General features: G+C 48.8%; 2 protein-coding genes across 2 annotated transcripts; one reads left to right on the top strand and one right to left on the bottom strand.

Annotated features, from left to right (window-relative positions):
- Window positions 1–42544: 42544 nt before the first annotated feature.
- Comtd1 (catechol-O-methyltransferase domain containing 1) lies at window positions 42545–44259 on the top strand. The gene is made up of 7 exons (XM_005083521.4): window positions 42545–42695; window positions 42793–42920; window positions 43140–43245; window positions 43334–43452; window positions 43523–43577; window positions 43711–43844; window positions 43968–44259. Exons 1-7 carry the CDS (start codon window positions 42602–42604, stop codon window positions 44118–44120), a joined length of 789 nt encoding a protein of 262 aa, XP_005083578.1. The 5' UTR covers window positions 42545–42601; the 3' UTR covers window positions 44121–44259.
- A 1805-nt stretch (window positions 44260–46064) lies between these two features.
- Vdac2 (voltage dependent anion channel 2) lies at window positions 46065–60124 on the bottom strand. Its single transcript, XM_040735875.1, has 10 exons — window positions 59983–60124; window positions 59755–59813; window positions 58728–58796; window positions 57775–57824; window positions 53050–53202; window positions 52900–52952; window positions 52278–52505; window positions 50305–50455; window positions 47736–47793; window positions 46065–46600 (listed from the first exon to the last, which is right to left on the bottom strand). Exons 2-10 carry the CDS (start codon window positions 59786–59788, stop codon window positions 46509–46511), a joined length of 888 nt encoding a protein of 295 aa, XP_040591809.1. The 5' UTR covers window positions 59789–59813; window positions 59983–60124; the 3' UTR covers window positions 46065–46508.
- Window positions 60125–71043: the final 10919 nt, after the last annotated feature.

Raw genomic sequence — 71043 nt, 5'->3', positions numbered from 1 at the left:
GTAAGAAACTTATATTCACAAGAAAGTATTGAAAGCAACAGGGTCTACACCCTGCCCGTGTAATTGAAACCTGAAAACATCCCCCTATCCCAACCCAACTTCCTGTGGAACTGTGTCCTGTACTACTCTAGGACTCACAGCACCCCTTCCTCTAAGCAGAAGTATGTAGAAAACTTACAACATAGAAGGCAAGCTTCAGTACTCAACCAAGTCACCAGGATAGATGGAAGCAAGGCCAATTTATTGATGTCACATTGGGGAACTGATAGTTTGAGTATTCTCCAGAGAAATAGAAGACAGTGTGGAATTCACAGACTCACCATCGTCTCAAAGCTCTGGGGTCCAGAATCCAGGCACACTCACTCAGGCTGGGCACTTCCTGTGTGTCAGCCAGCCTGGCATCTGATGGGACTGGAGGAGGCATGAGGGGAAAGATCTTGTCCATCTTGATCAGCATTGTCACCACACATAGAATGGTGACAGGCATGTTGATGGAGTACCCCACTCTTGATCATTCTTCCCAGTACTGCACGGGGAACATGGGCCAGACATCAGCTAGAGCCCCACACTGGAAACGTTTGTACAAGAAATAATCCTGATTTATACATACAAATGTACAAACACCATGCCTTAAACACTGCCATTCTCTTGAGACAATCTCCTGTGGGGCATGTTTACTAACATTTGAATGCAATGTTCCCATAGCGTGGTGGGTTGAATAAGAATGGCCTCCATAGGCTCACATATTTGAATGTTTGGTCCCTCGTTGGTGGGACTGTTTGGGAAGGATTAGGAGGTGTGGTCTTACTAGAGGAGGTGTGTCACTGGGCGGGCTTTGAGGTTTCAAAAGCCCAGCCACTCCCAGTTAGATCTCTCTGCCTCATGCTTGTGGATCAGATGTGAACGCTCAGCTGCTGCTCCAGAATCACGTCTGTGTGCCGTGCTCTTAGCCATGATGACCATGGACTCATCCTCTGATCCTGTAAGCAAGCCCCCAGTGAACTATTTCTCCTATAAGCTGCCTTGATCGTGGTGTCTCTTCAGGGTAATAGAAAAGTAACTAACACACACACTGCTCAGACTGACTCACACGTGTCACTGGTGCTAGGATGCTTGGCCATCCTTCATATCTGCAGAACAGTTATCCTTTCCTTGCCCACCATCTCCTCTTCCTTCCTCTTGACAGTGGGCAGGTGACCTTGCAAGACCCATCACATTGCCTCGTCTTCTCAGCAGTCAATGGCTCAGGATGGAACGTGACCCCAGCTTGGACACCTAGAGTCCCTTTCCTGGGAACTCTTAACTAGGCTCAAGAATGGATCTCAGTGATGGATGGATGTGAAGACAAGCTTTGGCACCTAAGCCCTTCATAACTGAGGAGGGACCAGGCAAATCGAAGTTGACATAGACCAGCCCACGGAAGGAAGATGGTTATGAGTGCCAGTTGTGGAGGAGGCCGCTCATCCTCTCTCTGCCAGGCTGGTCAACCTTTTCTCAGAGGCCCAAAAAGTACCGCCAAGTGTGACCCCTGGTAAGTTGGAGGAGGGAGTGGGCAATAAGAACGGGGCACTGAAAAGGGAAGCGGAGTTCAGAGCAAGGAAGAAGGGGGTGATTTGGAGGAAAGAAAAGAAACAGAAAGAGTCCCAAGAGAGAGGAAAGGATAATGCAGCAAAAATGATAGATGAATCTGTCCTCCGAGACTGGCAAACGGTGGCCACTGGAGGATGGCAAAAGAGAATCCTCAGTATTTGTTCAGACACTGGGAGGAGATGCGCAGACTGGAGGGGGCCTGATGGCAGGGCACTGGCGTGTCCCCGACCCAAAGAGTATAGGACAGAATATAGGAGCCAAGTGGCAGCCACCTGATAGATAATCACTACAAGAAACACAAAGAGGGGCAGACTCTCCTGTAAGAACCAGAAGCCATCTGTGGAAAATGGTACTTCTGTCCCGGCACTCGGGAGGCAGAGGCAGGAGGATCTCTGGGAGCTCAAGGCCAGCCTGGTCTGCAGAGAGAGTTCCAGGACAGCCTCCAAAGCTACACAGAGAAACCCTGTCTCGAAAAACCAAACCACGCCCCTCCAGAAAAAAACATAAAGAAAAAGAGAAGAAAAGCGGCACTTCTGATCACATGCAGGTGGGGAGATGGAGGTGGGAGTCCCTGTTCTGCATCCTTCCAGCAATCTGCTTGAAGAACCCAGCGTCTTCTCCTTCAGCAGGAACCTCCATATCAGGGGACATAAGACGCCATCGCTAACACCTTGCCATGAGGTGAAGGAACATGAAAAGGGTTGCAATAGCTGCTGGGGCATCACAAGTTAGAAAGCACTGCTGCCCTGAACTGCGGAGTTGTGGGGCCTCAGCAGTGTCGCCTTACAAAAGTGTCAGGAGAGCCTGCCTGTGCCCTGGTCCCGGTGCAGGACTCTGGCAGATGGAGAGGGGCTGTGAGACACCACTACAGACAGTACAGAGAGGGGATGGCCGTGATCTTGGCCAAGGACTGGGCACTCCCTCTGTGACAGCCAGTGTCCAGCATCTGCTGAGACTTGAGACAGCATGAAGGAAACAATCTTACCCATCCATCACCATTGTCACCATACCTAGAGTGGCATGTCACAGGCATGTAGATTGAGCCCACACTCAGCAAGTACTGTTTCCAGGTTGACTACTGAGTGTAGGTTCTGATGTTACCTAAAAGTTGGGATTTCTTTTCTCTTGATTTAACTGTATCCTGTCTTTAAAAAAACAGCCATAAGTCACCCTGGATGATAATGATAATAATTTTTAAGTTCATCTGAATAGAAAAACAGACCTGCCCCTTAGTTACCATGACCATGGAAATTCCTGGTGTAGCCTATAACCCAGACATTATACCTGCTTGGTAGCAAACAACCAAACTGATGGCAAAGGACTCAAACAAAAACCTTTTCAGTGTTAGCTTTACATACCCCATCCTTTGAAAGAACAGACATGGCCACGTCCAGCCCCAAGTCCTCATTCACCCCTGCCATCCCAACCCAGCAGCCAGGAACCACAAAGGAATATCCAGGAGCTGGGTAGAGGTTCTGTTCCACGCTTCCGGTCCTCTTCTCGATGTCAGTTTACCTAGTCCCCTTCCCCACTCCCCCTGCACAGCCCTCTTCCTTCCGGCGCCGGCTCTATAGATGCCGTGATTCCTGAAGCATGAGAACTAGCTCTTCAGAATAAAGATGTCTGCCCTCTGACGAGCACATTGGCAGAGGGGTGTCAGAATCCTGGGCTAGGGTTGAACAGTCTTTCAGAAAAGTTGTTTCTCTCCCCACTCCTGTCCTCCTTCCCTTCTCCCTGGCCCCCCCAGCTCTCTGGCCCCCCTCCTTGCTTACTTATTGGAGGAGTAATAAATATCAGGCCGACAGGCCCTTCTCACAGTTACAAAGCTACCTGTAAGGGAGCTCAGTAATTAGCAGTCTTGAAGATGATCTATGACTTCCATTACCCTTTGGGACTGGAGACTAACCGAGGACAGAGCTAATTGCCGTGCAAAGCAGTTTGGCATGAATGAGGAAAATGCAGACCCTGTCTCCTGCCAAAAAAAAAAAAAAAAAAAAAAAAAAAGGAAAAAAAGCCCCATTGCTGTTCTGATCTCCAGTCTGGTTCCTGCCGCAGGAGTTCACTCAGTGTCCATAAATCATGGGCTGCTTACAGCTGAAGCTGCCCGGAGTCGTCAGAGGCTGTTCACTGAGTGACAGATCCCAGCCGACCGAGTTAGAGCTTCAACTCGCCCCTTTCTTCCCCTGCTCCTCCTCCTTGTCACACGGACCAGAAAATTAAACCCAGACTCCTCCAAAAGGGCAGCAGAGGCCCAGGATAGCTTGGGGGCTGTGAACTTGTTTCCCTGGTTTCCATGTCCAGCTGCCTACTCCTCACACACACACCTCTCCCCCCAAAACGGCTCTGGTCCCCAAAGCCAGAGGACTAAGGGGCCTACTGGCCGTGCTCTGGAATGCTCCAGGCTGGGCGTTTGTCCTTGGCTTGTCATGGAGACAAATGTGGTCTCCCCTCTGGCCTGCATCCCTCCTCCTCCCCCACCGTCCTGGCAGGAACCTCTTTGCTTCTCTTAAAGGGGAAGGACAGACGCCAGCCACATGTGTTTCTGCAGTTGACAGATGCGGGCGGGCGTCACCGGGCAGGCCCCTAGGGTGGAGGATACCTCAGGGGAGGCTTTCTTCTCCCTCCTTTACAAAGCCCCCTGAGGAGCCCTGATTCTGAGGGTCCAGGCTTGGATCCACAATGGACGTGCAAAACACCAGACTGTCCCCATCTGTCACATAGTGTGGAATGCCAGTGAAGGTCCCTCCCAGCAGGTGACATCACCTTCACACTCAGACCGAGCTAGTGGCTTTTCTAATAATTAATTCTTGGTATTGCCAAATTATATTTGACACTTCATTTAAACCTCAAGCTTTCACAATGCCAACTGCCTTCTGCCAGGGAGGGTACCAGGAGCACCAAAGATCCTGCAACCTGACAGCTAGGCCTAGAGGAGTATGTGGTAGGTTGTCAACTTAACAGTATCTCAAATCACCTAGGAGACGTGCCTGTGGGCTCGCCTGTGAGAGATTGTCTAGACTGAGTTCATGGAGGCAGAAAGACCTCCCCACCTGTAGGCGGCACTATTCCGTCGGGCCCTCCTGAAAGGCATGAAAAGGAGGTATCTGAGCACACCCATCCGTCTCCCTCTGCTTCCCGGATGTGGGTACAATGTGACCAGCTGCCCCAAGATCCTGCTGCTGTAGCTTTGCCACCAAGATGGCCTGTACCTGCAAAGCCAAGTAGACCCTTCCTCCAGTAATGCTCCTTTTTTGTTTGGTTGGTTTGGTTTTTCAAGGCGGTCTCTCTGCATAACAGCCCTGACTGCCCTGGCACTCACTCCGTAGACCAGGCTGGTCTTGAACTCACAGGGATCCGCCTGCCTCTGCCTCCTGAGTGTTGGGATTAAAGGCGCACGCACCCCTTCCCGGCCTCCTTGCATGCTTCTTGTTGGGTATTTTCTTACAGCAAGAAAAAGAACTAATACAAGATGGATATGTCCATGGGACTCCCCCAGAGAGGAAGGGGAGCAGACTCTGATTGCCAGCTACTTCCCCTGCAACGCTGAATTTACGCCACTGCCTTCCCTCAGCCCCATGAGTAGCCATCACCACTGCCTCCATTGTGCAATCAAGGAAATGGAGACCCAAAGGCTAAGTCACCCAAAGTCACCATGTCAGGGACAAAGGTCAAGCTGGGAGTCTGTTCTAACAGGCTTCTAAATTCTTTACTCATGCCCCTGAGAATAAAATGCAGCTCTGCACCTTGACCTACAAGGAGGTGACTGTTATCCCAACATCATTATTAACGCCCTTCCACTCTCAAGTGCTGCTAGTCGGGGTAATAAATGCAGGGTCATCTTCCCAAGCATTTGGCGCCACATGACCCCAGCCTCCCCCCCTCCAGCCTGGAAGGGACCGAGCTCTTGCCCACACACACACACACACACACACACACACACCCCGCGGACTTGAGTTACCTCAACCGGAAACACGCAGTCGTCTCTTCCCTCACCCAGTCGCCGTTCAGCTCTCGGGACTGTGAGAATGAAATGCCATGTCTTCCTTCACCTAACCCTCCACGAACCTTCACACTATCACACCCACACTGTGATTGATTTTCCCGGGATCACCACTTGTGATAACATGCTTATCTGCCTAATATCTGTTTCCCCATTAGACTATGAAGGCCGCAGCCACTGTATCTGCAGGCCCGCCTTGGAGCTGTGACCATAGCGTGTGATGAATGAATGAATGAATCGATAACATTTCTCACAAGTGCACGTGTTAACGCACAGGTGCTCCGGGATTCCAAAGGCCCCACCACCATCACTGAGGAGCGAGAACTCCACACAAGCTGAGCTTCCTCACGGCATCACAGGCCACGGAGCCTTCCGCCATGGGAAGCCAGCCCAGGGAAGGGCAGGTGTGCAGTGAGGGGCACAGCAAGGCCTGCCTTAGCCTGTTCTCATCACCACAAGTGGGAGATGGCTGCTCAAGAGGCCGGATCCCCATCAACACACACAAGCCTGCGGCATCTTGACCTTGGACTGAGAGAGACAAAATTTGTATTATTGTTAAGCCCTCCTGTCTGTTGGTTTTTTGTTACAACAGCCTGAGTGGACTAGGACACAGCCTGCCCAGGCATGGTGACATGCTTTGCTCCTGTGAGAGAGGCGGCCCCACGTAGCACTGTCCACCTGTGGATAGGCAGTGATTCAGACGAGGCGGGCACTCTGGAGAGGGTCTGAACAACGTCTGCTGAACAAATGGGTGCCGTAGTGAGGAAAGAGGCACAGGCAGACCCCCTGGCTGTGGTGGCCCCCTGGAGACTTGGGAACACCCACTTTTAGAACATTAGGCAGCCAGGCATGGTAGCATATGCCTTTAATCCCAGACAGAAGCAGACAGATCTCCAAGTTCAGGGCCAGCCTGGTCTACAAAGTGAGTTCCAGGACAGCCAGAGCTGTTATATATATGAAAAACATAGCAAGCTGGGTGCAGTGGTGGCGCACGCCTTTAATGCCAGCACTCGGGAGGCAGAGGCAGGAGGATCTCTGTGAGTTCAAGACCAGCCTGGTCTACAAGAGCTAGTTCCAGGGCAGCCTCCAGAGCCACAGAGAAACCCTGTCTCGAAAAAAGCAAACAAACAAAAAATAATGAATCAGTTAAATTTAAGAAAAAACACTGGGCTGTATTCCTCTGAAACCTGGTTTTTGTGTATTGTCCTCTCCCTCTAAGGGAGACAGTATAGCAGGAGCCAGAGAAGGGAGCTCATGTCTTACAGTGATTGATTGCCAAGGAAGACGAAGAGGAGTCGAGGCCCCAGATCAGCACCACAACGTCAACAGTAAGATTCTTCTGTCCCTGCTCTGCCTTCCCAACAGAACCACAGGAGGCTCCTCATCAGCCTTGCTCTAGATGGTAGCCACAGTGCGCTCTCCAGACTCCAGAGGAATGCACCCAGACGGAAGGACAGATGGGCTCGCAGACAGATACAGGGACGTCTAGAAAGCTGCACAGAGGGATAAACACTAGAAGGTGACAAATGCACAACTACAGGCACAAGACACACATTTCCTCACAAGCCGCTCGCTCACCCAGCCTTGAAAGACCTCCGTCTTCTCCAGCTCCGCTAACTGAAAAGCCAGGTCACGCCTCAGCAGCAGCGACTTGCCTAACTGCTCACCTCTCCTTGCAACATGGCTATGACTGAAAGCAAAGGAGACAGCCTTCTCCTTCCACAAGGCAGAACTGGGTTTGCTGCCCTCCTGGGACAGCTAAGAAAGCAAGTGACGTCCATGAGATGGCTGTCAACATGCTGAACATCAAGTAACAGAGAAAGGGAAATCAGGTGCTGCGCTCTACCCTGCGTGGAGCATATGCACAACAAGTATGAGGCTCTGGGTTCAGTCCCCTGCACCAAAAAATGAGGAGGTGCATCAGGTGAACCATATGCTGTTCCCAACTTATAGCCTTGGGAGGGTTCCCTGTATATGGCAAAGGAGAAGGAATTCCTTAACTTAACAGGTTAGTCAAGGGCAGGAGTGGAGCCAGGGACCCAAGTCGGCCAAGTCGTCAGCATCTATAGAAGCGAGAGGATCCCTGGAGCATTTGGCAAGGAACCACTCAGCTTGTGGTACCTCAGTTCGCTACTCAAAGCCAGGAAAAAACTGCCAGAAGTGGGAAAAAGAAAATTAACATCAACCATGCAATGTAGCCTACCTATAAAAGGAAGGGCTAAAAACAAATGACTGTCTCCATCATTGATGAAATCCAATGCCTCATCCCTGGTGAAAGCCCTTAACAAACTATAAATACGGGGAAATGGCCTGCTACAGGGACTGAAACATCACACTCGATAGGGAAAGGTTGGCAGTTTCTCCTCGAGAAGAGGAATGAGATAAGGAAATCCTCTCTTGTCACCTTTATTTATATTTATACTGGAGGTGCTAGCTAATCCAGAAAGATGTCGCTTTCTTTTTTGTTTATTTGTTTGCTTTTTGAGACAGGGTTTCTCTGTGTAGCCCTGGCTGTCCTAGAACTCACTCTGTAGACCAGGCTGGCCTCAAACGCAGAGATCCGCCTGCCTCTGCCTCCCAAGTGCTGGAGATTAAAAGGAGTGTGCGCCACCACCTGGTTAAAAAAAGGGGGGGATTTTTAAGGCATCTACTTTGGAAAGGAAACAGCAAATTGTCTTAGTTTGCAAAGACCACAATCATCTATGATAAATTTTTAAATATACAAACAGAACATGGGAGAATCCTAGAAGCCCATCTGCCTTAGTCAGTGTTCTGTTGTGAAGACACACCATGGCCATGGCAACTCCTATAAAAGAAAGCATTGGACTTAAGATTTTCTTTGGTCGATAAATCTATTTCTCCTAGTGAATCTTCAACGCCGGAGATTCTCAACGCCAGAGATTCTCTCTTCCAACTCTTGTCTTCTGTTGGTGATGCTTGCATCCGTAGTTCCTGATTGTTTACTCAGCTTTTTTAATCGCAGCATTCCTTCAGATTGTGGGTTTTGGTTTTGGTTTTGGTTTTTATCTCTATTTCAGCTTTCAAACCTTGCACTGTTTGAATTGTTTCTTGCAATTTTTGGTTTGTCTTTTCTTCCATTTCTTTAAAGGATTTTCTCATTTCCTCTTTTATGGTCTCTATCATCTTCATGAAGTTGTTTTTAAGGTTGTTCTCTTCTCCTTCATCTGTGTTGGGGTGTTCAGGTCTTGCTGGTATACAGTCCCTAGACTCTGGTGGCGTCATATTGGTTTTTCTGTTGTTGAATGTGTTCTTATATTGTCATCTTCCCATCCCTTCTTCCAGTGGGTACAGGTGGGGTCTCTTCCTTTCCTGGTGGGTACGGGTCCAGGGTTCTCTCCCGGTGGGTGCAGCAGGTCTCACGGCGGGTGCAGCAGGGTCTGAGGCACTCCCTCTCCCAGTGGGGGGGAGGTAGATTAGCACAGTGCTATCAGCAGACTCCAGGTTGCTTGGTGAGTTGGGGGGGTGGGCTAGCCCACCTGGCTGCAGTCCCCAGGCCAGGAGACCCCAGAAAAGGCAAACAGAAGCAAGCCGGGACAGAAGCGGGGCCGGAGATCACCTCTGCTTTATATGGAGAAACAAAAGGCCCAGGATAGCCAAGGTAGTAAACCTGTACAATAAAGGAACTTCTGGAGGCATCACTATCCCTGACTCCAAGCTCTATTATAGAGCTATAGTCCTGAAAACAGCTTGGTATTGGCACAAAATTAGACAGGTAGACCAATGGAATCGAATCGAAGACCCTGATATTAACTCATACATGTATGAACATCTGATCTTCGACAACGAAGCTAAAATTATACAATGGAAAAAAGAAAGCATCTTCAACAAATGGTGCTGGCATAACTGGATATTGGCATGTAGAAGACTGCAGATAGATCCATGTCTATCGACATGCACAAAGACCTCAACATAAATGCAGTCACACTGAACCTCTTAGAAGAGAAAGTAGGAGGTACCCTTGAACAAATTGGCACAGGAGACTGCTTCCTGAACATAACACCAGTAGCACAGACACTGAGGTCAACTGTGGGGACACCAGACCTTGAGCAGAAACCCACTTCCCCTTCGGCCTGGGAGCAGGCATCTATGTAATGTTTACTGAAAACAATTCAGTGCTTTAAAGCTTGATAGTGCTCAGATAAGGGCTGGCTCACTGAAATACCATGCCTTCCACACCTCCTATGGCTAGATGCCTCTTCCTGCCCCCTGTGGTGTCTCCCCGATTCTGGGGCCGGAGATTAAACCACCAGCCAGGAGGGTGAGAAGTGGAAAGAATGGTATGTAAATGGATGGCAAAAGTCCTTAAAAAGGGAAGCCCTTTTTCTTGGGGAGACTTCTCAAGAGATTTCGCCAGAGACTTCTCCTGAGATTTCTTCTGAGAGCTCTCTCCTAAGCTGACTTGGGAAGATAAAGTTTTCTTAAAGCAACCGACCGGTCTCTGTGTCATCTATCCCGACCACCTCGCTACATTCTCGGATGCAGGCCGCACAGCAGGTGCGACAGTCAACAATTAATACATAGGATGTCCTGAAACTGAGAAGCCTCTGTAAGCCAAAGGACACAGTTAACAAGACAAAAAGGCAACTCACAGAATGGGAAAAGATATTCACTAACCCCACATCTGACAGAGGGCTGATCTCCAAAATTTACAAAAATCAAGAAGCAAGTCTCCAAAACACCAAAACTTAAAAAGTGGGGTACAGAACTAAATAGAGAATTCACAATAGAGGAGTCTAAAATGACTGAGAGACATTTAAGAAAGTGCTCAACATCCTTAGTCATTAGGGAAATGCAAATAAAAACAACTCTGAGATACCATCTCACTCCTGTCAGAATGGCTAAAATCAAAAACACCAATGACAGTTTATGTTGGAAGAGGATGTGGAGAAAGGAGAACACTCCTCCACTGCTGGTGGGAGTGCCAACTCGTACAGCCACTTTGGAAATCAGTATGGAGATCGCTCAGGAAAATGAAAATCAATCTACCACAAGATCCAGCAATTCCACTCTTAGGCATATATCCAAAAGATGCCCATTCATACAACAAAGATATCTGTTCAACTATGTTCATAGCAGCATTATTTGTAATAGCCAGAACTTGGAAGCAACCTAGATGCCCCTCAACCGAAGAGTGGATAGAGAAAATGTGGTACATTTACACAGTGGAGTACTACTCAGCAGAAAAAAATGAAATCTTAATATTTTCAGGCAAATGGATAGCACTAGGAGAAACCATCCTGAGTGAGGTAACCCAGTCACAAAAAGACAAACATGGTATGTACTCACTCATATACGGATTTTAGACATAAAGCAGGGGAGTGCCAGCCTACAATCCCACCACCAGAGAGTCTGGGAAACAGGGACAACCCTAAGAGAGATATACATGGTACCCCAGAGAAGGGGAATGGGACAGGATCTCTTGAGTGGACTGGGAGCATGGGGGAAGGGGAGAGGGAGCTGGGGAAAAGTGAGGGGGAGAAAAGAAGGGGAGAGGAGGACATGGGGGAGCAGGAAGGTTGAGTTGGGGGAAGAATATAGGAGAGCAGGATGAGAGATACCATAATAGAGGGAGTCACTATAGGTATGAGGAGAGATCTGGCACTAGTGAGATTTCCTGAGATCTACAAGGTCGACACCAACTGGCAATCTAAGCAATAGTGGAGAGACTATCTTACATGCCCTTCCCCAATAATGAGACTGATAACTACCTTATATGCCATCCTAGAACCCTCATCCAATGGTTGATGGAAGCAGAAGCAGACACCCACAACTAAACACTGAACTGAACTCCTGGAACCCAGTTGCAGAATGGGAGGAGTAATGAGCAAAGGGGTCAAGACCAGGTGGGTGAAACCCACAGAAGCAGCTGACCTAAACAAGGGGGAGCTCATGGACCCTGGACTGATGGCTGAGAGGCCAGCATGGGACTGATCCAGGACCCCCTGAACGTGGGTGTCAGTGAGGAGACATTGGCAATCCTTGGGACCTCGAGTAGTAGATCAGCCTATTCTACATGGAGGGATGCTCTCTCAGCCTGGACACATGGGGGAAGGCCTAGACTCTGCCTCGGATGATATGACAGATTTGGAGATCCCCCATGAAGGGCCTCACCCTCCCTGGAGAGTGGAGTGGGGATTGGGAGGAAGATTGGGGGAACTGGTGGGGGCGGGGGAGGAGGGGAGAGAGAGGGAGCTGGGATTGACATGTGAAACAAGCTTGTTTCTAATTTAAGTTTGTAAAAAAGCATTTAGTTGAGGCTTGCTTACAGTTGGAGAGGTTTAATCCATTATCTTCATGGCAGGGAGCATGGCGGCACTCAGGCAGATATGGTAGCTGAGAGTCCCACCCATAGATCCCCAGGCAGCAGGAAGAGAGAAGAGATTCTGGGCCTGGCTTGGGCTCCTGCCCCAGGGACACACTTCCTCCAACAAGCCCACACCCTCTAATCCCTCTGAAGTAGTACCACTCCCTGATGACCAAGCATTCAAATGTATAAGCAAGCCTATGGGAACCGTTCTTTTTTTTTTTTTTTTTTTTTTTTTTTGGTTTTTCGAGACAGGGTTTCTCTGTGGCTTTGGAGGCTGTCCTGGAACTAGCTCTTGTAGACCAGGCTGGCCTCGAACTCACAGAGATCCACCTGCCTCTGCCTCCCAAGTGCTGGGATTAAAGGCGTGAGCCACCAACGCCCGGCCTGGGAACCGTTCTTATTCAAACTACTACAGCATCAAAATACCTAACCCTCGTATTAGGGATACAGAAGGAGAAAAATAGTATAGCAAAGGCACAGAGGACATTTGCAATAAAATCAGAGCAGAAAATTTCCCAAACCTTGAAAAGGGATGTCTGTCCAGATACAAAAGATCTATACAACAAACAGACAGGTCAGAAAAGAAACTCCCCTAACATTTAAAACACAGGATGGGTATACAGAGGTGACTCAGCAGCTAAGAGCACTGACTGCTCTTTCAGAGGACCTGAGTTTAACCCCAAGCACCCACATGGTGGCTCACAACCATTGGCAACTGTCTGTAACTCCAGTTCCAGAGAATCCAACACTCTTCTGACCTCTTCAGGCAAAACACCCACACACATAAAATAAACTGCAAATAAACTTAAGGAAAAAAAAAAACCAAAAACACAGAATAAAAAAAGGCAATCAAAAGAGGGAAAGGTCCAGTCATAAGAGCAGGCCCATCAGAATAACATCTAATTATTCAAAAGAAACGTTTAATTCCCTTGGAGCATGGAAAGATACATAATCTAAATTCTGAAAAACAAAAGTATCAAACCAGACTATAACACCCAGCAAAACTATCTAGGATTGAAGACAAAATAAACACTACTCATGAGATAGAGTTAAAATAACAAAGACAAAACTAAACAAACAACAACAAAAACAGGTTGGAGGGCTCTACCACCACTAACCCAGCTCTACAGAGGATACTGGAAGGTATACATCAGTCTGAAGAGGATAAATACATCCAAGAGGTCACGGGAAACAAACAGAACAGTTCATCAAAGCAAACAAACAAACAAAAAAAATCCCACAAGAGACTGAAGCCCTTTTTGCTCTTGCAGAGGACCCAGGTTCAGCTCCCAGTACCCACATGGTGAGTTTACATCTACAGATCTCTGAAACCCAAACACTAGAAACTATACATTCTCAAATCTGTTTATTTTTATTTTATATACATTAGTGTTTTGCCTTGGATGCCGGGTCCCCTGGAACTGGAGTTACAGACAGTTGTAAGACACCATGTGGGTGCTGGGAATTGAACCTGGGTCCTCTGAATGAGCAGTCAGTGCTATTAACCCCTGAGGCATCTCTCCAGCTCCCAAGAATACACATTCTTAGCAACAGCCCAGGGAACATTCTCCAAAACTGACCACGTATTAGGATACACAGCAAGTCTCAGCAAACATGGGGAAATAGAAGTAACATCCTGAATCCTACCTGACTACAAGGAAACAAAACTAAAAACATCAATAGCAATTGAAACTACACAAGGTACACGAACTCATGGAGTTCGTTTCAAGTGAAGAGACATGGAACCCTGGCAGCATGAAGGGGAATGGGAATTACAGAACAAGGAATAATTAACTGGGAGGACAAGGCAGAGGAGGGTGTGTGGGGAAGGGTAATCAACACTAGAGACCTTTGAAAAACTATACTGAGATCTATTATTGCAGAGTGTCCCAAAATATATCCGTATATGGGATGGTTATTCTTGGTTGTCAGTTTGGTTATCTGGAATTAACTAAAATCCAAAAGTGGAGGGCACACCTAAGAGATTTTTCCTTAATTTGAAGTGGGGAAATCTAATTTGAATCTTAAGAGTGGAAAACACACCTTTAACACAGATATTTGGAACTGGGAAACCTCCTCTGATCTGGGCTATGCCTTCTCCTGGAAGCCTATACAAGGATATAGAATAAGGAAACTTCTGCTCTTTGCCTGCTTGCTCTCACCTCACTGGCATTAGAGCCTACTTCTTCAGGATTCTGGTGCATACTGAAGACCAGCTGAGACATTCAACCTAAGCTAGTGGATTCTTGGACCTTCTGTTCATAGGCAGCCATTTTTTGGTTAGCTGGACCACAGCCTGTAAGCCACTCCAGCAAATACCCTTTTACACATACAGAGAGACTCATTCTATAAGTTCTGTTACTCTAGAGAATCCTGACTAATGCAATATACATATATAAAAAGAATTTAAATGGAATTATCTTCTAATGGGGGAACTCTGTAACCCAAACACTAGAAAATATACATTCTCAAATCTCCCAGCCACCATAAGCTATCAAATAAAAACCCCAGAGCCAGCTGGATGGTGGTGGTGCACATCTTTATTCCCAGCACTCGGGAGGCAGAGGCAGGCAGGCCTCAGTGAGTTCAAGGCCAGCCTGGTCTACAAAGTGAGTTCCAGGACAGCCAGAGCTGTTACACAGAGAAACCCTGTGTCAGAAAAACCAAAAGAGAAAAAAAAAAATCCCAGAGCCAGACACAGGAATCTCACACCCTCCCCCACCATCACAAAAATATTTACAGGCTATTGTCATTGCTCTTTTTTTTTTTTTTTTTTTGGTTTTTCGAGACAGGGTTTCTCTGTGGTTTTGGAGGCTGTCCTGGAACTCACTTTGTAGACCAGGCTGGCCTCGAACTCACAGAGATCCGCCTGCCTCTGCCTCCCGAGTGCTGGGATTAAAGGCATGCGCCACCAACGCCCGGCTGTCATTGCTCTTGGTTACCTTCCAGAACTTGATAATAAGGTCCTATCGCTGAAGATGCCACACATTTGGATCATAGTACATGGAGAAATCAAACAGTCACTGTCCTGGAAGATTTGTCCCTATTGATTAGTTTTCATAGGGCTGGAAGGCTCTGTGCATACTACTAGGGAGATAAGCAGTCTCCTAGCTGTGAACCCTGAAAGCTACAGTAATGTGGGGACACCAGACCTTGGGCAGAGACCCACTTCCCCATCGGCCAGGGAGTAGGCAGCTATAAGACAATGTTTACTAAAAACATGTTTACTAAAAACAATACAATGCCCGGGGCAATAAGGTCCTGGAAAAGGCCTGCCCACGGAAACCGCCCTGACCTCGACCTTGTCCAAAGACTAACCGCCCCTTCTGCCACGCCCAGATCAGTTTTTGGTGTCAGAGCAGAACCAGCCAGGGGAGAGGAGAGAGCAGAAGCTTCTCTGGAGGGAGCCTTTCTTAGGAAGTTTTCTTGAACCTTTTTGGGGCCTGCTTAAAGTTTTCTTTACATTGTTGAATGAGTCTCTGTGTTGTCAATCCCCGACACCCTCCGCACGTTCTGACACAGGCCGTGCAGCTGATGCAACACAGTAACAACTGGCCTGATAGGATGTGCCCATTGATGCAATGATGGCCTCAGTGTTACAGAGTAGCCTACTTTCTGACTGGGTGTAAAGCCTGCCCCCAAGATAGAACTCATACCTCACACTGTTACCTGAGCTAAAGACCCATGAATGACTAGGTAATAGACTCTAGGGAAGAGCATAATACTATTATTCTGCTAACGGACAGTTACAAACTGCCTCCAGGATCTTTATACCTATAGATGCGTGCATCTATCAACTGTCATCAGAGAAGCTTCTTTTTGCAGTAGGTGGCAATCAATACAGAGACCCTCAGATGGTCAACCTGCAGAAAACAAGAGACAGTGGAGTGCTCACACCTAAATAGACATGCGTGTCTCATACACCTCTAAGAGACGGTGGAGTTCTCATATCCAAATGGACACGTGTGTCACATGAATTGAGTGCAGACTTTGCCCTGACCTGCAGGACATTGAACATGGGAACTGGGGGACATCCAGGAGAAAGATGGGGGACAGGAGATAAGAGGAAGGACGACAAGACAAGATTCTGATCAAGCCGACAACCTTTATTTATCCCAAAGGGATTTATATAGGGGAAGGGAGGAGAGGAAGGAATGGGGTGTGCTGTAGCTGCAATGAGCCTGGTGGAGCAAAGGTCACTGGGATGGGTAGGGCATCCTGTGTCCTCTGGTAACCTGACTGTAGACTCTAACTTTGTCTTTCACAATCGACCTTCTATTGTTCAAGCCTATGCCCTGGTGACTTGGTAATTTACACTAGGCAAATAAGCCGCAGGTCTGTTTTCTCGGAACTTGCTTTCTATCTTGAGAGGTGGTATTTCAGCAATGTGACCTGGAGTCACATCTTCTCTATGAGGACGTGATGGTGCTATGGCTGAATTATGGTGGAGGCTCCCGACATCTACCCCTTTCTGGTTAAACAAAAAACAGACACAGCTGGACTGTAAGTTACCTGAAAACCACAAGGATGATGGAGCCTGTCTTAGGAATCCATCTGAGGGACTTCCACCTCACCTGTCATTGGATCGCTGTCTTAGGAATCTATCTGGGGACTTCTACCTTACCTTCATTGGATCACTTTGCCAGCCTTCAAAGCTCCTGTCTTAGGGGGTGAAAGCATCAGAAAGTAGCCCATCATAGGCAAGCCATCAATAGGGGTTGTTATTTATTTTGTGGGTAAAGGGGCCTGCCAAGGTCCCTGGCTGGGGCTGGGGTGGGGGGGCGCCTGAGCAGATTATGTGCCCCGGGGGAGTTTGTCTCCTTCTGCTATGTGGAGACTGGGAACATCCGGCAGAGTTCCCCTTCCTCCTTGCCATCCCTATCCTCAGCTTTCTGATAAAGACCACTCTCCTTGATGGCCAGCATCTGATAATGGATCTGAATAGGCCTTGTGGCAAGATTATCTATTTGCTGTTTAATAAAGTCTGTCAGGTGCCTAAGGGCCCATGGGCCAAAAGAAATAAGCAATTTAAAGCCTAAAAGGGGGCCCAAAATGCTGGGCAATAAGGTAGACAGCCAGGGAGAAGTAGGAAACCAATTATTACACCACCTCCCCAGTTGCTCTCTCTTTTCTCTAGACCCTCCCTGCTTTTCTTCACTGTCTTTGACTCTCCCTGTTTTGTTAATAGAGAAACAGAGTCCTCTTTGTTTAACAGCACAAGGAATGAAATCCTAGTGCCTGCTCCCGCAGCTCCCAGCCCCAAAAGCACATCTTGTTTAGAATAATAGTTAAGGCAGGGAACTAATTTATCTAGAATGTAAAACAAAGGGCCAGAATTTAGGAGGTGTGAGTAGACACAGGTGGTAAGGCGTCCTGACAGGCCCATGATTCTCAGGGATCAGATAAGCGGAGTTACTATAGGGAAGAGAGTAAGGTTGCAGAGGTGGGAATGGGTTGAGAGAATTTGAAAACTGGATGGGGAGGGGGCTATGCAGAGTCAGGAACACTGGTTCAGCGTGTTTCACTGGAGCTGGTTTGGACAGCTTTCCATGATTTTCAGGTCCGGTTTTTTTCTCCACTGCATGCATCCCACCAAGTTTTGGCAGCCACAAAGGTTTGTTCTTTTCCTGTAAGAAAACACATTTCCTCCACCCCAAATTGGAGTCTTTTCCACTGTCTAGTGTATGAGTGTTTTTATCTGACCTGAGCAAAAGTCACTCAAGTTCCATCGTGCCAGAATCTGCCTGTAGCAGATTGTTTACTGGCATCCACATTTTAAAAATTTAAAATGAAGAGTGTATGATTTAATGCATCATGTGTAGACAAAGGTGATTTATAGCCATTTTTTTTTTTTTTTGGTTTTTCGAGACAGGGTTTCTCTGTATTGTTTTGGAGGCTGTCCTGAAACTCACTCTGTAGACCAGGCTGGCCTCGAACTCACAGAGATCCGCCTGCCTCTGCCTCCGCCTCCCGAGTGCTGGGATTAAAGGCGTGCGCCACCAACGCCAGGCTGAAAAAACTTTTTTCAAATCATGTACTAACTTCTATTTTCTAGATTTCTTTTGCTAACTATAAAAATTTAGGAAAATCTCTGTATCCTCTCCTCTGTTAAACTCCACAGAGTCATCCATACAGATTCTCTTGGCTCCTAGGCCATGCTGTAGGCTTCTGCTATTTTCTGTTGACTGGCTCTGAAGGCTTAAACCTTTCATCTTTCCTGTTAAGACATTGACTGACTGGATGGATGTTCCTTTTGGCTATATCTAAAGCAATTTAGGTAGCTTTTTAGCTATATCCGAAGTGATTTAAGCATCCTGTTAATCATGTCCAAGGCAATTCGAACAGTTGCTTTTGTCAACATTCCCGCGTTTACACTCACATTCCAAACATACTGGTGTGGCCACACCATATACACGGACCATGCACACACATCTCTCATCTCTCCTCTTGCCCAGGTTATGATTGGTTAGTTGAAATGAAACACCCTTAATTGAAGTCTCTTGTAACACAGCAGCTATAATCCTTGAATCATGAGCATCCAAAATCTGAACAGATCCAAATTTATCCATGTTGTCTTTTTTTCTCTATAAGGTCTTAAAACAGGTTCTGACTGGCTGTATTAATCTCGTCCTCCATAAGTTTGTCTGGGTGTTAGCCATGGCAGCAGCTCTCAAGGCTTCAAGCTTCCTAGACTTTCATCTTGACCTTCCTCGCCTTGTCCTTCAGGCCTGACATGCTACATTAGCATTTTATAAGCTAGTTGTCTCAATCAACGGCTTAACATCTGTAGCTCCCCTTATTTTGGATGAAGCCTGCATTAGCCTAGAGACAAAATGTTTGAAATTACTCCTCAGGTCCTTGCCTGCTCTTTCTAAAGCCTCTAGCCTGTGTCCTAATGGCTGAAAGCTTGTTCTGAGTTCTCTTGGCTACTGGGCCAATCTGCTTATACACTGCTATCTCAAGAGTTAACTGCTGATCTATATCTTTGTATGGTCCTTCCTTATAACAAACGGGAAGGTTTTGGGCTCTTTTTTTTTGGAGAGAATGGCCCTTCCATGAGCAGTGTATTCCTCCTGGCTATCCCACTTCAGGCCACAAACATTGGGCACCAAATGTCCCGGACCCATGGGACATTGAGCTTGGGGACTTTCACAATCAACCTTCTATTGTTCAAGCCTTTGCCCTGGTGACTTGTTAATTTACACTAGGCAGATAAGCCACAAGTCTCTTTTCTCGGAACTTGCTTCCTATCTTAGGAGGCGAAATTTCAGCAAAGTAGCCTGGAGTCACGTCTTCTCTATGAGCACATGATGGTGCTATGGCTGGATTATGCAGAGGCCCATGACAGATTTCAACAGTGAAACAGTATTTGTTGAACATGATCGTGCCACTGTACACACAAACTCATAGCAACTATAACTTCATGTGCAAGACCCACACAAGACTAAACCAATCTAACCCCAGCATGATGGAGGGGCTCAGGACGTCCCATTCCTAGCTGAGGAGCAATGACTACTTGAGGATGGAGAATCTGTCTTCTTCAGGGTTAGAGACCCCAAGAGGTTATCCATGTTCCAGGAGATGGCACCACACACATGTACATCTGGGCAGTACTGAATAGACTCTTTTTTTGTTGTTGTTGTTGCTGTTTTTAAGCACTTGAAGTGATGTGTTCTGGGCCACTGAGAAGAATTGATGGAGAAAACAATACCCAGAGACTAGGGGGAAAATGTAGGGATAAAACATAATAAGGAGGCCGGGCGTTGGTGGCGCACGTCTTTAATCCCAGCACTCGGGAGGCAGAGACAGGCGGATCTCTGTGAGTTCGAGGCCAGCCTGGTCTACAGAGCTAGTTCCTGGACAGCCTCCAAAACAATACAGAGAAACCCTGTCTCCAAAAAACCAAAAAAAAAACACGCAATAAGGAGAGTGAAAGACCCCAACTAAATGAGGGGGGTTGCATGATCAGAAGCTCAGACCCACCAGCAGCTGCAACAGCATTGGCAGCTACTTCCTTAGCCCACAATCATAGGATGCACTCCAGCTGTGGAATCCCAGACCACAGATGTGCCAATTAATTCTACCTAACCAAAGGCAGTTCTTGGCTTCTCTAGGCCCTTCGTCTTATGATAAAATGTTGGTATGCTGAAGAATCTAAGTATGGGAAGCCTACTGAGACTTCCATCTTCAGGACTCTTCCTCCCTCCTTCTCAAGGCCTTGTCTCATGATAGCCTTTGGTGTGCTAAGTAATCCCTGTAACCATGGGAACCCTGTGGGCTGGGACTTGCAGCCTTGGGACTCTACCCCCTCCCCTCCTGTTTTTCTTTAAAAGTGAGTTGAGCCCCAGCTAGCTAGTTTTCCAGAAATAAACTTGTTGGGGAAGTCCTGTTATTTGTCAATAAAGCACTGCTGGCCAATAGGAATCTAGATAGGTGGGACTAGGGGTCCAGGAGGACTCTGGGAAGGAGAAACACAGAGAGTTGAGATGTAACGCCATGGGGTAGGAAGCCCGGAAACTTCTCTGGTAAGAGATATACTTAGATTAACAATTATGGGGTAATAACTTAAGTCAGAGCTAGCCAGTAAGAAACAAGCAAGGCCTCATAATTAATATAGCCTCCTGTGTGTTCATTTGGAACTGATGCGGCTCTGGAACCAGGCTGGCGGGAAGGCTTCTCTCAAAGAAAAAGCTTCTCTTTACATAAACTGATATTCCTGTACTTGCATTGGGTGTCGTTAAGCTCCTTTCAGCCTTGGGGTCCTCTCTGAGTGGGCACAACACAAGTTGGAGGGAAAAGTGCTTTTTAAAAAAGTGGGGGGCTGGAGAGATGGCTCAGAGGTTAAGAGCACTGACTGCTCTTCCAGAGGTCCTGAGTTCAATTCCCAGCAACCACATGGTGGCTCACAACCATCTGTATTGAGATCTGGTGCCCTCTTCTGACCTGAGGACATACATGCAGGCAGAATACTATATGCATAAATGAATCTTTAAAACATAAATAAATAAACAAACAAATAAATAAATAAATAAATAAATAAAAGTGGGATGGGGAGGGGAATTAGAGGAGAGGAATTAGGGGATAGGTTTTTGTTTTGTTTTTTGGGTTTTGGGGGGTTTCTCTGTGGCTTTGGAGTCTGTCCTGGAACTAGCTCTTGTAGATCAGGCTCATCTCAAACTCACAGAGATCAGCCTGCTTCTGCCTCCCAAGTTCTGGGACTAAAGGCATGTGCCACCACTGCCCAGCAGGTGGATAGGTTTGATCAACACATATTTTTTGTTTTTTTTCTTTTTTAATAAATTTTTATAAAAATTAAAAACAATCTTATTGTACATACCAATCCCAGTTCCCTCTCCCTCCCACCCTCCCTTGCCCCCTACCTCCAATGGGGAATCATCAAAGTCTGTCACATCATTTGGGGCAGGACTTAGGTCCTCCCCCATATATCTAGGTTGAGAGAGTAACCCTCCATAGGGAATGGGATCCCAAAGCCCATTCATGCACTATGGATAAATACTGCTTCCACTGCCAGAGGTCCCATTGACTGCCCAGAACTCCTAACTGACACCCACATTCAGGGGGCCTGGTTCGGTTCCCCAGCTGTCAGACTAGAGTCCCTGATCTCCCACTTGCTCAGGACAGCTGTTTCTGTGGGTTTCCTCAGCATGGTCTTGGCCCCTTTGTTCATCACTCCTCCCTCTCTACAACTGGATTCCAGGAGTTGGGCTCAGTGCTTAGCTATGGATCCCTGCTTCTGCTTCCATCAGCTCTAGGTGAAGGCTCTAGGATGGCATTTAAGGAAGTCATCAATCTCATTATAGGAGAAGGGCATTTAAGATAGCCTCTCCACTATTGCTTAGATTCTTAGTTGGGGTCATCCTTATGGATCCTTGGACGTTTCCCTAGTACCACATTGCTCCTTAAACCTACAATGGCTCCCTCTATTAAAGCATCTCTTTTCTTGCTGTCCTCTATTCATCCCCCAACTCGACCTTTCTGATCCCTCATGTTCTCCCCCCTCCTCTTTTCCTCTCCTCTTACTCTTACCTCCCCTCCACCCCCCCACCCCCGTGCTCCCAATTTGCTCAGGAGATTTTGCCTTTTCCCCTTCTCTGGGGGACCTCATATGTTTTTTGGAGTCTTCCTTGTTTCCTAGCTTCTCTGGTGTTGTGCCTTGTAGGCTGGTTATACTTTGCTCAATGTCTAATACCCACTTATGAGTGAGTACATACCATGTTTGTCTTTTTGTGACTGGGTTACCTCACTCAGGATGGTTTCTTCTAGTGCCGTCCATTTGCCTGTGAATTTCAAGATGTCATTGTTTTATTTCTGCTGAATAGTACTCCATTGTATAAATGTACAATATTTTCTTGGGGGCTGGAGAGATGGCTCAGATGTTAAGAGCACTGACTGCTCTTCCAGAGGTCTTGAGTTCAATTCCCAGCAACCACATGGTGGCTCACAACCATCTACAATTCAATCTGGTGTATATGTAATAAATAAATAAATCTTTTTAAAAAGTACAATATTTTCTTTATCCATTCTTTCGTTGAGGGGCATTTAGGTTACTTCCAAGTTCTGGCTATTACAAATAATGCTTGTATGAACATAGTTGAACAGACATCCTTGTGGTATGAATGTGTATCCTTTGTGTATATGCCTAAGAGTGGCATTGCTGGATCTTGAGGTAGTCTGATTCCCATTTTCCTGAGAAACTGCCATACTGATTTCCACTGTGGCTGTACGAGTTGGCACTCCCACCAGCAGTGGAGGAGAGTTCCCCCTTTCTCTGCATCCTCTCCAGAATAAACTGGTCAACATATGTTATAGACTAAGCCTGATAGCATGAGTTTTTAATGCCAGGCCTCAGGAGACAGAAGCAGGTGAATCTCTATGAATTTGAGGCCAACCTGGTCTACATAGTAAGTTCTAGTCAAAATTACATAATGAGACCTTATATCAAAAACCAACAACAATAAAAGCCCATTATGTGCATAAATGAAACTTTTAATCAATGAAAAGGGAAGAGAGATATCTACATAATGGAGAGTTGCTGCGTGTTCATAGGGCAGGCTGCTAGGGTGTCAGTGCTGACGGGTGAATAACATCAAACAGCTCTAGCAGGCCTTTTTTTCTTTTCCTGGAAAAGGGTTTGAACCCAGGACCTCACAAATATAAGCACATTAAACAAGCTTTTTTGCAAAAATAGACTAAAGATTTCAATTAGACAAAACAACTGAAAGAACAAAATTTGAGTTCTAACACTACAAAACTCTACACTTACACTTTACACTTAGAGGTGCTTGTCACCAAGCCTAAACCAAAAAGCTCAGACCCACAGTGCAGAAGGAGAGAACTGACTTCTGCAAGATGCCTTCTGACTTCCACGCATGTGCGGTGGCTGTGGCACACTCACCACATCACACACACATACACACACACACACACACACACACACACACACACGCCTACAAACAAAACAAACATGGTGAACACACACACACATACACACACACATACACACACATACACACACACATCACACACTCACACACATGCCTACAAACAAAACAAACCTGGTGAACACTCACACATACACACACACTCACACACACACACGCCTACAAACAAAACAAACATGGTGAACACACACACACACCTACAAACAAATAAAACATACATGATGAAGGGGACTTTAGACTATTATCAAAAGCTATCCAGATTGTTTGGCATTGCCATTAATATAAACAGAGCCATGTGGCAGAAATAACTTTAATTTTTAACAAATATGCAAAGGCAATTCAGTGTAGAAGGGATGCTTATCAACAAAAGATGTTAACACACACACATCACACACACACACACACACACACACACACACACACACACATACTCTCACACCAGACCAGACCACAAGCACAGAGAGATGTGCGGGCTGATGTCTGCTGGCCACTCGGCCTGAGAACTTTTTTTTTTTGACAGAAAAACAACTTTATTCCATAATAGGTTATTAAGTATGGTATACTAATTCTCTTTTATCTGTAGTTTTACTTTTCACAGTTTCATTTAGCCATAGTCAACTATGGATTTAAACTAGTAAAAAAAAATATATATATATATCTGGGTGTTGGTGGTGCACACCTTTAATCCCAGCACTCCGGAGGCAGAGGCAGGGGGATCTCTGTGAGTTCCAAGCCAGCCTGGTCTACAGAGAGAGTTCCAGGACAACCACCAAAGCTTCAGAGAAACCCTGTTTGGAAAATCAAAAATTACAAGTAAACAATAGATTAAGCTTTGCACTGTCCTGCTGTGATGTGCCCTAGGCTGTCATAGCCAGCAGTAGTTGTCAGCTTTACAGATCTGTGTAGAGAAAGCCTCAGTTGAGGAGCTGTGACCCTGCCTGGCCTGTGGGCGTGTCTCGGGGCATGCTTCAGTTGCTAACTGACTTAAGAGGACACAGCCCACTATGGGCCGTGCCATCCCTAGCAGGGCCCAGGCTGTGTCAGGAAGTTTAGCAAGTCAGAGGGACCGAGTCAGAAGCCGCCACCCTCCATGGTTTCTGCTTCCAGCCCCTGCCTTAGCTGCTATTGATGGCCAACTCTTCTGTCATCCAAATAAACTCTCTCCTCCCTAAGCTGGTTTTGGTCAATGTTTTATCACAGTAACAGCAAGCTAGAACGAGGACAAGCATTGCCCTTTTGGCCAGTGTATTCACATTGCAGGCTTCATTAACCATCAATTGTTGATTAGCTGTCTCAGTTATACGATTGGCTGTCATGGTATCACAGGCTTGTGTTCAATTAGCTTTTATTTAATATAGTAATTACTGTTTTGTTATTACTAGTGTTACTTTCTTTTTAAGATTTCTTTATTATGTATAGTGTTCAGTCTGAATGTATGCCTGCAGGCCAGAAGAGGGCACCAGATCTCATTATGGATGACTGTGAGCCACTATGTGGGTGCTGGGAATTGAACTCAGGACCTCTGAAAGATCAGCTAGTGTTCTTAACCACTGAGCCATCTCTCCACCCCTGTTTGTTTGTTTTAAAGGAAAATTTGTAGACCAGCTTTGAATTTTAAATTCCCCTGCCTCAAACTCTTGGATGCTACAATCTTAACCGTATGTCACCATCCCTGGATACCACTAGGATTTAATTTTGCTTTTTGTGTATGTGTTTAGTTGGTTGATTGGTTGATTGGTTGGCTGGTTGGTTGTAGATAGAATCTTGCTATGTAGCACTGGCTAGCCTCAAACTCATGATCCTCCTGCCTCCGCTTCAAAAGCGCTGGGGTAACAGGAATGTGCCACAATACCCAAGGTACCATTGTGTCTTTGTCTGACACAAACACACACTCCATTGTCTTCATGTCACAGATGTGATACTAAGGAGCTGGCGTCTTGATTCTTTCTCTTGTGGGAGACTCTGCATCTGTGCCACCTTCTTTAAGGCATGAACCATTTCCTCACGGGATCCCTACAAGGTAGAATAATAAATGACCTTCTTCCCACCAGAGAGATTCATTCTTGCTCTGCTGGAGTTACCCACATGTAACTGTTGGGAGCAATCATTGTTATTTAGAACCTCTAAATACTGTCAGTCTTTTTTAAGAATAGTCCGTCCCCTCCCCAGCTTCTTAATGAAGAGAACTTGGGCTCACAGGAATAGCCGATGGCAAGAAGGAAACATTCCACAATTAGATCACTTAATCCCCTCCCTCTGCGACCCTTTAACCTTGCCAACACCTGTTGCCTGCTTACCTTCAGTGGCCTGGTTACTAGGCAACGACCCCTCCCTCACTGTCCTACATTCCTCTTCCCCATCCCCCTACCTCATTTCCCCTATTTAAGCCTGTATGAAACTGTCATTAAACACAGCTCGATCAGCCATGTTGTCCTGCTGCCCATCTCTCTGTGTTTCTTGTCTCATTCATTCCAGGTTCCCGTGGGCCTGGCCCCCTTGTGCCCTGCTGGTCAGGGCATGTAACATCTGGAGAAGCGGTGTGATAGAGTAAGAATATTCCAGCGCTGGGGTGATGGGTGATGATTGTGGTGGTTTGAATAAAATTGGTCCCTATAGGATGATAGATTGGAATGCTTGGTCATCAGGGAGAGGAATTAGGAGGTGTGGCCTTGTTGGAGGAAATGTGTCACTGGGGCAGGGATTTGGAGTTTCAAAAGCCCAAGCCAGGCCCAGAGTCTCTTCTCTCTTCCTGCTGCCTGTGGATCCAGATGTGGGACTCTCAGCTGCCATGTCTGCCTGAGTGCCGCCATGCTTCCTGCCATGAAGGGAACGGACCAAACCTCTGAAACTGTCATCAAGCCCCAATCAAATGCTTTCCTTTCTAAGAGCTGCCTGGCCATGGTGTCTCCTCACAGCAATACAACGCTGACAAAGGTGATGATCTTCCAAACCAGGCCCAGCATGAAGTATGAGAACCAAAGGAGCCCTTGACCAAGTGACTTGACTTCTCTGAGCCTAAGTGTCCAAATCAGTAAAACCAGAATTAATAAAAGTAGATTATAGGGGTAATGGCCTTCACAATTATTCTCCTTACTGGCCAATCTTGTTTATTCCAGCTTTGTTCCTACCTCAGAGTCTTTGCATTTACTGCCCCAAGTTTCTGAAAACTCCCCAAATACCTGCAGATCAGATGGTACCCATGCCTTTTACCCCACTTTATTTTTTCCAACACCCTAAAACTGCCTACCACAGTTTGTTGACTGCCTGCCATTGAACTGATAGAAATGACATTTTGGGGGCTGGAGAGATGGCTCAGCAGTTAAGAGCACTGGCTGCTCTTCCAGAAAACCCGGGTTCAATTCCCAGCACCCATGTGTCAGCTCACAACTGTCTGTAACTCCAAGATCTGACATGGTCACACATACATACATGCAGGCAAAACACCAATGCTTATAAAATAAATAAATACCTTTTTTAAAAAATGACTTTTTTAGCCAGGCACGCCTTTAGTCCCAGCACTCGGGAGGCAGAGGCAGGTGGATCTCTTTGAATTTGAAGCCAGCCTGGTCTATGGAGCAAGTTCCAGGAAAAATGATTTTTTGGTGGGTCACAGACCCTCCTGTTATGTCCCTGGTCCTAGGACGGCACCTGGCTTGTAGCATTCTGCAAGTGTTGGACTGCAAAAGCATCGGCTGGTGGTATGACCTAGACATTTTGCCTTCCCTGGAGCTCAGCAAGAGCAGGTGCTGATATTTCTGCCTTGGAGGAGCCAAGAGGCCCAGGAAGGGATGGGGTTGTGTCCTGGAAAATGTAGGGTTGCAACAGATGGAAGGGTATCCATAGCATGTTCTAAAGCAAAACACCCCAGGCTGTGACAGATCAAGAGCAGATGTTGGCACTTAGAGGACTCCCTGCCTGAGGGGACCCTGCCTGAGGGCACCCTGAGCCCTGCCCCAAGAGCCCTGCTCCCCAAGGCCCTGTAGACCTGGATCAGGATAAGCAGACGAAGCAACCACACCCAGGGGGCCCCTCCCCGCCAGGGGTTTGAGAAGACACTGACTGTCCCCACGGGATGAGACCCCAGAGCAGAGTTCCCTCACCTGCAGACCAGGTAGGAATGAAACAAGATCCTAGCAGGAGAGTAAAGGGGACAGAGTCACAGGCGTGTGCCCCTAAACCGTTGCACCAGGGGCCTGGCTAACTCCAATCAACTCTAGGTACATGACCTCAGAAAGTCACTTACCAGTTCTGTGCCTCAATTTCCCCATCTGTCGGGAAGAGATGCTGGCGTCCACTTCCTGTACTGACAGGTTGTTTCTTGCCAGCTCTCTGCTGGGTTCATGTTGGTGCTGAGGGTGAGGGTGTCACCTCATTCGATCCCCCCAAAACCTTTCTAGCATGAGAAGTTTCTGTTCCCACTTTGGAGAGGAGGAAAGCAAGGGTCAGAGAGGGTAGTGACGACCTCAAAGCCACACAGCAGAGAAAGATCGAGATTAAAAACAGACCCACATCTGCCCATTATAAAGCCCAGTTTTTAACCCCTGGCATAGAGAATACAACTCTAGGCCAGATGTGCAAAGATTCCCAAGTAATGAGACTTTTTTTCCTCTTCCCCTAAACTTCAGATCTTAGACAGAGACTGCGGCAATATACCCCCAAGCTCCCAGCCAACAGTGTGGGCTGACCTTCCTGCCCACCACTCCTCTCCAGCCCAGGCAGCAACCCCACAGCAAAAGCTCAGTCAGGTCCAGTCCAGGCCTCAGTGTGAGCCTCTGTCACCTCTCCACTCACGTTTGGAGAGACCCCTGAGGCCCCTGCCCACCCAGGGTCTGCCGGCTAAGCTGCCACTGGCATGGAATGCTCAAAACAAGACAGCCTTCACTCACGTGTGACCCACACCTATAACTCAGGGAGGGTGAGGTGGAGACACTCATAAATCCATATCAAACAGCCCCCAAATTATGACAGATGACACGGCAGCCATAAAATTGCCCAAGCAAAACTCACCAAGCCATTAATTTCATGGCCGTAGAAAATAAACAGACACATTTTTCCTCGGCCCTAATAAATTTTTAAAAACTCAAAAGAATGGTCCATCTGCTTCGAATAATTTTTAATTTCCTATTCTGTCTCATTCCCATTAGCTATTCCACAGAGATATTTGCTAAATTCTTTCATTTACCTCCGCCCATCTGTATTCAATTACCTGACTCCCAAACTGACCGAGTTTCGTTTCTCCTCGGCACGGGACAACATGCCCTCACCTGTCCCCTAAAGCAAATGTTGTGTGTTTTATTATCTGCGAGACTGTGAGTCATTCTAAACTCGATTGCCCGCTACAGAAAGGCCTGGAGAGCATGTGATGTTGATGCTTTCTGGCTTGGGCGGTGAACACCTGCCCGGCTCTCAGAGAGAATCTATTAACGCGGTAGAACGCAGTAACAGATGTTTGTGAGTGAGCGAGGGGCCGCGCAGGCCTGTGACCGCCCGGTGTCAGGCGTGCTGTGGAAACGCTCAGAGATCAGAGCCCAGCCGCACCACAGGGGCCAGGCTGTCAGGAAGGCTGCTCTCTGGCCAGGCTTCTCCTCCTTGCTGCGGAGGCTCCCACTGCCTCCCTAGGCTCTCGGCAGCTACGAGAGTTTAAGGACCTTTCAAGGTCACTTTGGATTAACAGAAAAGAAACCGATGACCAGAGAGGACATGTGTCTTGGTCGAAATCACACAGCACCCTTGAAAAGAACATCCCTGAAGGCTGCAGGCGGATTAGGAGCCAGAGCTGACCTGTGGGCACAGCCTTCTGCACCGCACCCCATAGCAAGGAAAACGCGTCCTTCTGTGTTTTCAGTCTCCGACCGTTCTTCCCGCAGGTGTCGGGCCAGGGCTGCGACACGAAGAGAGAGAGGCACACCGCACTCCATAGCAAGGAAAATGTGTCCTTCTGTGTTTTCTTCCCGCAGGTGCCGGGCCAGGGCTGCGACACGAAGAGATGGAACGAACCCCTAAGACGACGCTGGAGAGCTCCTCGCCTCTTAGACGGGACGGTTCTGAGACACGTCCTACCTTGTCTTGGCCAGGGATGATTTTGCTCCCGTGGGAAATGTCTGGTAGCATCTGGAGACATTTTTGGCTGGAAGGATATGACTGGCATCCTGTAGAGCCCAGGTCAGTCCCCACCCACCCACCACCAAAAAAATCCAAGAGATGAAATGTCAGCAGTGGGAAGGATGGGAAGTGCTATCATACCCTCTCCGTCTCCAAAGGGTGAAGTGCGAGCTGCTCCTAACCGCGCCTGCTCACCACACCCCTCCCCGCTCACCACACCCCTCCCCTGCTCACCACACCCCTCCCCTGCTCACCACTCACCCCCTGCTCATGACACCCCTCCCCCGCTCACCACTCACCCCCTGCTCACCACACCCCTCCCCTGCTCACCACACCCCTCCCCTGCTCACCACACCCCTCCCCTGCTCACAACTCACCCCTCCCTCGCTCACCACACCCTTCCCCTGCTCACCACACCCCTCCCCCGCTCACCACTCACCCCCTGCTCACCACACCCCTCCCCCGCTCACCACACCCTTCCCCTGCTCACCACACCCCTCCCCCCTCACCACACCCCTCCCCCCTCACCACACCCTTCCCCTGCTCACCACACCCCTCCCCTGCTCACCACACCCCTCCACTGTTTTACCCATTGCCCCTGCCAGCTTCACTCCTGCATTTTTGTTTTCACTAAACATCATCTGCCTCTTGGGTGACCTAACCTAAGGTCATCTATGACTAGGCTCGCATAGCACTTTAGAAGGGTCTTGCAGGTGTGTGCACCATTTCAGGGTGCCAACATAGTGTCCTCTACAGAGTTCGTGTCTGAGAATCATGCGACTGAGTTCAAAACAGAAAAGACACTCTCATAATGTTTTATCTAAGCTTGCGACTTTGTGTTCAACTACATATGTAGCTATCGTGGGCTTCATGCATTCTCATACAACCCACGGGAGACCCAGTGAGCATGCCCAGAACCCTTGGGGGTTCAATGCAGCATCTGGACTCTTACCATACATTCAGTCTCGGTGACAGCCACACTGATGAACTCATGCGCCCACACCAGATCAGCATGAGCAGCCAGGGTGGACTCACTCTTCCAAGACTGGAGTACGGATCCAGAGTGGCCCCTCAGAACATGGATTCTTCGTAGCAGTCGGCAAACTGGTTGCAAAATTCAGATGCATATGCTGAGGGCCCAGTTCAGCCAGAATTATCTTTAAAAGGGGCCAAATGTGAAGACAGAGAAGGACTCCCCGAATTGGTCTAACGTGACAGTAATCCAAGGAGGGAGCCACACCTGACAGAAAGCAGAGGATGGTAAGGGTTAACTCCAAATGGATCGAAGGCTTCAACAAAAAGCTCTTAGGAAAAATCAATGTGGTCCACCCTGTAATGCTAGCACTTATGCAGAGGATTTCAAGTTTGAGGCTAACCTAGGCTATAACAAGACTTTGTTCCAAAGGGGGCTGAGTATGTAGCTCAGCAGAGCGCTTCCCTAGCACACACGAGGAGGCCCTGCGCTCAGGCCCTAGCACCGCATAGCTGGGTGGTGCACACCTGTAATCTCATTTCTCAGGAGGGAGACACAGGAAGGTCACAAATTCAAGGTCATCCGCAGCTGCACAGTGAGCTGGAAGCCAGCCTAGGCTATATGAGTTCGAAGGAAGGACGGAAGGAAGGAGAGGTTAAGTTTCATATCATAACTAGGTTAGCATGGCAAGCCTCAGGGTTTGGCTATGAAGGTTTCCAGACAGGGTTAGCCCATGCAGTAAAGAAGACCCTCTCTGGATGTCTGCAGTACATCTCAGAGGGAGGTTCAGAGAGAATAAATGGGATTGGGAAAGCCAACTAGATCGGCATTCATCCTGTCTACTCCACCATACAATGGTCCAATTAATCTGGCAGAAGAAATCTCAAGGCAGTCCAACATTCAAGCTGCTGCATTGTTATTTCTGGCTGCTTTTGGCCAGGTTTATAATGAGACTCTGGAACAAAAGTCAGAACGAAGATATTTTTGTACCTTAATTTCTCTCAGGTATTTTGCTCAGTGTGGTGCTTTGAAAAAGAATGACCTCCCATTGGCAAGCAGTGGTGGCGCACGCCTTTAGTCCCAGCACTCGGGAGGCAGAGGCAGGCGGAGCTCTGTGAGTTCGAGGCCAGCCTGGTCTACAGAGTGAGTTCCAGGACAGCCTCCAAAACAATACAGAGAAACCCTGTCTCAAAAAACAAAAAAAAAGAAAAAGAAAAAGAAAAAGAAAAAACGGGAGGGCGTGAGAATGACCCCCCATAAGCCCATATATTTGAATGTTTAGTCATCAGGAAATGGCAGTGTTTGAGAAGGATTAGGAAGTGTGGCCTTGTTGGAGAAAATGTGTCACTGGGGGTAGGCTTTCAGGTTTCAAAGGCCCACACCATTTCAAGTCCCAGCCAGCGGACCAAGATACAGCTCTCAGCTAGGGCTCCAGTGCCATGCCTGCCACCGTGCCCCGGCCGTGATGATGATGGCCAAACCTCCGAAACTGCAAGCCACCCCAATTAAATGCCTTCTCTAATAAGAAAGCGGTGTCTCTTCACAGCAATAGAAGCGTGACTACGACATACAGTGACAAGAAAACCTGCCACATCTGATGAGGAAAGTTAACATATTTTGAGACTACAGCACAAGGTATCAGTGAGTGAATAATTTCCTCCTGCAGCTAGCAAAACCCGAGAGCTGGAGCTGCCCCGCCTGCGGAAGCTCACGTCACCCCACTATGTGCTCTGGTTGCCAGGCTTGGAACACAGCCTGCTAATGCTTGCTCTGCTGAGCCTCTGTCTTTCGGTGCTCCCGGTCCCCTCTGTGCCCCTTCCGGAATGGAAAGTCTAGTCTACCATCACACACTGGAAGTCTCCAGGGCATTTCTGGTTGCTGTTGTTTGTTTTCAGGGCTCACAGCTGAGAGCCTGCTTTGACTCTTGAAGGAGATTTTGAACAGTATCCAAAATATTATCCTTGCAGCAATTCTTGGAGATGGGATGAATGCATTTTTGCATTGTGGATAAACATGGGCCTTGTGGGGACTTTAAAGAGATATGTCTGGGTGTCAAGATAATGAGGGGTAGACTTGTCAATCTTGTCCGACTGATTGGACTGAGAAATAAAAAGATGGCTACACAGCTGGGCGTTGGTGGTGCACACCTTTAATCCCAGCACTCGGGAGGCAGAGGCAGGCGGATCTCTATGAGTTCAGGTCAGCCTTGTCTACACAGCAAGTTCCAGGACAGCCTCCAAAGCAATACAGAGAAACCTTGCCTCGAAAAGAGAGAGACAGAGAGAGAGAGACAGAGAGAGGGAAGGAAGGAAGAAATGAAGGAAGGAAGGAAGGAAAGGAAGGAAGGAAGGAAGGAAAGGAAGGAAGGAAGGAAGGAAGGAAGGAAGGAAAGGAACTCCCCCTCTGTGTTTGGTGCCCATTCCCCTTTCCTGGCCTCTGTCTACTCTGTACTCCTACTGGGATCAATATTTTTGGTTTCCATAAATTAGGAAGGAGATATGCTATTTAAACATCTGTCTGGCTCATTTCACTTAACATAGTGTCTTGTTCTGTTTATGTTGCACAAATGACAAAATTTCACTAGCTTTTATGGAGGAATAAGATTCGCATTGTATATACACACTTTTTTATTTTTGTTTTTTGGTTGGTTGTTTTTCGAGACAGGGTTCCTCTGTATTGTTTTGGAGACTGTCCTGGAACTCGCTCTGTAGACAAGGCTGGCCTCAAACTCACAGAAATCTACCTGCCTCTGCCTCCCAGTGCTGGAATTAAAGAAGTGCACCAACTACAGTACATTCTTAATCCATTCCTCCACTGGCATCTTGGGTGGCTCTGTCATCTTGTTTTCTTTGTTTTGTTTTGTTTTGTTTTGTTTTGTTTTGAGACAGGGTTTCTCTGTGGCTTTGGAGGCTGTCCTGGAACTCGCTCTGTAGACCAGGCTGGCCTGGCTCTGTCATCTTGACTATGGTAAATAGCACGGCAAAAAAAAAAAAAAAAAGAAGAAGAAATACATTCGGGTATCTGTGTGTGTGTATGCCCAGAAGTGTAGTTGGTAGGTCAAGTGGGAATTCTATTCTGAATTTCTGTTTGCTTGAGACAAGTCTTGCTAGCCTAGAATGCCCAATCCTCCTGCCTCGACTTCTTGAGTACTAGACCCGCACCACCACGCCCAGGTAGTTTCACGTTTGTTAAGACGTCTACACTGTTCCCAGAATGGCTCTAATTGGCGCTCGCCAACAGTGTGGGCAGTCTCTCCTTCTCACATCCTGCCAGCATCTCTCACTTCTTCCTGAGCCAGTGGGACCAGGGTGGCCTCTCATGGATTTAATTCTCATCCCCTTTGTGGGGTGATGGGGGCATTTTCATTATCTGTTCATTATTTGTACGCCAGCTCAGGGTGTCTACTCAGGTCATTTGTCCCATCCCCCTCTCCTTTATTTCTTTTCCATTCATTTGTTTAGCTGTGCCAGAGACTGGACCAATGGTTTCTTGCATGCTAAGGCTGCACTGCACCATGACCTTAGGTCCCTCATACACCTGTCTTTAAGTCAGACTTTTTTTTTTAACCTTAATCAACATGTTTAGCTTCCATAAATGACTGGGGATGTTTATCTTATTTCTTTTCGCATAGTGTCTTGTTCCGTTCATGGTGCCACACATGACAGAATTTCACATTTTTATGAACAGATGGCATATTTTCAATACATTTTTTGTCTCATGAATTTACTTTTATGCTGTGGCTTTTGTTTTGAGACAAGGTCTCACTGTGTAGTCCTGACTGGCCTGGAATTTGATATACAGACTAGGCTTGTCTCAACCCAGAGAGAAATGTTCCTGCCTTTGCCTCCCAAGAGCTGGGATTGAAGGTGTGTGCCACTATGCCTGGCTTAACGTCACTTTTTTTAAAAGCGTGTTCAGAGTTAATATTCTGAGGTGGGGACATGGCTGGATGATAAGAAGGAGGTTAAAGGGACTGGAGAGATGGCTCAGAGGTTAAGAACACTGACTGCTCTTCCAGAGGTCCTGAGTTCAATTCCCAGCAACCTCATGGTGGCTCACAACCATCTGTAATGAGATCTGGTGCCCTCTTCTGGAGTGTAAACAGAACATTGTACATGTAATAAATAAATCTAAAAAAAAAAAAAAAGAGGTTAAAGCCCAGGGGAGGGTGGGCCAGAGGGAGGACTCACGACTGAAGAGCCTCGAAGTAGTCATCCCTTCCACTCGGCCATCCCACCCTCCTCAGTCACATCCCACCCAGATAGATAGAAAAGACTCGAGCCTACCCACCTGCTGCCTGCCTGTCTGCCTGTCTGCCTGCCTGTCTGCCTGCCTGCTGCCTGCTGTCTGCCTGCCTGCTGTCTGTCTGCCTGTCTGCCTGCCTGCTGTCTGTCTGCCTGTCTGCCTGCCTGCCTGCCTGCTGTCTGTCTGCCTGCCTGCCTGCCTGTCTGCCTGCCTGCCTGCTGTCTGCCTGCCTGTCTGCCTACTGTCTGCCTGTCTGTCTGCCTGTCTGCCTGCTCACCTGCTGCCTGCCTGTCTGCCTGTCTGTCTGCCTGCCTGCCTGCCTGTCTGTCTGTCTGCCTGTCTGTCTGCCTGCCTGTCTGTCTGCCTGTCTGTCTGCCTGTCTGCCTGCCTGTCTGCCTGCCTGTCTGTCTGCCTGTCTGTCTGCCTGTCTGCCTGCCTGTCTGCCCGCCTGTCTGTCTGCCTGCCTGTCTGTCTGCCTGTCTGCCTGTCTGCCTGCCTGCTGCCCGTCCGCCTGCCTGCTGCCTGTCTGTCTGCCTGTCTGCCTGCTGTCTGCCTGTCTGCCTGCCTGTCTGCCTGTCTGCTGTCGGCCTGTCCGCCTGCTGTCTGCCTGTCTGTCTGTCTGCCTGTCCGCCTGCCTGCTGTCTGTCTGCCTGTCTGCCTGCCTGCCTGCTGTGTCTGCCTGCCTGCCTGCCTGTCTGCCTGCCTGCCTGCTGTCTGCCTGCCTGTCTGCCTACTGTCTGCCTGTCTGTCTGCCTGTCTGCCTGCCTGTCTGCCTGCTCACCTGCTGCCTGCCTGTCTGCCTGTCTGTCTGCCTGCCTGTCTGCCTGTCTGCCTGTCTGCCTGCCTGTCTGCCTGCCTGTCTGTCTGCCTGTCCGCCTGCCTGCTGCCTGCCTTCCCACCCGCCTTCCTGCCTGGTGGAAGTGGGGTTGTCTCCATGGGCAGCAACCTTCCACCGCTGGGGACAGGTGAGCAACAATTAGCAGGAAAGGAAGCAGGTCACCTCCCCAGGGGCTCCGAGTCACACTGAAATTCCCAGCACAGAACAGTGTCAGGACTACAGAGCCTCAACCTTGGTTGCCTCATAAAAAACCAGGGCGCACGGGAGGAGGTTGGGTGTCCCAGCCATCTCTGCTCTTCTGTCTGGCTCTACTCCCCACCCGCTAAAGCTCCCACCAGGCCTCCCCTGCCCCCATCTCTTCCTTCAGCAGCGGGAGAACCAGCGAGGCCCAAGTGGGCTCTCTGCTCCATCAGGCTGAGTTCCCTAGGGAGGGCTGGGCCACAGCTTCTTGATGTTAGAACAAGCCTGCCTGCCTGTGTGCCTAGTGGGCCTGGGGAGCCAGTATTTCTAGACTGTAAGTTCTGAGACCACACTGGCTTGTCAGTAAATTCATTATCCCATTACATAGGCTTGAATTATTCAGTGCTCAGGAGGCTGCCTTAGGAATGCAGCGAGCACAGCTGATGTGGGTTTTCAGGGATAGATGGAGTCAGTGCCAAGCATGGCTGGTGCCACCATGATGGGTCTGGACCTCGAAGGCACTGGAGGTCTGAACTGTTACCCTGAGTGCTCCTAGAGGCTGGCACAACTACAGAGAGGTCCTCCCTCCAGGGCTCCAATGAGCGTGTCTGGGGCCCTACCTACACCACCGTTTCCTAGCTGTGAGACCTCCAGATGATGGTTGATCCCTCTGAATCTTCAGTTTTTTTGTTTGTTTGTTTGTTTGTTTTTTTGGTTTTTCGAGGCAGGGTTTCTCCAAGGCTTTTTGGAGGCTGTCCTGGAACTAGCTCTTGTAGACCAGGCTGGCCTCGAACTCACAGAGCCACCAACGCCCGGCTCTGAATCTTCAGTTTCATATAGAAAATGTGGCAGGCGGTGGAACATACGCCTTTAATCCCAGCACTCGGGAGGCAGAGGCAGGAGGATCTCTGTGAGTTGTAGTCCAGCCTGGTCTACAGAGTGAGTCCCAGGATTGCCAGTGCTGTTACACAGAGAAGCCCTCAAAAAACAAACAAACAAAAAAAGTGGCAATGTGCCTTCCTTTCAACTTTAAAGTTACAACTGCTTTTTCATAGTTACAAAAATAAAAGTTATCTCTTGGCCCAAGTGTAACCACGTGACTGCTGTCCACAGAATAAAAGTAGAAGTCTGTGGCCTCAGGACATTGTTCCATTTCGTGAAAAGGGAGTGGATGCTGTTTCATCCCTTCCGCTTTCCTGATTATCTGAGTGTGGCTGGAGCTCAAGCAGCCGTCTGCCACACGATGAGGACGATGCTTCCTCAAAATCTGTAAGTCCTGAAAGCAGAGCACCTGGGTTCAAATCTCTACTCCACCACTTATAAGCTGTGCAACGTGGGGCAAGTTGCTTTACCTCTCTGTGCTTCAGCTTCCACACAGATGAGGGGGACTAAAGTGGCACCTGGCACAGTATTGGTGTGAGGATTTAAAAGGCCAGTAGGAAGTCCTCAGGAGTGGCCGGGACATAGTTAAGACCAGTATTAACTGCTATTATCCCGTTTACACACCTGGCAGGGTTCCCTGTACGACTCCAAGTGACTATGCTCTCGGCAGCAAAGCCAGGGATGTTGCAAGCTCCAGCTAGGACAAAAGCAACTTTCTCTGCAAGGGGAAAAGAAAAAGAAAGGGTCTAGCCGTGCCTACTCTTGCAAGCACAGGGGCATGCTTCAGCCAGTCGGGGGCACTGTACGAGCAAACGTGTTGATCCGGCAGAAAGGCAATGTGACTACCACTCCCTTGTCGGTGGTTGTGGTGGAGTCTGTGGTAAGCGCGGGGCTTTCGTTAGAGCAATCTTAAGATGGGTCCGGTGAAACGACGCCCCCCGCTGACCCGCTGGGCCTCTCCAGGCCGTTTTGGAGAGCATTCTGTGGCTTGTTGTAAAGTCGAACCTGCTGCTTGCCACAAGGTGGCGCTGTGGCCTGTCATCCAGAAACCCTGCCCGGCACTGTCCGAATCCGCTTATCGGAGGTTGGAGGAGGGTTCGCCTCCTTATAACCCTTCAGGGAGGTTTGGGGTTTGTGGCAGGCCAAATTTTGGCCCTAAGACCTCTGCCATCGACGTTACTTTTGGTAACGACCTTACTTACCTCTTACTTGGCAAAGGAGACCTTGCAGACGAAGCTGAAGTTCCTAGGCAGCTCACCTGAAAACATTGCGATCAGGAAGTCTCCGCTTGAGCCTCCCTCCCCCACCCCCCAACCCCCGGGGAGCCAAGAACGCAGGCAGGGAGATCAGAAGCACCAGAAGATCCCAGGTGCCATGGCTGGCCTTTGAGAAGCAGGACTCTCACAGGAAGTGAGCTATGGACTTGGCAGAGGGCCTCACCCCGACCACTGCCTGCCTCGGGAGACCCCAAGTCCTGACCTCGCAGGACCATGCGCTGGTATTTTTAAGCTATTAGTTTTCTGTGTAACTGGACATTCAAGATACAGCAATAGAAAACTAAGACAGAAAAACCATCCACATGGCACTCAGTGACAAAACACGTGAAAAAAAATCAGCTTAAGAAAGAAGCCAGCTAGCCGGGCATTGGTGGCGCTCGCCTTTAATCCCTGCACTCGGGAGGCAGAGGCAGGTGGATCTCTGTGAGTTCGAGGCCAGCCTGGTCTACAGAGTGAGTTCCAGGACAGCCTCCAAAGCCACAGAGAAACCTTGTCTCGAAAAACCAAAAAAAAAAAAAAAGAAAAGAAAAGAAAGAAAGAAGCCAGCTAGCCTGGCAGTGGTGGCGCTCGCCTTTGATTCCAGCACTCAGGAGGCAGAGGCAGGTGGATCTCTGTGAGTTCCAGGACAGCCAGGACTACACACAGAGAATCCCTGTCTTGAAAAAAAAAAAAAAACACCGAAAGAAAAACCAGCAAGGTGTTGGCCCCTGTAGTTCTGGTGCTTGAGAGACTAGAATGGGAAGAACAGATGAAGGCTAACTGAGCTATAAGGAGAGGCCGTCCTGAAAGGGGGCTAGTCACTGTGTGTACATGGTGGCCCAGCACCTGGTGATGGCAGGAGTTGCCATGAGGCTCTTTATTTCATGAAGAATGGGAAGCAGTTACAGAGGAAAGGCGGGTCCCAAAACTCCACAGTCACAATGACCCTGCTTCCTCTAAAGGCTTCTCCACTCCCAATATCCCCACATACAGGCCACTAAACCTCTGAGATCTAAAACAATGACCCTGCTTTATCCAACTGAGGAGGTTCTGAGCTCTCCCAGGGTGAGGAGAGAGTCCCACATTTGAACTCCAGTCCGTCTAGCCCTGGGGCCCATGTTGTTGCTTCCTTATTTGGCCTTTCAAATAAGGAAACTGAGGCATTGTGGCTGTCGCCAGTGCCAGCTACCCAGCATCTAAGCACAGAAGCTGCGCAGTCTGAGTTCCTCCCAGCCAGTCTGAGGACCCAGAAGCCCCTGCTTTGTGGTCTATCCCCTCAGCCCACTCACTTAATTGCCCTTGGGGTCCTTGGAGTCTCAGTCTAGCCTCCCAGAATCTCCAGAGGTGCTGCCTTCCCTTGGGAGTCTAGCAGACCTGACCAGATGTGACAGAGCCAGGCTGCAAGTTTCTATGAGAGACAGGGCAGGGAAGCCCTGGGACTCCATCTGAAGATGTCTTGACAGCCCAGCTGAGAGAGAAGCTAACCAAACCTGGAAAGGACCCTGGAGGACCCAAGGGGAAGAAGAGGGTTCCTGGGGAATGGCCAGATGGTTGCTGAGGCCTCTCAGGCCTGAGGGATCCTACTTCTTGTCTGACTTCTCTGTTCTACACCAGGGATGAGTAGGAGCCCCTGTGAGCCCAATAAGACACAGTTCAACGTTGTGCATGGCCTGTTTAAAACACCAAACCTGGAGGTTTGTAAGAATCAAACCAAGTCTCAGAAGCCCAGGCTGTCTTTCCATCTCACAGCAAGTACTAAGCAGCTAGTGTCCTCTGGTGGAATGTGAGCCCTGTAATGACACAGTCCCCGTGGAACCCTATCTCTCTCTCTCTCTCTCTCTCTCTCTCTCTCTCTCTCTCTCTCTCTCTCTCTCTCTCACACACACACACACACACACACACACACACACACACACACACCCCGCCCTCAACTACCTGACTCCTGGAGACACTCAAGTTTCTTCAGTTCAGTTTAATCCTGTCTTCATTTTGTGCTCTGCCAAGCCTAATCCCAGGGGTGGGGCCTGGGTCCTGAAGACAGGACAAGTCTATATGATGTTAGCAGGGCTGGAAGAAAGAAAAGTCAGAAGGCATTAGGCAAAAACTCAAGGATCTGTCCCATCCCTGTCTCTATGAACAGCTGTGACCCAACTTGGCCAAGAATGTCCATTTATCTGCATGCACCCAGCTCCATGTCTACTGTTGAGTTCACTGCCAGAGAGAAGGGTCAAACCCTTGCCTCCACCCAGCCTTCTCAGACAAGGCCCTGCAGCTGCCTGGAGGCGACACTCTGACCCTCCGTTGTGCGCTGCAGTGCCAGAGAGAAGAGATGAGGGGGGTGGAAAAATTAAATGTTGCGTGATCAGCAAGGTTTCAAACAATCGCTCGCCAACTGAAGTAGGTACCACATGTATAAGTCATTCTGTTTTATAGACCATTAGGGTCTCCAGAGAATCTGCATAGAGACCAGAGCTTTCTGTTGAAATTAAAATGTCAGAGAAAAAGAAATAGAACAAAACAGGGAATCTGCAATTAATTACCAGGCCATAAAAATTCAATAATCAGGAGGCAGAGCGGCCGCGGGCCCAGAGGTATCAGAGCCAACGTAACAGGAATGGAAGGCATTAATCTTTTCAAATTAGTTTTTTAATCTGACGGGGATATATGGCGACATGGCTCCCTCCTCGCCTGCTCCCCCAACCTCCACCTCTCCTGCCTGAAGCTAGGTTGTGGGAGGAAGCTAGGCTGTGGTGTGGGGACCTGCGGGCCATCAGGATCCCCAGATATGGGAGAGGGGCTCCAGCTAAAGCCAGGTCCCAGCGCCTCACGCTACCGGCTGAGGTCCTGAGGTGACAGGACGCCCGTTCCCACTGTGTGCACCCTGGGACAGACGAAGATGGGGGAATTAAGGAGAGAAGGAAGCTGGACAGTGAGTTTGGAGAGGTGGCCAGTTCGGGGCTGCCCTTTCCTTCCCTGGAAACTGGGAACAATGCGGCTGCTTCCAGGGCTGCTGGGTACACAGCTGCCTGGCACCGGGTAGACGTTCAGCATAAGCTTCCGGTGTCCCCACTTTTACCACTGGCCGCTGAGTGGGACCACCAGGACGCCATTCAGAACGGATGCATTAAACGCCGCTGTGTGCCCCACCCTAAGGAACTTCCTCTCCCTCGGTCCTGGCCTGAATGATGGCTCAAACTCAAGACTTTCAGAACGGAGCTGGGTGTGGAGGCAATGAGGGCCAAGAGCTTGTCCTGGGGGGGTTCCAGGGGCAGCCGGGAGAGCTCACCACGCACACAGAGAAAGCGGGTTTCTCCTCTGCCCCGCTGCTGTGATAGGTCAAGATGCCAGTTTACCCTGATTATGGATGGTGTGAGTCTCTCTGGCCCCAGAGCCTTGCCCTTGATTCCTGTGGTCCGGGTTGCAGCCGCTCAGCTCTATTTGGTTTTGCTAGGGCCCCTCGCTCATCCTGCACCCGTCTGCTCGCCTTCGGAGGTCAGTGTTGTTAAGAAACAGACTTTCAGCTGAGCGGTGGTGGTGCAGCTTTTAATCCCAGCGCCCAGAGACAGGTGGATCTTTGTGAGGTAGAGGCCAGCCTGATCTACAGAGTGAGTTCCAGGACAGCCAGGGCTGTTACACAAAGAAACCTGTTTCGAGAAATAGACAGACAGACAGACAGAAGAAACAGGCTTTCAGGGCAACCACCTCAGGGACCCTGCGGATTACAACTCTCTTAAAGCCAGCACAGATAGACTATGTTAGGCCTGTGCCTGTGTTTTACTGGAAACTCTGCCAGGTGCTGTGCTGTGCACTGAGGACTAGTAATGACTTCACTGTACAGAAAAGGGGATGTAACATTGGGGCTGCCTACCGGATGTAGCACAAAAACCGCTGTTGCCTTCCCCTTCCACACAGGTCAGCAGACAGTAGGTATTCAATAAATGCCTAAGGCATACTGGTCTAGTAGAATAGCCCTGCACGGGGAACTCAGCTGCCACCGCCAAGATGCCCTCTATAGTCAATGACCACAACAGAGGTAGGCACTATTGAGTGCCTACTGTGCGCCAGGAAGCTGGCACCTTTTGTGGTAAGACTGTAACCCTGCTTTACAAAAGGGAAAGACGACAGGAACAAAATGCTACACCCAGCATCCTAGCCACTAAGGATGCTACACCCAGCATCCTAGCCACTAAGGATGCTACACTCAGCATCCTAGCCACTAAAGATGCTACACCCAGCATCCTAGCCACTAAGGGTACTTGTCTTGGAACCCACTAAGTCCACCCCAGGGACTTAGTCCAAACCAGGTCCTCGGATCCTTCAACTTGGACACCTCTCCAGGGAAAGTTCCTCGAGTCTGTCTGAATTCCTCCATTGACTACACAGTCACTTGTCATTTTAATCCCCCACCCTCCACCCCCATGCTCATGTGTGTCTTGGGGCGGGGGTGGGGATGGGGGCTCAGCAACGATGGCAGCCAGGAGGAGCGATTACTCTGCAGACACAGCAAGAGCCCCAGGTCCAGGGCTTGCTCCATGGCCCTACGCAGTTCCGCATGCGGCCACGGAGTGGCGCGCGGTTCTGTCAACCCGACCTTGCAATGCGGCGACGTGTCACCAGATGGTGCCCGAGGCCGCGGCTCTGCGGGCAGGGCCTGAACAAGGAGGAGCCCAGTCGGCCCACTAGTCCCAGTCCGGTACTCGCTACTCCAGCGCACGTGACCACGGCCGCCGCCTGCTACCCGCTCCATGGCCCAGCCACTGCCTCGGCTGTCTGTTCCCGCCGCGCTGGCCCTGGGCTCGGCCGCGCTGGGCGCCGCCTTCGCCACCGGTCTCTTGCTGGGTGAGCTGCTGCAGTCCCGAGACCGGGAGGGCGCGGAGCAGAGCCCGAGAAACCGGTCAGAACCCCAGGCCCTGATCCAGTGCCCTTTCCCCGGCAGGGAGATGGTGGCCTCCGTGGCGGTCCAGGCGACCACAGCGCCTGCTGCCCCCCGAGGACAGTCCCCTGTGGCAGTATCTGCTGAGCCGCTCCATGCGGGAGCACCCGGCGCTGCGGAGCCTGCGACTGGTTAGTAGGACTTGGGGACCCGAACAGGCTCCTCTCGTCCCAGCGTGGTGGATCTCACGTGGCTGTGTGACCTTGGGCTGGGCAGAAGCCCACTCTGGGCTTCCGGGTTCTCTGCGATCTGTCCCCTCTTGGCCACGTCTGCCACCCCCCTGCAGGATTCAAAACCTGTGCGGGGGCCGGTGATTGGCAGGAACGGTACCCCCTTCTCCCCACATACAGCTGACCCTGGAGCAGCCGCAAGGGGATTCCATGATGACCTGTGAGCAGGCCCAGCTTCTGGCCAACCTGGCGCGGCTCATCAAGGCCAAGAAAGCTCTGGACCTGGGTAGGCGCGCGCAGTCGGGGTCGCTGGGAACCCGGGTCCCCGGGCCGTCTCACAGCCTGGATTGAGCCCGGGACGTCCCGGTCCACAGGTACTTTCACAGGCTACTCCGCCCTGGCGCTGGCCCTGGCGCTTCCCGAAGCTGGCCGCGTGGTGACGTGCGAGGTGGACGCGGAGCCCCCGGAGCTGGGGCGGCCCCTGTGGAAGCAGGTGAGAACCCACGCCTGCGGCGGCGCCTCGGGCTCGGGGGCGTGCCGGCCTGACCCGCCTTCTTCCACAGGCCGAAGTGGAGCACAAGATCGACCTTCGGCTGCAGCCCGCCCTGCAGACTTTGGGTGAGCACCGGCGGGAGGGGCCCTGCCTGCACTACCCAACCTAGGGAGCCAAGCTGGCGAGCCCGAACCTTGGGCAGGGGCTTCCGGCCACCGGGACCGCAGCTCAGCTGCACCTGCCCTCTGTCCCTGCAAGATGAGCTCCTGGCGGCGGGCGAGGCCGGAACCTTCGACGTAGCCGTGGTGGACGCGGACAAGGAGAACTGCACGGCCTACTACGAGCGCTGTCTACAGCTGCTGCGCCCCGGAGGCGTGCTCGCCGTGCTCAGAGTAAGGACTAGACGGCTCCCCAGCCGGGGCCTGCCCCTTGTCTCGGCCCCTCCCACCCAAAACCCCGCCCAGAGCACCGTAGACCCCGCCCCCACCCCGATGTCCCCGCCCCTCCCTCCACAGGTGCTGTGGCGTGGAGAGGTGCTACAGCCTAGACCCAAGGACAAGGCTGCTGAGTGCGTGCGCAACCTGAATGAGCGCATCCTGCGGGACGCCAGGGTCTACGTCAGCCTCCTGCCCCTGGGTGACGGGCTCTCCTTGGCCTTCAAGATCTAAGAACCCCAGTGACCTTAAATTTTAAACGACAATGAAAGGACTAGGACACGAACTTCTGAGCATCGGTATCTGGCGTTCATTGGGTGGTGTTCCCTACAGGAATACAGGCAACTTTTCCAATAAAGCAGTCTCCCTGGCACCAAGACTTGTGGTCCTGTCTGACAGGATAGTTTTAATAAACTGTGGAGTCCCAACAGGCTCTGGCGGCTAGATGTATGTACAGGAGGGCCGTATCTGTCTCCTGCCTCCCCGCCACAGGCTGAAGCTCCTGGAGAGATCACACCTAGGGTCTGACAACATAGGAGCCCTGCAAGAGAGCAACCTAGTCATGGATATTTTTGTGGCAAAGACAGGTCGGCTGGCAATCTACCCTTATTTCCACAGGGCTGTTGCCTCCCCAACCTCACCTGTGCAACGGGAGTCTCATCACTGCCATCAACAGGACCAACCTTCTTAGCCTACACCTGAGGACCTAAGGTTGGCTCCAATTTCTACCTGCTGCCCGACCCAAGTCCTGAGGGAGGGAACTGGTGTCCCAGGTGGAAAGCTGACACCAGCAGGCCTCATTAAAGAACGTGAGGGTTTGGCAGCATTGTCCTTTGGGGGACAGTGGCAGGAGCCAACCTTACCCACCCGGTTTGCGCCTCACCTTTCTCCAGCTGCCCTGGGATGAGGGTGAAGTTCTTGCACACACACAGCCTCAATAACTTGGGCACAAAGGGCACTTTCTGGGACACCACAGGTTTGCCACCCATGGATTTAGGCCCTGGTGAGGCACAGCTAGAGGCTGCTCCGAATGAGCCTGCCCAAGCCCCTCCGCCCTGCAGTGGACCATGTCTCCACAACCCTTGGGGAGTTGAGCCCTACCCCTTCCTCCCCAAGTCACAAGTACATATCCAGGTGCACAAAGGAGACCTGGTCCAATCTAAGTTTAGTCTTCTGTACCCTGGTGACCCTCATGTGTACACACTGGCCCACAGCGTTGGCAGGTGAACTCCCTACATGGTCAGTCAACCAGGGGGCTTCTGTTGGCAAGCACGGTGTTCGTGTTAGCTTGGACACCTTTCACAGTTCCTTCTTACCAAGCAACGGATCCAGACTCTAATTTCAACACTGTCACCTTCCACATGGATAGTGATTGGGAACAGAATCTTGCAGAGCATCGGTCTTCTGATTCACATAGTCCCCCATTGCCAATCCCTTAGGGCAAACAGTGGGGCCAGGAGACATCTTTGTGCCCTCAGCCCCCACAGGATAAAGACGTGTCATCTAATTCCCAACCTAGACTAGGTTCTTCACATGAACCATTTTTACAGGGAAGTCCCAAGTACCCCTCCACTGTCCTAGCTGTCCTCCAAAGCTTCCAACTGAACAGCAGTCTCTTCCTCCCAAGTGTCAACACCTGCCTCCCTTTCTCTCATCTGGGATTCTCGATGTCCCTCCCACGCCTCCTCCACACGGGAAGCCTGTGCTGCTTTTCCAACCAGAATCCCTGGGGAATGCAGACGGCCCAGGTGATGGCTAAGGGATTGCCCCATGTCTCAGACCTCAGCTCAGCTTTCCAGTGTCTGGAAAGAACAGTGACTTGCTGCTGGTGCCCACTTACTCGTCCCCCACCCGTGTGACCCCACTTTCTGTAGCTGTGGTCACAGGGGTGTGGCAGGGTGTAGCATGCCTGTTTAACCATTCAGCACTACTGCTGCATCATCCGTGGCATTAACAGTGATTCACTGTAATTTTGCAAAAACTTAGAAACTGAAGAGTGTTAAAGTATGTATCCTCTGACTTTATTATAGTCTCAGAGACCTCGTGGAATTACGCTAAGGACACAGGAATTTGGTTGCACAGATTTAGGTAAAGAGCAAATGCTCACAAGAAGAAAGTATTTACCAAGGTTAGAACCTGGCTGGCCAATCTGTAACTGCACATACGTGGAGTCATTAGTTATGTACACTTGTTTTATTCATAATTTGTCATGTTTGGGATTACCAAAGTAATTCTAATGATGGCTGAATATAACAAAAAAAATCTTTTACCTCATCGTAAGACATCCACTGATCCATCTCATTCAGTACAATAGTCAATGTTAAAAGGAACATAAAACAAACATGCACACCATGGCACGGTTTTCATAAACGTCTATTTCATCATTGGTGGGTAGCACATTTAACAGTTAAATGCATTTAAATAATGTATGGGTGGCTGCACGACCGCAGCACTGATAACTGGAAACCAGCCAACAGGAAACTGTCTAAATATTTAAAATACAGCTCTTCGTTAATCACCCTTTGATTTCATCACCTTCTGGGGGGAAGGGGAGCCTGCTGGTCACACGGAAACATTAAGGCCAAATCTGATATCCATTCCCAGAGGTTTCTTTCAACTGGATTAAGCCTCTAGTTCCAAGGCAAGCCCAAGTTTGTGGCCTCCAGCATTAAAACTCTTCCCATCCACCAGAGCAGACAAGGTAAGCTTCACACCTGTAAACAAAGCAAAGCACCATGGTGAGCCTGCCTCAGCCACCACCACACTAACTAATCCCAGCCAGCAGAGGGCACTGGAAGAACCGAATACTAGGAATAATGGAAAAATGTTCATTTTAAGCATAAAAGGTTAGTAACAAATTCAAAGCATTCTAAGCTGTAATCATGGTCAGTATACTACCCAGACTAGACACCACTGAAAAGGCTAGACTGTACCTGAACCCTGTTAGGTCTCTGGGGACCAGTAGGAAGTGCACATTAGGTAAGTAAATAATGCTAATTAGGGGGTGTTCGGCATGTCAGCAGTAACAGGCTCTTTAGTGCTCACTTTTAAGTTTTAGGCATGGGAAGTGGGGTCCCCATTAGGAAAGCGGGACCACCAGGGCTTGAGGACCTTGTCTGTCAACGGCTCTAAGTGCACCAGAACCCAGTAGAAACAGAGCTCTCCACCTGGGACCTACCAGTGACAACCCACACCTGCGCTGGCTTGACTCAAGCGGCTCTGCAACCTCCTACCTGAAGGAGACAGACTGCAGAGGACCAGCTAAAGCACCGAGTGAACTCTGGTCCAAGATAGCACTTAGCTACAGTGGGTTAGACGGTAAGGAGGGGGGCTCTTTAGAGTGAGCAGGGTGAGGAGGAGGAGGAGGTCCTGATAAGCTGTAACTTCCCAGGACTAACAACACCACTACAGCCTTGAAAGGCTCACAAAATAAACTAAAAAAAAAAATAATAATTCTGAAAATACTGGAAAAAAAAATGGAGTTGCAGCTGGGCAGTGGTGGTGCACACATTTAATCCCAGCACTTGGGAGGCAGAGGCAGGCGGATCTCTTGTGAGTTCAAGGCCAGCCTGATCTGCAGAGTGAGTGTCAGACAGGCTCCAAAGCTAGAGATAACCTGTCTTGGGGGGAAAAGAGAAAGGGGGGGGGGGACTGGAGAGATGGCTCTGCAGTTCTAGAGGCCCTGGGTTCAATTCCTAGCACCCACATGGTAGCTGTAGTCCCATGGGATCCAATGCCCTCTTCCAGTGTGCAGATATACAAGTAGATAAAACACCCATACACTTAAATGAATCTTTTCTAAAAGGGGAAGGGGTTATAAAAACAATCCCACTTATCAACAATACTTACCAGGCCTCAAAGTCTGAGTATAGCCCACTCCAATTAAACTAGAGTTGTTGACCTTTGCCTAGAAAGAGAGAAAAACATTTCTGAAGGGAGACAAAGCTCTTGGATGTTCCCCATCATGGAACTAGAGATACAGAGCCCAGGGCTTTATTTAACTCAACTGGATACTAAAATTTACTATCGTTATTAAGCAAACATCAAGTGTCACTTAAAAATTAGATGTTACACTCAGGAGGCAGAGGCAGGCAGATCTCTGTGAGTTCGAGACCAGCTTGGTCTACCGAGCGAGTTCCAGGACAGAGTCCAAAACAATACAGAGAAACCCTGTCTCAAAAAACCAAAAAAAAAAAAAAAAAAGATGTTAACTCAAAAATCAAATTTTATGTAGTGCATTTTGTACACCCGTATTATCCACACAGCATAAAAACCACTCAAAGTCACCTTTGTTGAGTCTAATCTAAGCACAAAGGCCAATATGTGGCTGATGACACCTACCAGACCACTAGAGGTAAGGGCCATCCTTGAAATGTGAGGTGTTTATAAGCTCATGGCTTAGACACATCACTACTTCCAGGGCTCCTCCTCAATTCTCCACAGCTCCACTCCTTCCTCACACTCTCACCTCCAAGTTGCAGGACTTTGGCTGTAACTAGTCAGGGCCTCCTGATGAGGCTCCAGTGGGGCCCTGACACTGTGTATCACAGTCCTGCAAAGGCTGACAGGAATGCCTGGGAGCACACTTCTAATACCAGTCTCCACTACCCCAGCTAAGGTCTTCACTAGACCACCTAGATTATTAGCAGATAACCAAGCCTTTTACATTGTATCCTAATGTTACCTATGTGAGTGTTGCATCATTTGTAGCTATCCAGGAAAACTTGCTGCCTGTCAGCTACAGCACAGATATGCTTGCAACTTACCCTCAACCCCAGAGCCTAGACAGGCAACCAGGCTCTGCAGTACCCTGAGGGCTACAGTATAAAGCTAACATCTTGCTGTGAACACAACAGATCTGGAATGATTGCATGACTCTATTCTTATAATGTAAACATCAAAACACAGCCAAGACACTTCTGGGTGTCACTGCTCTGCTGGGGCATCAAACAGCCCCACTTGGATGGGACATGCTGTCATGTTTCCACAATGACTGGCAACAGTCACTCACTGACACCTAGGTCCCAAGCCAGCCTCCCATGGAACTGGCATCCAATCTGTTATGACTCCACAAGCATACATCTGAAGAGAACAGCAACATAAGAGAACAGGGCGCTGCATGGAGTGCTTTACTAGTGGTTAGACACAGTAGGGAGTCACTACTGTGTCACTGACTTGTCAGAGAGAGAAGCATTCTGGGTATTTTTCACTTTACACTGTTTGATTATAAATGTGCTATCATAAAACAAAGACAGGATTAAACATACCTGCTTAAGGTATCAAAACACTGTCCTTGAGGGTCAAGAGTGCTCTATGAAACGGAAATAACTCTCCTGGACTGTTTAACAACTTCCTGTCATGCCCAGTCCATATGGTACAGATAGTCCCTGACACAGAGTAACTGCTACTCATCTGCAGGAATGGAAGCCAACCCCCTGTCCCTCAGAGCACACTCTCTTCCACCTCAAGCCACTACGACTAAAGACATAAACAGGAGAAAGAGCCAAGAATCAGACAAGAGTGGCCAACCATCTGCCCTTAGAAGTGCGGGAAGTAGGGCCTAGAGGTGCAGTAAGATGTTCTGCTCACCTAGACACTGGGTCCAGTCCTGGCTTTACTCCTCTTTCCCCGCTCCCTCCCACAAGAAAACCCAGAATATTAAGTCCTTTCTCTTGTCAAACTCCAGTCTCCTCACCTGTAAAAATGGCTAGACCAAATCTGAAGATATTTCATAAACCATTAAAAAGATAAAAATCAAAGAAAGTACTATTATTCCCCAACACAAGTAAACTGCCCAGGACTCCAAACACAGGTTACCTGGAGCTTAGGCAGTCTTGGGGGAATCAGAGATATTAGCCATCCTAATTCAGCAGCTCTCAAAGGGAAATGAATCTGTGATTGCTTACTTACCTTTCTACTGCTGTGACGAGACACCCCAAACAAGGTGACTTATAAAAGAACATTTAATCTGGGGCTACTGGTTTCAGAGGGTGCGTCCATGACCTTCTGGGAAGCTCGGCAACAGGCAAGCAGGCCCGGCACTGAGCCTACACCTGAACCACACGACAAGGCAGAGATCTAACTGGGAATGACTGGGCTTCTGAGGCCTCAAAACTGCCAAGTTTTGTCACACCCCCTCCAACAAGGCCACACTTCCTAATCTGTCCCACCAAGTGGGGACCGAGCATTAAAATATATTAGCATATGGGAGTCATTCTCATTCAAATCACCAGTGATCTAATTTGAAAGTCAAACCTCTATCAGTTTCCATAGAAAAAGCAGCACTCCAATTCTAATCCCAGCACATATTCAGACACAGACTGTGTGAAGCACACGCAAGCTTCCCACACCATCCAGTATAGCCAAAGAGTAAGTAATTCCCACAACCAGAAACCCCATTGTAAGCTGAAGTACTCACAGAAATGGAAGCTGTAGGATCCAACTGGTATTTAGCTGCAATGCCAAAACGAGTGCAGTTGGTACCTGATGTCCAAGCAAGGTTTACTGAAGTGTCAAAATCTTCACATACTTTCTGATAAATTGATCCTCCAAATTCTGTCCCATTATTGCTATAAGATATTTTGAATTAGAATCTAGAATAGACAATGTAACCACTTCTAAGGCACAGGGTAGTACTGCAGCATTACATGTTAATATAAGCCACTACCAGAACTGAGCAGTAGAATAGTGGGAGAATGCTTGCCTAGTAATACTGCAGCATTACATGTTAATATAAGCCACTACCAGAACTGAGCAGTAGAATAGTGGGAGAATGCTTGCCTAGTATGCAAGAGCTAGCTGGTCTATAAAGTTCTACTGAAAACTTGAAAGTTCTGTCTGGCTTGCCTGACACTCAAATTCATGGCAATCCTTCTGCCTCAGCCTCGTGCTTTTAATGATTTATTTTTATTTTATGTACATTGGTGTTCTGCCTGCATATATGCATGTGTAAGGGTATCAGGTGCTCTTAACTGCTGAGCCATCTCTCCAGCCCAGCCTCATGTTGTCTAGGACAGGGCCGCTATGTTTTCCTGGCTCTCCTGAAACTCACTATGTAGACTAGACAGACCAGGCATCCTTCTGCTTCTGTCTCCTGAACGCCGGGATTAAGGTGTGTAATGCACGCACATGCACACACACACACACACACACACACTCACACACAAGAAACTGTGCATCAAAACATAAAGATTATATACCTAGGCAAGGCAGGGATGCTGTGAGATTACACTGTGTAAAGATGTGTCACTGTGATTGGTTTAACAAAAAGCTAAACAGCCAACAGCTAGACATGAGGTATAGGTGGGACTTCCAGACAGAGAGCTCTGAGGAAAAGGGAGTCACCAGCCAGAGGCAGAGGAGAGGCGTATGGCAGGAGACACATGGCAGCAAATAGATGAATAGAAACAGGTTAATTGAAGTTTATGTAAGAGCTAGGTAGAAACAAGCCCAAGGTAAGGTCAAGCTTTCATCATTAGTAAAAGTCTCTGTACATTATTTGAGAGCTGACTGGTGGGACAAACTTGTTACATGGGGCTAAAGGAGACTTAAAAATACTGGATCTAGAACCAGAGAGAGATGGCTTATTGGGTCTTAAGGCCCTTGCCACCAAGCCTGAGGACCTGAGTTCAATCCCTGAGACATTCAGTTTTCCACAGTTAAACTCCATATGTGCTGTAACATAACAAATAGATAAATATTAAAAAAAAACCAAGATTATGTGGTAGCTAGTAGGATTATGGGAAATGGTTCTTTTTTGTGTTTCTGTTATTTACCAGTATACTGTTTTGTCATGGAAAAAACAGTTAAGCCCTTTTCTGTGTAAACTAACTTGAGTTGAGTAAAAAAAATGCTATACACTTTTTTTTTTTTTTTTTTGGTTTTTTCGAGACAGGGTTTCTCTGTGTAGTTTTGGAGGCTGTCCTGGCACTCGCTCTGTAGACCAGGCTGGCCTCGAACTCAGAGATCCGCCTGCCTCTGCCTCCCGAGTGCTAGGATTAAAGGCGTGCGCCACCAACGTCCGGCTACACTTTTTTTTTTAACGAAAGGAGCTTACTATGTAGTTCTGGCCAGCCGAGAATTCACTATGAAGACTAAGATGGCCTCAATCTCAGAAAGATAGAGCCACCTCTGCCTCCCAATGCTAGGATTAAAGATAAGATGCACCACATGACTGGACATGCTAAGATACACATGCCTGGTAGTCATGTCACAGAAAGCTCTGGCCTAACCTCTTCTAAAGCATCTCAACCCCTCAGGATGTGAGCACGCACTCTCAGTGTCCACTATATGCTTCTGAGGAGCACCCCATGTCAGATACCCTTTAAATTAAACATAAACCAAAGAAATGACATCACACACCACCCTGAAAGCCTACAGAGAAATGCTTACACATTAGTATGTAGCTGGAAGTCCCCAGTCCTGTAGCCCACTGCAAAGTTACTTCTAGTCAGCTTTGACTTGGCACTGTCAAAGGTCATCTGGTACCCAGCAAGCCAGCCCTCGTAACCAAAGACAGCTGAGCCATGGATGGCAGGTCCAGCAAAATCAAAGTCAACATCACAGCCAAGGTTTATACACTCCCTCTTGTAAGCAGACTTGATTTTACCACTTTTCTTTCTGGAAAAAAATAAAAGACTGATTTGAAACTGATGCCAGTAACAAAGATTTATATACCCAACTCTACATGGTAGGCATGAGACAGATTTAAACAAACCACAGTATGACAATTTTAGGGCTAAAAACAACCAAAAAAGTTAAAATAAACCCACGTGGGGTGGGGTGATGGGACTGTCCCACCACAGGAAAAGTGCTTTGTAAAACTAACAGTCACAAAAGCTAGGAAGCAATTAGCAATGCCACAATGAAGAGGCCAATTTCTGAAGCAAGTCAATGGTGGCAAGCAGGGTTCAAAAGCAGATAGTGGCCGCTACAGTGACCTACGGACACCTGCGGTGACACCTACAGAAACCTGCTGTGACCTATGGAAGCCTGTAAAAACGTAAGTGCTTACCCTGTGTTTGGTGAAAAGGTAGTATCAAATGTCAGCTTCAAACCTTGGCATATCTATTTTAGGAGAAAAAGAGCTTATGAGATTTTGTTCTGCTTTATTTCCTCTTTGAAATACAAAAACGACACAAAAGTGGAGTCTATGAAACACTACCTGGTCTTCAATTGCAATCTCTGTCCCCAGAGTGTTATCGGTGTTCCACTTTTCTGTGAAAGTCAGACCATACTCACACCATTTATATTTGGTCTCCAAGGTCCCGCTAACTTTACCAGTGTCCGTATTAGATGAACCAGATGTTGAAAATTCCTAAGAAGACAATAAACGACTTCATGAATGTCTGCTAAGCCTGGAAGAATCCACTGCCTAACTTATTCGACACTCCTAACTTTACACTATGCTACTTCAAGCAAACTCAACAGTAACCAACTAGCCTGACTGACTGATCCCACTCGAATGCCGTCTCACACTTCTAATGATCAATAAAGACTAATATGGGGGGACGGCTCGCTGGGTATAGAGGCTTACTGACAAGCCACCTCTAAACCCACCCGGCAGGAAGAGACTTGCAAGCTGTCCCCTCACCGCACACGCACACCGTGACACATGTCCCTGCACATACACATAATCCACACACAAAATGTGAAAATTTTAAAGTAAAATTTGGGCCCACCAATCCCAATATTCTTCTTTTTTCCTCTTTAAAGAATTTTTAGTTTGCATATGTATGTGAATATTAAGTGCAGATGCCTTGAAAGCCAGAGTCATCTGACTTCGCTGACGCTGAAGTCACAGGTGATTGTGAGCCATCTTATGGGTGGTTAGGAAGAAGTAGGTAGGGCCCTCTGCCCTGAGAGGGGCACCCACTCTTACGCTCTGCTTTTCTGAAGTGAGTCTTCACTAGGTCTCATGCCTTCCACAACTCACCTATCTTCTTTCTGCTGTCTGTTCTTGTCTCAGTGTACGGCCCTGGCTGTCCTGGAATTCACGCTTTGTAGACCAGGCTGGCTTGATCTGCCTTCCTCTGCCTACCTAGTGCTGGGATTAAAGGTGCGCACCACCATACCTCTCCCAACTCAGTCTTTTCATGGGACAGGAGATGGCTCTAAGCAGTGAAGAGTGCCTGTTGCTCTTGCAGAGGACCCAGGTCTGATTCCTAGCACCCAGAAGGCACTTAACAGTCTGTAACTCCAATCCAGAGTCTCCACCACCCTCTTCTGGCCTCTATGGGTACTGCACACACATGATACAGAAACACATGCAGGCAAAAAACAACCATACACATAAAATAAAAATAAGTCTTTTACCCTGGCAGTAGTGGCACACGTCTTTAATTCCAGCACTCAGAGGCAGAGGCAGGTGGATCTCTGTGAGTTTAAGGCCAGCCTGGTCTACAGAGCGAATTCCAGGACAGGCTCCAAAGCTACAGAGAAACCCTGTCTCAAAACAACTGAAAAAAAAAAAAAGTGGTGGAGCTTCTTGGTTTTTAGTCATAAATAATACAAACTATGTGTGTCAGCAGCAAAAAAAAAAAAAAAAAAAAAAAAAAAAAGAAAGTTTAGCCTTGAACTAGAAAAATAGCCAGTGAGTAAACATTCTTGCTGCTCTTGCAGATGACCCCCATTTGGTTCCCAGCATCCACATGGTAAGTCACAACCATCTACAACTCCAGTTCCATGAAAACTGACACCAGGCACACAGAGACATACAGGCAAACACTTACACATGTGAAATACAAACACTTTTAATTAAAAATAAATATTTTTTACTGTAAACTATTCCTTTTATTTTATATATATATATTTTTTTATTTAAATTTAAATTAGAAACAAGGTTGCTTCACATGTCAATTCCAGGTCCCTCTCCTTTTCCCTCCCTTCCTCCCATGCCCTCCCACCAACCCCCTCAATATCCCCTCATTTCCCCAGGGAGGGTGAGCCCTTCATGGGGGTGTCCATAGTCTGTCATTTCATCCAGGGCAGGGCCTAGAACCTCCCCCAAGAGCTGAACTCAAGAAATCCAGTGACAGAAAGGGAGGACTGATGACCAAAGGGGCTAAGACTGGGCTGGTTTAACCCCCAGAAACAACTGACCTGACAAGGGTTAGCTCTTGAATCCCAGACTGATGGCTGGGAATCCAGCATGGGACTGATCAAGAACCCCCTGAACGTGGTTGTCAGTGAGGAGGCCTGGGTGATCTATTGAGCCTTGGGTGGTAGATCAGTATTTATCCCGGGTGTTGGGCACCCATCCAACAATGAGAGATGCAGTCTCACCCTGGACTCTTAAAAATAAACCTTAAAAAAAGGTTTTTTGGGGTTTTTGGTTTTTTGAGACAGGGTTTTAACCATGTGTTTGAACACATCTGCCAGTCCCTTGGGGCAGGCACACCAGGTGAGAGGGGAGTCCAGAGGGAGGCTGTGTCTTGGAATTCTGTAGATGACCGAGCATCTGTCTTTATGAAGCACACACTGCATGTGAATGAAATGTCCCAGGATAAAATGCAGCCTTCCAGCAGCCTGTCAGAGCTGACTTAGGGCTTCTGCATCAGGGTCTCTACACCTGTTCACTGGAAACCATGGCTAAAATAGATTGATCTAAATTTTGTTTTAAGTTTACCAGAAATCATGATTCCTGCAGAGTTGAGAAATATTAGAAACTGCCAAGTTCCGCCTACTACCACACACCCATCAGTCCCTAAGATCAAGGGCCAGTCTAAGGAATGCCAACGAATACTCAAGAAGCAAGGTCAGCATCAGCCCATAGGACAAACTGGATGAAAGAAACCGACAAGAAAGCCATTTACTCCAGCACCATGAGCTTCTACACTTGGGGTAGCCTGAGCATCTCTGCAGTTCAAGAAAGAAAAGGGCCGCTGGGCAGTGGTGGTGCATGCCTTTAATCCCAGCTCTAGGAAGGCAGAAAAAAGGAAGACTTTTGGCTTATAAGTCTATAAATCTAGTGCTTGTTCTCAGCTTACAGTTTGTCTTTATGACTCAGTTACACTCCCTGTCTAAAAGTAAGCTTTTTAAAAACAAGGATAGGGCTGGAGAGATGGCTCAGAGGTTAACAGCGCTGACTGCTCTTCCAGAGGTCCTGAGTTCAATTCCTAGCAACCACATGGTGGCTCACAACCATCTGTAATGAGATCTGGTTCCCTCTTCTGGCATGCAGACATACATGGAAGCAGAATGTTGTATTAATAAATAAATAAATCTTTAAAAAAATAAAAACAAGGATGGTGTACTTATTTTAGGGTAACATACATGTACAACATATTTAAAACCCTGTAGGCTGAAAATAAAGATTAGTAGTAGAAATGCAAGGCCCTGGTTTCAATCTCCAGCAACGGTGAAAAATATTAACAATCAGTTAACTAGTATTCTGTGACCCCCTAACCCAACCAAGTCAGTCACTCAACCATCACCAAATATTTAGACTTCGGGGGCTAGAGAGATGGCTTAGTTGTTAAAAACTAGCTGGTCTTCCAGAAGTCCTGAGTTCAATTCCCAGCAACCACATGATGGCTCACAACCTTCTGTAATGAGATCTGGTGCCCTCTTCTGGCCTGCAGAGGTATATGCAGACAGAACATTATACAGATAATAAATAAATAAACCTTTAAAAAAAATTTAGACTTCTTTGCAAACCAAGGAAACCACAGAACAGAACAATATAACACTCCATAAATGCAATAGATCTGAGCATTAAGAATCCCCACCAGGAACAACTTTAATAAATACCAGTTATATTCAGAACAGCATACATTTATCACAATGCCCAATAATCATAGTTTAGCATGTACACAGTACACCCATCCCTGAATCTTGAACCAAAAAATTTTAGAGAAAGAAAAAAAGCATACAATATAATATTTTACTTTATCCTTGTTTTAACAACTGGGGAGGATCAACACATAAGTAATATTCAGGTGAGGACAGAGGTATGTAGACATCTCCATGACTGTTAGGATATAGCCATTATATTAAATGATCAGTGTGATCAAATAAATAAGTTACTATTAAGCCCAAACTCTGACAGGTATTAGGAGAAAGGGTTACAAGAACCTGGGTTACAAGCTTCTGACCTTCAAGCTTGTAAATCTACCTAAGTATACAGTCCCAAATAACCAATGTCTACCCCACTTCTTTGTGCAATCATAGTAACACACACACACACACACACACACACACACACACACACAGATACACACACAGGAATATATAACAAAACTACATGAAAATCAGGAATCATATCCCAAATCAATAAATCAGATTACATGCAAATCACTCAAAACCTTTAGTCCCGGCACTCCTAGGCAAAGGTAGGCAAATCGCTTGAGTTTGAGGCCAGCCTAGTCTTTTTTTTTTTTTTTTTTTTTGGTTTTTCGAGACAAGGTTTCTCTGTGGCTTTGGAGGCTGTCCCGGAACTCACTCTGTAGACCAGGCTGGCCTCGAACTCACAGAGATCCGCCTGCCTCTGCCTCCCAAGTGCTGGGATTAAAGGCGTGTGCCACCAACGCCCGGCTGAGGCCAGCCTAGTCTTTAAAGAGTTCTAGGACAGCCTCCAAAGTCACAGAGAAACCTTGTCTTCAAAAATAAAAAACAAACAAACAAACAAAAAAAACAAATTAACTTCTGCCTCCTTAAGGCAAAACAGCTACAGACATTTATAGGCTAAGAAATCAGGGGCTGGAGGGAGACTCGGAGCACTGACTGCTCTTCCAGAGGACCTTGGTTCAATACATGGTGGCTCACAGCCATAATGAGGTTCAATGCCCTCTTCTGGCTTGTAGGCACACATGCAGACAGAACATGCTATACACTGAATAAGTAACTATTAGACAAAAATTGAAAGCTGCAGAACTCATTAGTCACTCACCACACCGCTGCATGACTTTGTTTTCACATCCAGCTTCACCAACCCAAAGCCTTCAAAAAACAGAGAGCAAAGACATGACTAGTCTGCAAATATATACATACCCGTTATTCTTATTCACGTCACATTTAAAACTATCCCAATGTCCAGGGGAACAAAAGTGTGCGGTGCCAAGGGCTTGCAGGGCACTTAAAAGCAGTCAGCTGCCTAGCACTTCCTGACACACCCTCTCCAAGTCACTTTTTAAATGTTTAATCCCAGCACCAGGGAAGCAGAGGCAGGTGGATCTCTGAATTTGAGGCCAGCCTGGTCTACAGAGCTGAGTTCCAGGACAGGCAGGGCTACACAGAGAAACCCTGTCTGGGGAAAAAAAAAAATCACTTCCTCAGAATAGCCTATTGTTTATGACTACACGTTAAAAACATTTATCCCAAAGGAGTAGGAGAAGGGGTATGTGCAACAACTTTCAAGAAAACTCAATCAAAAAGCCCACAAGCCCTGAAGGCTTCAGTCCCACCAGGAGCCACAAACACAAAATGAAAACAGTAATTCAGGGCAGCTCTACTCAACCAAGGCCTGTGCTGTCAATAAAGAGAAAGAGAGAGAGAAAAAAAAAAACAAGCTTCTTGAAGGGTGGTGCACACCTTTAATCCTGGCACTTGGGAGGTAGATCTCAGTGAGTTCGTGGCCAGCCTGGTTTATAGATGCGAGTTGAGAAAAAAAAAAAAAAAAAACCCAGGACCCAAAAGTACAAGCTTTTCCCTTAAAAGGTTAGAATTCATAAACTTGGACCTGAAGAAAAGCTAGGGTACGGTGGGGTGGGGCAGTCTGACATATAAAATGCATCTGGCAGAAGCATTAAACCAGCAGGGTACTCAGTCTGTAAAAGCATGTCAATTTCCTGAAGGGATGCAAACACACATCTTCCCTTCTAAGCTAAAATTAAAAGTCCTTACCAAATCCTTTGTTGAAAATATCTCTGGCAGCTTTGCCAAGGTCAGCATAGGATGGAGGGATACACATTGCTGGTAAAAAGAAACATTCTATAGTTATCATGACTGGACTATGACCTACTGCTAATGTTTACATTCAAGCAGACCAATGGGAATCACACCACTTTAAGTAGCCATCTGTAACAATAGTTTACTTCTGAATAGCTATGTGGCAATATAAACCTGCGACAGTTCCCCAGATCGTTTTTCATGGGGTAGGGGCAAGCCTATTAATTCCTAAACTTAATGTCTACTTCACAACTCTAGTACAAGTGTACACACCCTTGCCAGAATTCAAGTGGACCGACTGATTTAACTAAGACGAAAACCAAAACTTAGGATGAGGCATTTTCCCCCTAGCAAAGCGCCCGGTACACCTTCCAAGAACAAAACCAGCCCTCAGGCGGAAACTAACACTCCGGGAAGTGGCATCTTGAGACCGTAAGGGAGGGAAATACAGCCGTCTATGTTTCCGTCAAGTGTCTACAGCAACTAGACATCAGACGGCACTTTAAACACACTAAATACGACTCCCAAGTACTCCGCCGGCGCGGTGAGGCTGCAGGGCGAGGGACGAGAGCCGCGGCGGCCGCTCATTCATTCGAGGGGCACACCCACGCCCTGAGGACCACGTGTGGTGACCTCGCGGTGCACTCCGTCTCCGCGGGCAGGGGACAGCTACTTCCTCTTGCAGAAGAGGGGCTGATGCACTTCTCCGAGGCGGAATTCCACACCCAGTGGCTGATGTTTTGCTTCCGGACGAGTGAACGACGCGTCCGAAAGCAGAGGGGTGGGCCCGGCCGGGGGCCAACGCCCCGGGCGCGAGCACCGCGCACCCCACCCCCTCCCCTCCCCCGGCGCCGCGTCCGCCAGCAGGGGCGCGGCGGGACGCGTTAGCGGGGAGGCCTCCCGGGTCCCTGCAGGCGGGGGAAGGGGGTCGCGGCGGGGCCGGCCCGGTCCCCACGGCAGGCGCGCCTGCTCGTCTACTCACGCCGTGGGCATGTCCGTACACAGCAGTCCGCCATGGCGACGCCGCGGGGAAGGGGAGACCTGCGGAAGGGACGAGAAGCGCGGTCAGGGGCGGCCGGGGGCCCCCAGGGGGCCGGGGCCGGGGCCGCTGCGGCCATCTTAGGGGGGCAGAGCCGCCCCGAGTCCGCGGCGGCTGCCGGCCCGGCCGAGGCCCCCGGGGCCGGGCGTGAGGGGAGCGGCGCCGCGGTACCTGCGGGTGTCCCGAGGGGCGTCGTCGCCGTCACCGCCGCCGCCGCCGCCGCTCCGCTCGCAGCTGAGGCCGCTCCGCTAGCCGGGGATCGCGCTGCGGCCGCCGCGGCTGGAGGGCGAAGTGAAGGAGACACCGTTGCGCCCCGCCGCAAGCCCGGCCTCCCCCAGCCAGGACCCCGCCGCGGCCGTCCGGGCTGCCCGCCGCGCCTGTCCTCGCCGCGCCGCCCGCCGCCCACTCGCACCTGCTCCGCGGCGGCCACGCGGGTCGAGGGCACGGTGATTCCCCCCGGCGTGAGCTGTCTCGGACCGTCCGGCGGGGACGGGGCGAGAGGGAGCTGGCGGGCCACGGGTCAGGCAGTGTCCGGGGCAGCCCCAGAAGCGAGGGCCGGGGAACGGCGGAGGCGGCGCAACGGCACCCGCGCGGTCAGGGTGGGACGGGCCGGCCGCGCGCGTCACGACGGGCGGGGCGGGGCGAGCCCCCCCGCGGTCACGTGCGCCCCTCCGCCTCCGGGCCGGGCGGAGAACGTGCGAGCCGTCACCGCCTCCCCGGGACGTCCGAACCCGGGAGGCTGGAGTGAGGTTCGCTGCGCCATCTGCAGCCTCCGTGCCCCCCACCCCCACCCCGGCTTGCCCTCGCCGCTGCGGCGTCGCCCTCCGGAGGGGCTGGGCTCCGGAGGGACGAGCCCGAGCCGCTCTCAGTGGGCTCTGCTCCGAGAGCCTGTCGTGCAGAAGCCATGCTCCAGTAGGGGGACGACAGGCGACAGGCTTCCCCTGGTTGAGAGGCCCGGAGAGGACGCGGGAAGAACTGTAGGGTTCCCGTTGACCACCCGTTAGAATGCTGCAGCAAGAATGAGGAAGCAGCCGGCCCTGGCTCTTAGGAAGCAGGGAGGCTGAGCTACAGCATGAGGCAAACGGGGAAGGGGGGGAGAAGAAATGTGCAAGATAATAGAGATAGACGCGGGAGGACCTGAGCTCGGATCCCCAGTCCACACATTAAAAGCCAGTAGTAGCCCCAGAAAGAGCAGCAAGAGGGTCGCTGGGGTTCTTTGCCCACCTGGTCCACAAACAGCATGCTCTAAGTTCAGTAACAGATTCTGACTCAAGGGGGTAAGGTGAAGAGCAATAGAGGCGATCAGAAATGCTCTGGTCTCAGGCGTAAGAGTGGAATACCTCTATACACACACACCACCTATACAGAACATTACAAATGAACACAATTGAGGCTTCAACTCAATAAAACTCAGGTAGTTTAGCCCGTGAGCCTCAGTTTCCTCGTCTCCAAGGTGATGTTCAAAAATGTTTAATAGCCATACGGTTGGACTGAGAGCAAAGACTCCATGTACAACCCAATTATCGCTGAACGCTTCCTCTACTCGAGGCCTTCGCCAATCCAGAACCAAGTTTACTAGCAATCTTGCCTAGTCATGACTGAGGTTGTGTTGTAAAAAGTTAAATGGGGCTGGGCGGTGATGGTGCAGGCCTTTAATCCCAGGCGTGCAGAACTCTCTGAGTTCGAGACCAGTCTGATCTACAGGAGCTAGTTCCAGGACAGCCTCCAAAGCCACAAAGAGAAACCTTTTCAAACCTTGTCTGAAAAAACAAAAACAAAAAAGTTAAATGGGAAGAGTCGTCGTGTCCTTGTGTCTAGGTCATCAGGTTCCTGCACCTGACAGGCTCCTTCATTCAAGCTCAGGCAGGTTGGTCTGCAATGGACCTGGCCAATAGGAGACAGCCTACCCTAGCTGATACCTTTGCAAGGCCACCCCATCCATTTGTCTCAATACCACCTACCAAAACAGTCATTCTGCTAAATTAATTATCTCAAATTCCTAAAGCAGGACTTACCCATATTATGAATTAACATGTAGCCATTTTTTATTTCCAAATATATCATTTTCTCTGACACAAATCTGAGGCATTTACTCTGTAAATGTACAGTGTGTGGGCAGGGCTTAATGGTCATTGGAGACAGACAGGTGCCTGAGCAAAAAATTACAGGGGTGGAAAAGATGGTGATTCCTTCCCAATATTAAAGACACAAGCCTGGCGTTGGTGGCACACACCTTTAATCCTAGTACTCGGGAGGCAGAGGCAGGCGGATCTCTATGAGTTCAAGGCCAGCCTGGTCTACAAGAGCGAGTTCCAGGACAGCCTCCAATGCCACAGAGAAACCCTCTCTCGAAAAACCAAAAAATAAATAAATAAAGACACAGCTCACACTCCTATATAAAAGACAGGTTAGCGTTTAATCATGGCTTTATATTACTCACAATCCACCAAACCTAAGAGCTCAAACACCCAAGATATATTATTGATTTTTTTTTAGATTATTGATTTTTACGCTTAGGTTGAATGAAGCATGGATAGGCATACAGAAATATACATGAACAAAAAGTATAATCCAACAGAAAGTAGGTATCCCAAATGGCCTGTCCAGATGCCCACCCCCCAAAGAAAAAACTATAAGAAGGACCCTTTCTAAAAAGGAAGGGTTTGGCCAGGAGTTGGTGGCACATGCCTTTAATCTCAGCACTCAGGAGGTAGAGGCAGGCGCATCTCTGTGAATTCAAGGCCAGCCTGGTCTACAGAGTGAGTTCTAGGACAGGCCCCAAAACAACACAGAGAAACCCTGTCTCAGAAAAAAAAAAAAAAAAAAGGAAGGGTTTGGTTTTGTCAATATATTGCTGGGAATTGAACTAATGTCTATACCAGCACTCCGCCACTGAGCTATACCCCCACCCCTTTTAAACTCTACAAAGCCAGGTCTCTCACTGAGTTGCCCAGGCAACCCTTGAGTTTGCCATCTTCCTGCTTCAGCCTCCCAAGCAGCTGAAATTACAAGCCTGCACCACCAGGCCCCATGGAGGTCTTAAACTGGGAAAATGCTGACTAAAGTCCTTGCTGTGTAAACGCTGGTGTCAAGACAGGATCTCTAGAACCCCCATGAGAGAGGTAGTCCACCTGTAATCCCCATGAGAGATGGGCAGTCCACCTGTAACCCCCCCATGAGATGGGCTGTCCACCTGTAACCCCCATGAGATGGGCAGTCCACCTGTAACCCCCCCATGAGATGAGCAGTCCACCTGTAACCCCCATGAGATGGGCAGTCCACCTGTAACCCCCCCCATGAGATGAGCAGTCCACCTGTAACCTCCCCCATGAGATGGGCAGTCCACCTGTAACCCCCATGAGATGTGCAGTCCACCTGTAACCCCCCCCATGAGATGAGCAGTCCACCTGTAACCTCCCCCATGAGATGGGCAGTCCACCTGTAACCCCCATGAGATGGGCAGTCCACCTGTAACCCCCCCCATGAGATGTGCAGTCCACCTGTAACCCCCCATGAGAGATGTGCAGTCCACCTGTAACCTCCCCATGAGATGAGCAGTCCACCTGTAACCCCCATGAGATGGGCAGTCCACCTGTAACCCCCCCATGAGATGGGCAGTCCACCTGTAACCTCCCCATGAGATGGGCAGTCCACCTGTAACCCCCCATGAGATGAGCAGTCCACCTGTAACCCCCATGAGATGAGCAGTCCACCTGTAACCCCCATGAGATGTGCAGTCCACCTGTAACCCCCATGAGATGAGCAGTCCACCTGTAACCCCCCATGAGATGAGCAGTCCACCTGTAACCCCCCCATGAGATGTGCAGTCCACCTGTAACCCCCCCATGAGATGAGCAGTCCACCTGTAACCCAGCACTCAGGAAGCAGACGTGGGGTCCCTGGGGCAAGATGGCCAGCTGAACTAGTAAATTGGCAAGCTCTGGACTTAGCAAGAGACCCTGGTTCAGTAAATTAGAGAACCATCAATGAAGAAACATGCATGTGTACACATTTGCACATGCCCCCACATGCAAAATATCCGCCATGTCCAGCGCAGCTTTGGTCCGGGAACCCTGGCTAGGGTCGGTGAGGGAATAGAGAAAGGAGGAGTGTATGTGACACTGAGACCAGGTGGGTGTCTCTAACTGCTGCCACTGCAACCTGTAATCTCAGCCTGTTTACCAGCGCAGGGCAGGGGCTAGCCAGTCTTGGCAGGGGGTGTCTGTAGACGGTGGTCTCAAGCCACAGACACCTGGAGGAGGAAGGTACAGTTGCTAGTTTTACACTGGTCAGCCTTCCAAAGGCATTCATACCTCCCGAGGGACGTATTGCTATTCTTCCTCAGCTTGATCCATATGGTAACAGCTTTGCCAATTGTCCCATGGGGTTGAGGACTTAGGGAAAGGAAGGGAGAAAGGGAAAGAGAGGACACACAGAGAATCCGGAAGGCATGGGTCCACTGTGAGCCCGTGGTTGAGTGAGGCTGCTCTGCCACACCCCACACAGCAGTGGGACAGGCACGTTTTGTTGGCAGAGGTGCTGGAGTCACTTGGGTGTTATAGGACAGATAGTGGCGAGACAACTCTTGAGTCAGGTGCCAAAGTCCTCCGTGACTCAAAAGGAGTGATCGGGTCATAAAGGATAATAGGGCTTGGGGTATGATCCAGTGGAAAGGTATTGCCTGGTGTGTGTAAGATCTGGGGTTCAGCCCCCAGCACCACAACAAAAACAGAACACACTAGCTAGCTGATGGCACCTCAATCTTTTTTTTTTTTTTTTTTTTTTTTTTGGTTTTTTTCGAGACAGGGTTTCTCTGTGTAGCTTTGGAGGCTGTCCTGGAACTCACTTGGTAGTCCAGGCTGGCCTCGAACTCACAGAGATCCGCCTGCCTCTACCTCCCAAGTGCTGGGATTAAAGGCGTGCGCCACCAACGCCCGGCTGCACCTCAATCTTTTTGTAGTTGTTGTTTTGTTTTTGTTTTTCGAGACAGGTTCTCTCAGTGTAGCTTTGGAGCCTGTCTTGGAACTCGCTCTGTAGACCAAGGTGGCCTCAAACTCACTGAGATGCACCTGCCTCTGCCTCTGCCTCCCGAGTGCTGGGATTGAAGGTGTGTACCACCACTGCCCAGCCATGAGCCTCAATCCTGTATGTGAAGAAAGCAGCCGCCCTTCATCCACAGGCTGGGTGTGGGGAGAATGAGAGACTGGGTAGCCTTTCCGGGCAAAGAGGAGAAGGAAAGCATTCCGTGGAGCCACACAAGACACAAGCACCCTGAGGGTTTTAGAGATGGGGTAGCAGAGAAGTTCAAACCCGGAAGGAGGGCGCGTGCAGACAGGTGGAAGGCAGGAGGAGCAGAAATGCACACAGGGACTGGTATTTGGGTATCCTTGGGGAGGTTAGCGCCAGCTCCCTGTGAAGGATATCTGGATTAGCTGATCTCCAAGGTTAAGCCAGTACGTGTGATAACCACTCCTACTGTGCATGAAGAACAGTGTGCATGAGTTCCGGTCCACAACTTTTTAAGCACACTGCATCATGAAAAACACTGACCTAGACAGTGATGTCCCAGAAGTAAATTAGGGAAGGACAGCTTCTTCAGCTTTCCAGATCACAACAGAGTTGGGCCCTCTCTAGCTTAATCTAGCTAGTGATAATTAGGGCAGGCAGTGGATCTGCTCCCAACTCTGCTACCCAGAGTTAGCACGGAGCCTGATGAGAGAGGACGTTGTCAGCATCTAGTCAGCAACCTGGAGCACTGGCAACGTTATTATTGCGTTAATTTGCTATTTATTGTTGTTCTTCTGTTTTGTTTTTCCAGACAGGGTTTCTCTGTGCAGCTCTCACTGTCCTGGAACTCGATCTGTAGACCAGCCTAGCCTTAAGCTCACAGAGATCCACCTGTGATCTGCCTCCCCGTGCTGGGATTAAAGACCTGTGCCACCACTGCCCAGCTTAATTGTTTTTTGGGTTTTGTTTTGTTTTTGTTTTTTTGAGACAGGCTCTCTCTGTGTAGCTTTGGAGGCTCTCCTGGCACTTGCTCTGTAGACCAGGCTGGCCTCGAACTCACAGAGATCTGCCTGCCTCTGCCCCTCAAGTGTTGGGATCAAAGGGGTGTGCCACCAACGCCCAGCTTTAATTTGCTATTTTTAACAAATTTTATTTTGTATTTTTGATATACATGAGTATTTTGCCTGAATGTGAACCATGTGACTATCTGGTGCCCACAGAGCCCCTGGAACTGGAGTTACACATGCGGGTGCTGCGACCTGAACCCCAGTCTTCTTCCTTCAAGAACAGCAAGTGGGTTTTTTTCCCAAGACAGGGTGGGCTTACACCACCACTGCCCTGCATCACAAGTGTTCTTTTTTTTTTAGTTTTTATTTATTATGTATACAATCTTCTGCCTGCATGCCAGCAGAAGGCACCAGACCTCATTCAAGATGGTTGTGAGCCACCAAGGCCACCATGTGGTTGCCGGGAATTGAACTCAGGACCTCTGGAAGAACAATCAGTGCTCTTAACTGCTGAGCCATCTCTCCAGCCCAACACAAGTGTTCTTAACTACTGAGCCATCTTGGTCTGGTGCTGGTAACTCGCGCCTTTAATCCCAGCACTTGGGAGGCAGAGGTAGGCATTCTCTGAGTTTGAGACCAGCCTGGTCTACAGAGTGAGTTCCAGGATAGTTACAGAGTGAGACCCTGTCTCCAAAAGGAAATGAAAAAAGAAAAAAGGAAACAAAACCACTGAGCAATCTCTCTAGAGCCCAAAGCTCAACTTGTTAGTGCGTTAGACCCCCAGTGCAGACAATACATTTTAACACTTTAAAATCTTCAAGTTAGGGCTGGAGAGATGGCTCAGAGGTTAAGAGCACTGACTGCTCTTCCAGAGGTCCTGAGTTCAATTCCCAGCAACCACATGGTGGCTCACAACCATCTACAATGAGATCTGGTGCCTTTTCCTGGCTTGCAGACATACAGAGGCACGATATTATATTCATAATAAATTTAAAAAATCTTTTTAAAAAAAGGTGTGTACCACTACTCCTGGCTGAGAAAACTTTAAAAAAAATCTTCAAGTTATAAAATAACAAACTTTTAATATGTAAGTTTTTTTCAATTAAAATTTACCTATATTGATGTTCTCTCTCTTTTTTCTTTTTGGGTTTTGAGACAGGGTTTCTCCGTAGCTCTGGGGGTGGGAAACAGAGTTTGAGCCCAGCTCTGCTATAGCCAGAGGCAGCGGCTCCTAACAACCAGGAACACTGCTACCGGTTCCAAGCCTTCCCCACTGAGGCAGACTGATAGAAACAAAGGAGAAGTCAACGGCTTTAGGCCTGTGGTGGCTTTTGTCCACTGGCAGAAGCTGCCTTCCTAGCTTGTAAGCTTTGGGTGAGGGCCTGCACCTCCACAGAAACTAATCAGGGATCAGGAGCTGGTCACTGCTGAGACTGCCTCATGGCGGGCACCCCACGCTTTCTCTATCTACTGTGTGGCTGCCCCGTGTCTCTAGAGTTGGTGTGGGAGGCAGTGGCAGGAAGATGAGAGAATTCTGGGCCCCGGGAAGTCACAAGGGCAATTTGGCAGGCTGCCTAGACACTCCACACAGAGCGAAACAGAGGAGGAAGCAGAGGGACAATGGGCCATTATTTCTAGCTGTGGGAGGGTGATCAGTTGGTACAGGGTGACCTGCCATCCCTCCCACTAGCCGGCATTGAGCTTTGGTTGAGATCAACTAGATATCAAATTGTTCGGTTCACACCCTGCGTCTGGAGCAAAGGGTGGAGGGCTGGTGAGAATGGTCCGAGTGACTCAGAGAGAGACCGCCCCCCCTTCTCCAGTCTGCACACTGCTGAGGGATGGACACACTCTGAGCACATGACTGCCTCAGAACCTCGTCACCAAGCAATCCACACAGCAGCTGAGCACAGGCTATGGGGCCTCTAGGACATGGCCCAAACCCGAAGTCCTAACAGCACAGCCTTGTCAAATGCTAATCCCATAAGGAACTACTAGAATTTACACACACAAAGAGATAGGATGGGTTTGGAAATCCATGAGTTAAACCAACATTAATCCACTTCTTCTTTAAGTAGAATTTCTTAGAGCTCTGCTATTCTGTATGATAAACCAGAGAGGGTGCAACCCAGCCCATTTTCTCAAGAAGGATCTGGAGAGCCAGAGTGACACAGAAAGGATGCCAACTGGAAACAACATCCCCAACATAGCTGTCCGGAAATTTAACCAGTTCTGGGTCGTAACGGTAACCATGAAGCGGACTGTTTAGATCTACCAGTGCTCTAGCTGTTGCCCAGGAGGACCCACTCAAAGACAGGCAGCTGCTCCCAGCTGGGGACAAGTAGGACTAGTGGGTGGGGGGCTCTTACAATGGCCCTTCCTTGCAAAGAACAAGACTTGTCAAGCAAGGCACCTTGGCCTGAAGATGCTTTCTCCTAGTGGGCTCCTCTTAGGGCTGTATCTTCTTGGACCACAATCTGAAGCCTCTCCCCTTTCTCATTGGTCCTCAAGCGCATCCCTTCAACATAGGTCTTTTTAAATTTTGTCTTATTATTACCTGGGGGAGGCATGTGTCATGGAGCATGTGTAGAGGTCAGAGGACAACTTTGTGGAGTCAGGTCTCTCCTTCTGCCTTAACCTGGGTTCCAGGGCTCAAACTCCGGTCGTTGGGTTTACACAGCAAGCCCCTGGACCCGCTGAGCCATTTCACTGACCTTCAACACGTCTCTCACACCTCTTCCTTATCGCTTGTCCGCAACTGCTGCTCAAAGGCCACGCTACCCACCTGTCTCCGGTCCACTTGTAAAGTCTCACCAGACTCAGCCCCGACTGGAGACCCCAGTCACTTTATTTTTTTATTTTTTGTTTTTGTTTTTTTTTTTAGGTTTGGTGAGACAGGGTTTCTCTGTGGCTTAAGGGAGCTCCTGATTAAGTGACTGTACAGCTTGTGCATCACGTGAAATGTGAGAGCCCTGGGTGCATTGCAGGGGCTCAAAGAACAGACACACCAGGGTAGTTTACGGTTTCAGGTGGGTTCCCCCCTCCAGGGTAGTTTATGGTGCTCCTTCATTAACATGGGTTTCTTTAAACCCTATACTGCTTGCAAGACTATTTTAGCAGTGAAAGCCTTAACTCAGAGGAACTACAATAATAATAATAATAAAAGGGTCACCAAAAGGTCACAATTAAGACATTGAGAATATGTAATTTCTTGCCTAGGTCAAGCCTGCCTTCCTGTGTCATTCAGGATGCCAGGCCACCTTGGTCTAGGAGTTTTCTTCAGTCTTGGTAGCCCAAACCACTGTGGCTTCCAGAGTGACTCACTGTGGGGCTTGGTCGGAGGACGCTACCTGTGTACCTCAGCCTCTAGAGAGGCTTGATGAAGGGTTCCAACCTGTTTCAGAGCTTACTGCTCTGCTGGGAGGAGACACTATTCCCCAAGGTTATTGTTGAAGCCACATCTCCAAGGAAATGTTATCCAAGTGCAGAAAAGGAAGGCTGGGGTAGGTACAGTTCAGAGGCCTGTGTTCAATTCCCAGCTTTCTCTGACTACCCCTGCCCCAGCACACACACACACACACACACACACACACACACACACACACAGGAAGGAAGGAAGGAAGGAAGGAAGGAAGGAAGGAAGGAAGGAAGAAAGTTCAATGGAAAAACAAAAACAGGACAAAACACCTCCTGATTGGGAACCTAGCTCTGGGCTTAGTAGACAAGTATGTATTTTGTAGCCAGGTTCCTACCCCAGAGCCTCCTTCCGTTCTGTCAGATGACCCTCTGTGGCCTTCATTTCAGTAGTCTATGTGCATGTGTGATTGGGACCTTTCGTTTGGTGGCAGGGTTTTTCGTTTGTTGCACAGAATGCTGGGAGTGGTACCTGTGGTGTGAGGGAGACACTCATGAGGTCCCAGCAGTCACAGTGTACCAGAGATGCCCTCCCCTTCCAAATGGCGTCCATTTTCTCTGAGTTCCAGCAAGTATCTGAGACAAGTTACAGAGACACACTTTCAGAAGGAACCAGAGCTTTCTGCAGTGAGCCAAACTGCAAGTTCAGTTCATTCAGGATGACAAGGGCCAGCTGAAGAGGCTGATTTGGCTGAATCATAAGACACATTAAAAAGAAATTCACTTTATTCCCTTCCAGAATGTCATGGGCTGTGCTAATAAGATGCTCCTCTGTGTAAGTCTTGAGAATCTGCTTTAATAGATGAGAATGATTCCTAAGTCAACTCATCCATTGTTCCTATGGAACGAGCTACTTGTTAGTATTGAAATGGCTGTGCTTGTCTATATCACAGTATTTTAGCTAACCTTGTGTTGTCTGTAAGTGGTATAAAGTATCCAACTGTCGTTATCTGTGAATTAGTAAAGTCTCAGACAATGCTCTCTTAGCATGACATCAGGGATCATGTGGGTCTGGAGGCATGGCACAGTGGCAGAGTGCTTGTCCCCAGTACTCGTCTGCACACCAAAAAAGTTAAATTCTCTCTAAAAGGCTTTTTCACAGGCTCTTTTGATCACAAGGGCCACCACTAGTCTTTCAGATTCTGTGGCACATATTCTCTCCATGAGCATTTATCAAGCAACTAGTATATGTCAGACACCAATACTACTCCATAACAGAAATATGAATAAATATTGTCAAAACCCTTAGGGAGCATGATGAAGGCCTCAGAGTTAAATGGTCCCTTAAATATGGAGGATGTGGGCTAGGCAGTGGTGGTGTGTGCCTTTAATCCCAGCACTTGGCAGGCAGAGGCAGGTGGATCTCTGGGAGTTCGAGGCCAGCCTGGTGTGCAGAGTGAGTGCCAAGATAGGCTCCAAAGCTACACAGAGAAACCCTGTCTTGAAAAACAAAACAAAGAAACAAGCCAAAAAAAATGGAGAATGCATTTGTCTGGCAGAGGGGGAGGGTAGCATATGCAGGAAAGAGCTGCTGCCTGCCTCCCATTGCTGACACCAAACTCCAGCTTCTTCATCCCAACATGAACGGAAGGCCAGCAGCTCTCCAGGAATCTTCTGGAAGCAGGTCAGGGCTGCTGAGACATGCCGCTTCGTGGACTGAGCAGCTTCCAGGTTCTCAACCTCTCCAGCATGATTATTGCCACTGTCTGATTACAGCCACTGTGATGTAATAAGCCAATAAATCCCCTTGCCTTTCTGTTTTATTGAGAATGTGTCTCACTTCGTAGCCTGGCTGGCCTCAAAC

The sequence above is a fragment of the Mesocricetus auratus genome, unplaced genomic scaffold, assembly GCF_017639785.1.
Source record: "Mesocricetus auratus isolate SY011 unplaced genomic scaffold, BCM_Maur_2.0 Super-Scaffold_100053, whole genome shotgun sequence".
Lineage (NCBI taxonomy): Eukaryota > Metazoa > Chordata > Mammalia > Rodentia > Cricetidae > Mesocricetus > Mesocricetus auratus.
Note: the sequence above shows the minus strand (reverse complement) of the source record. Positions and strands in the feature narration are given on the sequence as shown.

Coding starts and splice junctions, on each gene's coding strand:
- Vdac2 (XM_040735875.1), bottom strand. CDS start 59,788: ATGGCGGACTGCTGTGTACGGACATGCCCACGGC. Junction 57,825..58,727: donor TATTTTCAACAAAGGATTTG/GTAAGGACTTTT, acceptor TGTTTTTTGAAG/GCTTTGGGTTGGTGAAGCTG. Junction 52,506..52,899: donor ACCTTTTCACCAAACACAGG/GTAAGCACTTAC, acceptor ATTTTTTTCCAG/AAAGAAAAGTGGTAAAATCA.
- Comtd1 (XM_005083521.4), top strand. CDS start 42,602: ATGGCCCAGCCACTGCCTCGGCTGTCTGTTCCCGCCGCGCTGGCCCTG. Junction 42,921..43,139: donor CGCTGCGGAGCCTGCGACTG/GTTAGTAGGACT, acceptor CCCCACATACAG/CTGACCCTGGAGCAGCCGCA. Junction 43,246..43,333: donor CAAGAAAGCTCTGGACCTGG/GTAGGCGCGCGC, acceptor CCCGGTCCACAG/GTACTTTCACAGGCTACTCC.